Raw genomic sequence first — 72,089 nt, 5'->3', positions numbered from 1 at the left:
GGGGGAAGGACAGATGCCATTAATAAGCTGTAGGCCAAGGAGATACCACTTCACGCCCATTAGAATGGCCACAATCAAAAACATGGAAAATAACAAGTGTTGGCAAGGATGTGCAGAAATTGGAACCCTTGTGCCTTGCTGGTGGGAATGTAAAATGGTGCAGCTGCTTTGGAAAACAGTATGACAATTCCTCAAAAAATTAAACATAGGTTTACCATATGATCCAGCAATCCCACTTCTGAGTATATTCCCAAAAGCACTGAAAGCAGAGACTTGAAGAGATGTTTGTGCCCTCGTGTTCATAGCAGCATTATTCACAAAAGCCAAAAGGTGGAAGCAACCCAAATGTCCATTGACAGATGAATGGATAAACACAATGTGGTATATCCATACAATGCAATATTATTCAGCCTTGAAAAGGAAGGAAATTCTGACACATGCTTACAACATGGATGAACCCGGAGGACTTCATGCTAATGAAATAAGCAAATCACCAAAAGACGAGTACGTATGATTCCACTTATAGGAGGTCCCTTGAGTAGTCAAATCGATAGAGATAGAAAGTAGAATGGTGGGGGCCAGGAGAGGGGGGAAGGGGAAATGAGGAGTTAGTGTTTAATGGGGACAGAGTTTCAGTTTGGGAAGATGAAAAAGTTCTGGAAATGGATGTGGTGATGGTTGCACAACATTATAAATATACTTGATGCCACTGAACTATATACTTAAAAATAGTTCAAATGGTAAATGTTATGATATGTATATTTTAATCACAGTTTAAAAACAAATTAAAAGAGAAATAAATAAAAAAAGCTGTAGGCCACAGGAAGAAGTTGGGCTTTCATTCTGATGTGTTGTGAAGCCCTTGGCAAGCTTGGCAGTGCCTTGTCCCACTTGGAGAGCTGTCTGGCTTTTTCATCTTTTGTGTCATCATCATCTGCTTGGTGGCTGCAATGTGGCAGGCAGCAGTGACATTCAATAGATGAAGGAGTGAGGAATTTGGGTCTGTTGGGGGAAAGAAGTGGGCTCTGTTGAGCGTGCTCAGGGCACAGGGTGGGGAGGGGCACTGTCGGACAGGGAAGTGCAGAAAAGAGAGGTGGGTTCTTGTATTCTGTCATTGATGGGCTTGCTGTGGTCCAGAGGTGGTGTCTGCCACATCCTGGGACCCCAGCCATCACTGTGGACCCAGTGGGCTCTGTTATGGGTTGGGTTGTATGCCCCCCAAAACAATATGTTGGAACCCTAATTCCCAGGACTTCAGAATGCATCCTTATTTGGAAATAGATTCTTTACAGAGGCAATCAAGTCAAAATGACATCATTAGGGTGGGCCCTAACCCACTATGTCTTGTGTCCTTATAAGAAGAGAACATTTGGACAGAGAGACAAACAGGTACAGAGGGAAGATGATGTGAGGAGAGATAGAGAGAAGACAGTCATCTATAAGTGAAGAAGGGGCCAGGACAGATCTTTTCCTCACAGCCCTTGAAAGGAATTAACCCTGCTGACACCTTGATTTTGTACTTCTGGGCTCCAGAACCATGAGATGATACATTTATGATGTTTTAGCCACTCAGTTTGTGGTACTTTGTTACAGCAGCCCTAGCAAACAAATACAGGGTCCATCTCTGAAAATAATCGGGTTGAAAGCCTCAAAAGTGTTCATGTGATTGGGGTCCGGACTTTATCCTCACATCTCCTAAATCTCCTGAATTTGGACCTCTGCTCCTGTCAGCCCTCCAATATTTGATTCCACCATTGCATCTATTCTGAAAAATTTTTCTCATACCACGTCTATGAAACATCCATGTATGTGTTAGTTTTTTTTTTTTAATAGTGCTATGCTTTTCACACACATCTGGGTTTTATACCTTTGCTGAGAGGTGAGAATGTGACATCGTCAAACTCGTACAGCATTGTAGGTTGAATGGCCCGCCTCATGGGCAGGCTAGTCATATTTATTTAATTTTTAATTTTCATTTTTTGGGGGTTTACTTGTATAGTAGAATCTGCTTTTGGAGCCCCTTATTCTAAACTATCAATTTTTGCATTTCTTTTTGCCATCATGTCACAACTAAAATGATTGTAAAATCACCCTAAAGTATCTTTTCCAGGTAATTCTTCCTTCCTGTTTTTTGAAAGTATCCTAGCTTTATTTATTTTTCTTAAAATGTAGAAAATGTAACCAAGTTCCAAGAAAGAAAAGGGAGGAAAAAAAAACAGACCTGGAGGCCCTTTGTGGGTTTTATTGTGGGATGTTAAGCCTATAAATTGATTTGGAGAGAAGTGACATCTTCACAATATTTACTTGTGCATTTTCATTTTCCCAAGGGTTCTTTCCTCTTCTTAGAAATGTTTTATGATTTTTCTTCAGACAGAATTTAATTCTTGTGTGCATTGTTCTTAGGTTGGCCTGCTTTCAATCTGTTCCTCTATCCACCCATCCATCCCTCCATCCACCCATCCATCCATCCATCATCCATCCAACCATTCACTCATCCATCCATCCATCCATCCATCCATTCATCCATCCACTCTTCTATCCATCCATCCGTCCATCCGTCCGTCCACCCACCCACCCACCCACCCATCCATCCATCCACTCATCCATCCATCCATCCATCCACTCATCCATCCATCCATCCAGTCTTCTATCCATCCATCCATCCACTCATCCATCCATCCATCCATCCACTCATCCATCCATCCATCCACTCATCCATCCATCCATCCATCCATCCATCCATCCATCCATCCATCCATCCACTCTTCTATCCATCCATCCATCCATCCATCCACTCTTCCATCCATCCATCCACTCTTCCATCCATCCATCCATCCATCCATCCACCCACTCATCCATACATCCCTCTACCCACTCACTCATCCATCTACCTACCCATTCCCCACCCATTCTTTCATCTATTCATACATTTACCTACCTCCTTCATCCACCCACCCATCCACTCATCCATCTATCCATCTATCTCTCTGTCTAATGTGAGAGGAGTTTTTAAAAAGCATTTAGATTGGTAATTTTCCAGAACATGGGACAGGGATTGTATTTTCTCTGTTCACTGCCACTTTATTAAGTGCTTACTAATTCTAAAAGCCATGCAGTTGATTTCCTTCGATTTTCCAACTCCATAATCATAGCACCTGCAGATAATGATGATTTGCTGCTCTTTACCAGTAATTATGTCAGTTATCGCTGTTAACCTTGTTACAGCGGGAACTTTCAGAACAGTGTTAAATGACAGAATTGAATGGTCAGCCCAGGCTCACTGCAGATTGGAGTGGAACGCTTCAATTGTTGTACTGCAGAGGATAATTATATAATCGTTAAGACTCTTGACCTTCCTGCTTTTAGCCTCGCTTAGTAAATGGGATGTGATCATGAACTCTTGACTGTCTCATCTATCCAAGAGATACAAATGGCGTTTATCCATTTATAAGGACAGCAGATTCAATGTGTTAAGCCGTTAAGCTGTGAAAATAGCCTTTAAACCCCACCCCAGTTTTTGAGCAGAGTGGAGTATTGGTTTGTCGCCTCCTGCCAAATGACCCCCTTCGTGCTGAGGCAGCTTTTCCGTGGAACGTCTGGTGGGCTCCAGGCTTGGGAACTCTTGGGACCTGTGTCCTTCTTTGGGTTAGGGTAAGTTTCAGAACTGCCCTGCACAATGGTGGCCAGAGAAAAGCTGCCTTTGTGAGCAGGACCGTGTGGGGCCCTCTAAGGCTGTTTTCCCAAGTTTGGGACAGTCTGATCCAAGTTTGCCAGGCGTTTTTCTAGGTGATACCATCCTAATTCCTGTGTTGAAATAGGACCTTCGTGTGAAGGTATGTTCCACATACATTACGAAACAGAAAAACGCCTTTCAGGATACAATGTTAATAATTGGCGATACACGTCATTTTTCAGGAAGAAAAACCAAACAAAACCAGAGTGATTATATAGCTGCTGTGGTTTCCATGGAGGTGGGCTGCTTTTCCAATCCCTAACCCTGCGTGGCTGGATGGAGAAATCATTGTGTAACTTGCAAGGGTGTGTGTAATAACGGCTGCCTCTTGGTGAAAGGGGAGACCCACGTCGGGAATTGTTCTGAGCCGGCTAGAATCGATACAAAACTCTAACATCCTTTTGAAAACACAACTGCTCTTAGGCAAGAACGCAAGTGTTCGCTCAATTATGAAGTGGTTGTTTAACACACAGCTCACTTTGTCCCAGAGGGGCTGTCTGGCGGCCAATAGTGAATTGGTGAATTTTCTAATCTTCTCCATTGCTTCTTGTTTCCCGATTGTCTCATCTTTCACACCAAGCCTATTGAAAAACTCAAGCCATTCTAGAAACATCTGTGAGTACCACCTCAAGAGCAAAATCTGATGCTTAGCATTGGGAGGAAAGGATTCCACGCAGCCCTGGGGCTAGGTTTCCTTGTTTCATGGGTTTCCAAGGTAAGATTTGAACTGTTTACTAAAGGAAATTAGCGTAATAAGTCTCCTCTGGCATATATTTCCAGTGTCCAAGTGGAAATGCAGAGACGTTGCTCAAGAGTAGCAGAAGGGGGGGGCGTGTCACGTCAGCTTAAGGGATTTTTATCAGTGTTTTTGTGATTTGGAAACCTGCTTGGAGTGGGGATAAAATTGGGTTGGTTTCTAGGATTTACCTCCTCTTTTGGGCGTTTTTTTTTTTTTTTTTTAGTGTTGGAGCCAGCCATTTGAAAGATGAGACTTATTCCCTAAGCTTGTTTGAAGTTGGGGATGTGGCGACCCTGGATCTGATGCAGTTGAGACAGGACTCTTCTCACTCTGGGTCAGAGTTTCTCTGCCTTGGCACTTGTGACATTCAAGGCGGAATAATTCTCGGGGTGGGGACTGTCCTGGGCACTGCAGGGTGTTCAGCAGTATCTGTGGCCTCCACCCACTGGATGCCAGGAGCACCCCCTTCCCCCAGTTGTGACAACCACAGATGTCTCCAGACATCGCCAGTGTCCCTTGAGGGGGGCAGATCGCCCCCCATTTGAGGACCACTGGACTAGGATGATGGAATTGGGGGAGGGAGGGCACCCCGCAGTTGTTTTCTGCTCCTTTCCACTGCAAAATGGAAACTAGAAGCCAGTTGTCAGCCACGTGTGTGTAGAATCAGTGGTTTGGCATTGCAGCGCTGCCTGCTGACGAAAACCACATCTCCACCCTTGGGGACCAAAGAATTTGAGGAACTGTGATTGCAGACCAAGGCGGGTGGGTTTATGGATTTCCCAGGTGCCTTGCTAGGAGGTGAGGACGCATAGCAGCGGGGAGCAGGATAGGTGCCCGCCCTCTTGGAAGCCGTCCGTTAAACACTTGATCAGTGACATGTAGACTAGAAAAACACAGGGCGCAGCTCAAGTTTATTTGGTTCGGGGTGGGGGCTGGGAACTCAAGCACCGCTAAGCCAATCTGGAGGAAGAGTCAGGGAAGGGGACTTTCAGCATTTCCTCCTGAGTGCCTCATACATAGTAGGGCAGAATCCAAAAGAATCGTCTCATTCCCTTGATGGCAACTGGCCCACGGCAGCATTGATTGTCTCACCGTGGCTCAGCCACTCACGAGCTGTGTGACCACCTGCAGGTTACTTAACCTCTCTGTGCCTCATTTTTCTCATCTGTATAATGGGGATAGCAGTAGCATCTAAGATTGTTGGGAGGAATACATGGTTAATAATCGGAGCAGTGCTTGGCATGTAGGAATCCCTAAGTGTTAGGCAGCATGTGGGGACAGACTCCTGTCCCCTGCTGCCTTGATGGGGCACTCGCCTCTCTCTTGCCATTGTCCTCTCTTCTTTCCTCTGTCAGCTGTGACCTCCCCACCCAACACTGCCACTTCTCCTCTTCCTCAGCCGGCCAACTTAGAGACAAGAAACTTGGATATTTAATGGAGTTTAGTGTCTGCACAGTCCCCACGTGTCTACGAAAAAGGTCCTGGATTATTTGTGCAAAAGCCCACCTGCCAGGGGTTAGCCCAGACCATCTCCACTCTCAGACATGAGCTTGCTCAGAACACTGCTCGCTATATTTAGCCACAGTGGTGCGCCTCCTTGGGACTGCGTGGCTTTGGGCTTCTCTGCCCCTTGCAGTGAACCGCCCAAGACCTTCGGCCTGCGGCCGCGACAGTGTCTCTCTTTGTGCATTCTTGTTCCTCTGGTTGAGATGTGGCTTGGTTGCCTGGAGTGGGGCCGTCGGCGAGTCTCCTCGGCTTCACGGAGCCTCCTTGTCCCCACGGCTGAAGACTCGGCTGCACAGCCGGGCCGCCCGACACCTTTGAGCTGCCCATGAATGGGTTTTCAGAGGTCCTCTTGTTTATTTCGCTGCACGCCTCTCTGTGGGCTCTTGTGAAATCACTGGGAGAGGAGAAGCCAAGTGGAAAACAGCCCTGCTTGGTGTCAGGGCTCGAGGGAGATGGGGAAAGACTGAAATGGAGATTTGCATTCACTGGTTTGCACAAGTTCTAAGATTGTATCTTTTTTTTTTTTTAATTGTGCGCCAGTCTGTTCTGGTGGTTCAGAGAAGTGAAGATGGAGAACTCTGGGTCTAATGGAGGACAAGGACAGGTAACAGATACAGCAGATGAAGGGCTCTGAAGCACCTGGGAACATCCACAGACCATTATTTATTAAGCACCATCTACCAGGTACACGGCCTTCATGTCAACGACCTTTTTGTGGAGCTAGGACCTATAGTCTGGGTCCACAACTCCAGCTTTTCTTGCTATACTCTGCCTACAGAGGAAGGAACTTTTTGCACTGTGTTTTGAAGGGTGAATAGGAGTTTGATGAAGAAGAAACACATCCTGTACTTAATTTGGCCTCCCGCTCCTCGTAGAATTGGCCAGAGGCCAATCCCTGGAGGCCAGAATTAGGTCACTACGGTGACCAACTTGCACCGGTTTGCTCAGGACTTTCTTAGTTTTACTATTAGGAGCACTGCTTCCTGGTCAACCTGTTGAATTCTCTTTTACTCATCCCTGACAATGATCATCTCCCAAAAGGCTCCCTTGGGTCTTCATTCTTCTTTCTCTGGACTCTTCTATTTCTTGGTCTGGGTGAGAGACAATTAAGTGGGCTAATTAATGCTCATGACATGCTAGGCAAAGTACCTGGCCGCCCGTGGTAACCCCTTGAGTTTTAGCCGTTGCTGTGTAGTCACCTCCCTCTTTGTCCTCGCTGTGTGGGAGCTGGCACCCCTTTCCCGGGAATGAGCAGGTCTCCTTGCAGCCTCTTCCAAGGGAGCATAATTACTCCATCCTGGCCCTCCCCCAGGACATAGCTGTCTCCCCTGAGAGTGAGGGGGGGGCCCCACCAGTGTCGACTAGGGAAGCCACAGGGGCTGGAGTTCTGAGGGTGGCACGTGTCAAGTGTCAGGCCTTAGGGAATAAATAGGAAACAGGTGCAGAGGGCCAAGACGGCTCCAGGTCATCAGAGGCCAGGGATTTGAGTGCAGGCTGCAGCCCAGAGGGTCAAGTTGGGCCAGATGTCGGTCAAGCGTCCCCTCTCCTCTCGAGCGCTGGTGCCATCTTTCTCATTGCTGCTGTTGGCTCTGGTCACCCCTGCTCGTTTATTGAGGACACAGGCTCAGCGTGTCCTCCAGCCTTCAACCCACCCGGGACTCAGAAGCAGCCTTTCCCACATGGTGTTCTGCAGAAAAATGATAGCCGTGAATATTGCCGGGGTGCTTACTCCACGCCGGGCACAGGGCTAAGTCTTCTTCACCACTTTCCCCTCCAGTGAGGCCGTGGGTCCCAGGAGGCTGTTTCAGTTTTCATCCGAATCCCCAGCGGAGCAGGGCCATGTGGTTTGAACGTGTCGTGGCAGGAGGAAGACGGGAGAAGCAGAAACCGGGAGCATTCTCAGCAAAGGAGGCTCGGTGTTTTCCGGGGCTCGCTGATCCCCCAAGCAAAGCATTGCTCTTCGAGTCTTTCTCTGTCTGTCGAATCACAATAAAGTGGAATAGGAAAGAGGTATCGTTGTGAGCAGATAGGGGGAGCGGGGGCGACAGCTGGCTGCTCCGCCCGGATTGCGAGTCTGGGAGATCACTGTGGCTTTTTGACTGTGATTCTCTCCCTCAGATTTAGACAGTGACACTGGGGACAAATAGGAGCCATGCCCTTCCCTTGTGTCCTTGCTGGGAGCATGTGACACTGTGGAAGAAACCCGGGAGGGCCTGAGCTACAGGTGTTCGCATTAACACGCATAGAGAGGAGCCCGTGGTCCTGGGTTGGAATACTGGTTGTACCTCCTCCTTGCTGTGTGACCTTCGGACTTAATTAGCATCTCTGTTTCCTCGTCTATAAAATTGGGATAAATAATCGTATCCACTGCATATGGTCATTGAGTGGATTACAAGACGGTGTTTACAAATCCCCTAACAAGGTGCCCGGCGGAGAGCCGGCCTCCGTTCTTTCTCCTTGGGCTCTAGCTATGGCAGGTTTAACACCCCCCAATTGTTGCCCACCTGCAGAGAAGGAAGAGAGTGGTGTTTTTCTCTCCTGAGTAAGCACGGTGGAGAGGAACAAAGACCTCAGGCCAGGTTAGAGACCTGGCTACCTGACCTTGGGAGGAATTTTAACTTTTAACTTGAGTGCTAACCACTAGTTCCCTCCGGTCAGGCGGCCAGCGACCCATCGTCTTGAGGTTTCTGTTGCCTCCAACCCATTGGTTTATTTGTTCAGTCAACGTTCATGGAGGGCGGGCGCAGGGGGAAATATGACCCAGGCCCTGCTTTCTCAGGCGTGGGAAGAAACGGGTTCAGGTCACTGCCTCCCTCCTGCGGGAACGTTTCCTCTCCCACCTGGATTGCTTCTTAAACTGAATTTCCCCCTTCCCATGAATATGTAGTTTAATTACAAAGAGAAAACACTTTCATCAGGTTGCCTTCCTTAAAAGGAGCTGATTCATATCACGTTCGGCCAGACTGTAAATAGCCGACCGGCCTGGGTTTTAGGAAGTACAAGTACCTACATTCTACGTATTAGCTATTGTTTCCTTGAAAAACCCGTATTCTCATGTACCTCTTCCAGGATGCTGTCTCAGATGTGTAGAATTCTGTCTCTTTGCTCTTGGTCCCACTTTAGCTCATAGTTTGTCCTGTTGATTGTAACTAAGGTTTTTAATTTTGTAATATGATACACGACAGTAACATCTTCTGTTTATCGAGGGCTTCTGATTTTCTAGGATCGGGCTAGTTGCTTTCTGTGTTCCCACCTGTTTCATTTTCTAACCAGTTGCTGTGTAGGGATGGCTGTTCATTACTTCTGTTTTGCAGATGGGGAAACTGAGGCCCCAGGATGTTGGCTCCCTTACCCGACTTCACATAAGGACAGAGTTGGTCATTGAACCTGGGTCTGCCTGACCTCTCAGTCTGAGCTCTGGTTGGTATCAGTTCTGTCCTGATCCCTGCTGGGCTGGGAGCCCCTTGTCCTCCACATGTCCCCATGGCCCAGCGGAGGGCCAGCTGAACTAGAGAAGGAGTGTGTGTGGTCTGGCGGGGGAGGGGGGTCTTGTGATTGTCACAATTGCCACGTGTTGTCTTTGTGGTCAGGGGCAGAAAAGCAGCTGTTGAAGATTCAGGCCAGGAAGTGGAAGGAATTCACTGGAACCTACCTTGATGTGTGACCTTGAGAAAATTACTAAACCTTCTGTTTCCTCATTTATAAAGTAAGGATAATCTTGTACCTGATGTGGTTAGTGGGAAAATGCAGATCCCCCTAATACAATGCCTGGCTACCATGACTGCTCTTTGAGTTTTTTTTTTTTTTTCTGTTGTGGTAAATGTACATCAGGCGAAATTTATCACTGCAACCATTTTTAAGTGTAGAACTCAGTGGCATTAAGTACATTCATATTGTTGTGCAACCATCCCACCATCCATCTCCAGAACTTTCTCATCGTCCCAAACTGAAACTCTGTCCCCATTAAACACTAACTCCCCATCCCCCTCCCCCAACCCCTGGCCCCCACCATCCTACTTCCTGTTTCTATGAATTTGACTCCTCTAGGGACCTCCTATGAGTGGAATCAGACAGTATTTGTCTTTTTGTGACTGGCTTATTTCACTGAAAATCATGTCCTCCAGGTTCATCCATGTTGGAGCATGTGTCAGGATTTCCTTCCTTTTTATCACTGACTAATATTCCATTGTATGGCTATACCACGTTGTGTTTATCCATCAGCTGTTGATGGTGCTTCTTGGGTTTAAAAACCCAACTTCGAGCTGACAGCTTGCACATGTGTGCCCAAGCCATGGGCGGCGAATAGCTTTTCTATCACATATAACTACAGTAGAAAGTCTTGCTTTCCCATCCCTTACCTGTGTGTGCCCTCAGTCAAGCCTGTCTGTGAGAAATGAGAAAAATCCAACCCGTGTCACAAGATGGCTGTGGGGGATGGAATGAAACAAGGCATGTGAACTTGCTCCGAAAATGTCAAACAAATGTGGACCTTGGAGGGTTTACTTCCTTCCTCTCACCCACAGCAGTTCTGACTATCCAACTTGCCATCCAACTCTTTCCAGCTGAAGCCTTTCCCTGCTGGAATTAGGTTGTTGATGGTATTGCTTTTCTTCATGAATAATTTTAGCAGCCCGTGCACTGGGCTATGGGTTATCTGACTTAAAGGTGTGCAAATGATTTGCAACCTTTGCTTCTGAAATTGTCCTCTTGGAGATGCTCTCTGTCTCGATAAATTAAGAACCCGTGAAGGAGAATGTACCCTGAGCGTTCCCCAGTCAGAGGAGCAAAAGGAAAATGGACACTTAATCATAATTCTTTGCACACTTCATCAAGGATGGGTTCTTGCAGTGCCCTATGGAGGTACAAGGAACCCTCAGTGGTTGTTCCAAGCCTCACGTTTTAAATGAAGCTGAGAAAGGACCCTCATTGCTGTTCTGGGGCCCCCTGTGCTGCAGGAATTCACGGAGTGACCGGGGCTGATGAGGGCTGGCAGAGGGTGGCACGGAAGAAATGGTGATTTCTCTTTGACTCTGCCTGCCTGCTGGGCTGTTAGCATCAGAAGGGCAGTGACAACAGGAGACCCACGGCCTGGCACATGGCAGACTCTCTGAAAAACTTAGACAGGTGGATGGTGCCTCGGATTTTACGTGTGTGTGCAAGTTGCGAGCTGAGCAGACTGAAAACTTCGGTGAAACTGCAAGGAAGCCTGGGGGTTGGGGTGCTGGAGCCTCTGAAGCTATAAGTCCAGGCTGGACAGACAGACAGCCCAGCCATATCAGCCACATCCCGTTTGGTGATTTCCCTCTGTCTTTGCCATGAGCTGCCCTCTAAGGCAGTGGTTCTCATAAGAGTGTGATTCTGGGAATCTCTAGGGACATTTGTGGTTGTCACCACTAGGGGAGATGGGGCACTCCCAGAATCTAATGGATGGAGGCCAGGGATGCTGCTTAACATTCTGCAAGGCACAGGATGGCCCCCCACCACAGACCATGATCCGGCCCCAAATGTCAACAGTGCTGAGGTTGAGAAACCCTCCATCGTCGATGGTGGAATGATCAGTCCCAGGTCTTTCCTGGTCCCAGTCCGTGACTTGGGAAAGTGCCCCAGAGTTACCAGGTGTGGAATTGGCGAGGATAAAGGAAGAAGGGAGAGCTAGCAGGTGGTCCAGTTCTGCCTCGGACAACCCAGCATTCCCTCCACAGCTCTGTCTGGCAGAAGACGTGTTCGTTGCTTCTTGCCCTTGGTATCTCCCCCGATAAGCTTTGTGGATTGTTCCAGATCGCGTTGACTGGGACAGCTTCCCTCCCCACGGCCGCCCACCCCGTAGCTCTCCATCTGTGGGAGACGCGGCAGCTGTGGGGCTCATTACCCTGCCCCCGTGCGAATGTGCTCGTGTGTGTTTTGGTTCAGAGGGTCAATTAGGTGTGTGTGCTGTCCTTTTGTTGTTAGTCAATTTAATTTGTTATTAATAATAAAATCCAGAACTTACCTGGCCCCAACGCCCCAGGTCATTGAGAAAGCTTGGTGGCACGCACGTCCTTTTGGAACAAGCGGAGGATGGAGTAAAATTTTCCCTGGATCACAAGGGCTGGCATTTTAACGACAGGATCATTTCCTGAAAACCGAATTTAGCTTATTGCTAAATAAACCAGCAACCTGATCCCAAGGGGTCAGTTTTTCTAGAATGACCTGGTCGTATCAAGGACACTTTGGGATCTCTGGATAAGAGCCCTGGGGCACAAAATTTAAGGGTGGGGCACCAGAAAAATTCAGTTCTTTAATGCGGGATTTTAAAAGATCAAATTTAAGGCCAAAACATCTACGATGAATAAAATTTGAAAATTTCAAATAAAGCCTGGATCTGACCCTGCTCACCTCACCCTAATCTCAGCTCTGTCAGGTCTTGATTTAAAATTTTGGTATTTTGTGCATCATGGACACTTTGGCCAGAATTTTGATATTTAAAAATAGTGCATTAAAATATTATTTATCTTGATGACTGTTTGACACCCCCTTAAATTTTGTCCTCCTAGTCCCGGCCCTGGGAGTCTGAATAGTTTTCTCAGCCCATTCTACAGAGGAGGAAACTGAGGCCCATGGAAGCCAGGTTTCCCTCCCATGGTCACAGTCAATGGTGGAGTGGAGACTTGAACCCAAGCCTTCGGACTCCAGATTCTGTAATTTTCCGCCTCTTAGGTTTTTGTCGATTTCCTAAATTCGTGTATGTTTCAGGCAGGCTGAGTTTCTCCTGTTAATTTGTTTGTTGAGAGAAGGCACCCCTTTTTGGCTTTTACCTTCTTGTGTGAAATGCTGGCAACATAGTTTATGCAGAATCTTGGCACTTAATTGCTCAAACCATCAGATTTCTACCTATCTATGCCTGTCTACTTTTTTTTAATTAAAATTTTTTATTGTGGTAAGATATACATAACATTTGCCATTTTAACCATTTTTAAGTGCAGAGCTCAGTGGCATTAAGCACATTCACATGGTTGTGCAACCATCCCCACCATCTGTCTCCAGAACTTTCTGATCTTCCCAAACCGAAACTCTGTCCCCATGAAACACTGACTCCCCATCCCCCACCCCAGCCCCTGGCCCCGCCATCTACTTTCTGTCTCTATGGATGTGACTCCTCTAGGGACCTCATATAAGTGGAATTATCCAGTATGTGTTTGGCTTATTTCACTGAGCATAATGTCTTCAAGGTTCATCCATGTTGTAGCAGGTGTCAGAATTTCCTTCCTTTTTAAGGCTGAATAATATTCCAGTGTATGTGTATGTGTGTGTATATATACAAATATATCTATCACATTTTGTTTATCTATTCATCATATTTTTAAAGGGTATTTATTATATGTGCAATGGTGAAAAACATTTATAAAGAGGTTTACAAGGAAAAGTAAGCCCTTTCCACGTCTACTCTCTCCCCAGAGGCAACCGCTCCTCTGAATCTCTTGTTCACCCTGGAGAGGAATTCTCTGTATACATGTGTGTGTGGATGCCACACACATTTGCCTGCCCCCCTTTTGCACAAACACACTTTCTTCACTCCTCTGCACCTTGGCTCTCTCCCTTAATAACAATGTTTGGAAGCTGTCTGAATCATTTTTTTCTGTGGCCACATTCATTTGTAATGTATTTATCCAGTCTGCAATCAGTGGACATTTTCAGCCCTCTGTTATTATAAACGGGGAAGCGGTTGACTGTCCTCGTACTTGAAATGCACAGGAGTTTTGTTTTGGGGGTGCAGTCCCTGAGTGCTGAGAGCATCGCAGACCTTGCTGTTGAATTGAAGGAGGATGGATGAAGTGGTACACAAAGATGGGTGTGGTGCAGAACATTCTGTATTTTAACCTGTAAGTTATTCACATCCTATTTTTATCCTCAAACCCACATGGGGCTTTTCTGGAGTGAAATACACGACTTTTACAGAGTTGATCTCAACATTTGCATACATTAAGAGCGGAAGCCGGAGTTTTCAAGTAAATGTCTGGCCTATGCAGGCTGCTGGGGGTGAGGTGTGAGTTTTACATCCATCGCTGTCTGCAAGCCATGCTTGGAGGAATTTTTAAGCCTTAATTTATTATTAGGTGATGCCAGGCGCATGCTGAGACCCACACGGGCCTCAGCTGGGTTATGCGTCCAAGCTCCAGGGATGGGCCATTCCCCTCAACGCTCCCACCTGGTCTCACCCATTTTTGAGGTTGTACAGTCAGCCCTGCTCTAATGCTCATTTGAAGACTCAACACAATGGCAGGACAAGGGAACAATTTGAGCACGATGCAAATTTTGCATGATCTTGTCTCCAAGAAACAGTAGGTGAACCCAACTCAGAAAACTGCCCCCAGCAGAACCAAGCTGTGTACACATCCACGAGACAGGTGCAGGCCTGTCAAAGCTCTGCCTCCCTCAGACCCCCTCGTGGGCTATGAGCTGCCACTATCCACCTCTAGGGTTCTGACTTTCCATCGATTTCGGACAACCCTGCCTCCACCTCCTCACAATCACTCACACGCTGCAACCCTCTGACACCCACTTCCACACAAGCAAACTTCGGGCCCTTTTCAAGGTCAGACCCCTTATTTTTTGTGTGTGTGTGAGGAAGACCAGCCCTGAGCTAATATCCATTGCCAAACCTCTTTTTGCTGAGGAAGATTGGCCCTGGGCTGACATCCGTGCCCATCTTCCTCCACTTTATACGTGGGACGCCGCCAGAGCATGGCTTGATAAGTGGTGCGTACGTCCGCCCCTGGGATCCAAACCTACAAACCCCGGGCTGCTGAAGTGGAGCGTGTGAACTTAACCACTATACCACCGGGCCAGCCCTGGCCTGGTGCTTTTTAAGGAAAAGATTTTTACTGCGTGGTTATTCTGTGCCAAGATTGAGGCACGGAATGAACCTTGTAGCAACTCTACAAAGTAGGTGCCCTGATGATCTTCCATTTTACAAAAGGGGAAACTGAGGCTGAGAGAAGCTAAGACACTTGCCCAAGAGCTCAGAGTCCAGGACTGGCAGATTCCACCTGGGATCTTATTCTCTGGCCTTAGTTTCTAACCACTGGCATGCCCCACCCTAAATGGAATACCAAGTGAGATGTAAAGACAGTGCTACCTCACATCCGTCCATTAGACCATCCTCGCTCAGCTTGGCAGCTGCCTCCTCCATCTCTCTTGGAGGAGCCTCTGGCTCCGGCACCAGTGGGCCAGCGCTTATCTCGGCCACCCCCGCTCCACCCCTGTTTCCATGGCTCTGGTTCTTGGTTTCTCACACGTGCGAGAATTGTCCTCTGAAGCCAGTCAAGGTCCCAACGCTTGTGTGCGTGCTTGTGTGCACGCGGGTGACCCCCTTTTTCTAATGCAAAGTTTCTATTTGGGTATCTGCTGTTTAATTTTCCAAGGTTGTTTTTTTTTTTTGGGTTGCTAGGGAAAAGTGCGTTAAATTTTATCTTTGCATCCTGTGGAACTCTTTGTGAATAATGAGTGGCCCAGGGTGAGGATTGACAAGGAAACATATAGGAAGGAAATTCACAGGGAATATCTGTGAGGACCAGGACACACCTTTGATCTTCAAAGTGGGAAACTCGAGGTGGGAGTAGGGATTAGAATGTGCCTGAGAGGGCCAAACTCGAAGTTCCTCCTGGAGGCCACACAAGGGTTACGTGGCACAGGATCAGTGACATCTCAGAGGGGGTTGTCATCTTTGCTGTAGACCAGTTCCAGGAAGCAGAAGTTTGTGAGCCAAACCAGCTGGTTTTCTGGGGGTACCAAGGCAGGAAGGGAGGGGGGGCTGGTCTTCATCAGAAATCCCTTTCACGTCCAAGGCCGAGATCCTTAACAAGTCTTCTTTCTCCTTGAGGTGGAGAGACATAACTGGGTGGACCCATGTTTTAAATGTTGAGATTGTAGCTTTATTTCTCTGCATGAGAATGTCTTTCTTTCCGACCTCTTTGTGCCCCATCCAGCTTTCTCTCGGCTTCTGTGTGTGCCTGAAGGGACTCAGCTGCATCTCTCGCTTTTGAGTCTTACTCATTTTTGTTTGAGCCCAAAGTCGCTCAAGGCCCAATTCTCAACCTTTCTCAGCATTCCATAATCACAGGCCTTGGGGAGGAATGCACCAATAGCCCTCCAATTATGGTTTCCTTAGGAGGCTATTGAATCTTGATTTCTGAGAGGAAAATTGGGCATCTTGTGTTTTCCCTTTCAGTCCTGCTACTGTGGAGGAGCTCTTCTAGAAACTTCCAAAGGCCATTTAGGTATGGTCGGAAAGTGTGGTTATTTTACGATATAGTTGGGCTTTAGAAAGAGCACGTCGCGTGTTTTATTTAGGTCCCTGGGCTATTCTTTTAGGCTGTTTCCTTTAGTGGAAGAGGTGAGAATGGGGTTGATGGGAGCATGGAGAGATCGTGGATTTGGATCCGAGTGGACACGCAGGAGTGTCCAGCTGGGACCTGTCTGTACTCGGTCGTGGGAATCCTGGAAGGCAGGGACAGCCCTTGTCTCTCGTGCATCTGTCTCCCGTGCCGGGCCTGGGGCTACCTGGCACAGAGTGAGTATCTATTTGCATTTGTTGAATTGAATGGAACACAGTGACAGCTGGATGTCCAGGATCAGCCATCAGTTCAGGGTCACCAGCAATACCAAGTCTCAATCTGCACGCCCTCCCTCATACCTGGCAGGTTTGAGAGCAACACGCAGAAGTGGGAATGAACACAGTCTCCCCAAGAATGCCTCAAGGGGAAGGAAAGGAAAGTTTCTTGGGGGCACGCTTTCAATTTGGTCATTTAAGCCATCCAACATTCCCCCCACCCCCTTGCCCTAGGATGTAGGAGGTTATTATTGCTATTTTGTGGAGGAGTCTAAGGCTGAGATGAGACACTTGAAATTGTTGCTGGTGCTGTGCTGAGCATATTTTGTGCGTTATCCCTTCTGATCCTCAAGACAGCCCAAGATACTATTACCGTCTCCATGTACACATGGGGAAACTGAGGCACAGAAAGCGGAGTCACGTGACCAGGAAGTGGGTGGGTTTACTCCAAGCTCAGGTCTGCCTGACTTCCTAATTCTTTGCGTTCTACACTCTGGTGATTTGAAGCCGTGGATCTCAGGTCTGAAGGCAGAGACCTGAGAGCAGATTTGGACAATGCAGAATCTCTTCGAGCCCATCATACTGTCTGTATCCCAGCCTTGGTGGCTGAGGGGGTGGGATGCTAGCCCGGTTGTCCCTATGTCCCAGTTTGATGGAGAGGGCAGCTGGGGGGACTCAGATAAGGCAGAGGGTTCAGCCAGCAGAGGGCATCTGCCCCTCTGGCTGTTCAATGCAGGAAAGAAGCACTTTAGCTTTTACAGAATAACCTTCTGAGGAAATTAACAGGCCAGGCATGTTACAGCCGCCTGTGAACTTGCTTGGAGTATCAGTACAATTCGTAACTAAATGTTCTTGATTTGTAACTAAATGTTCTTGTGCTGCTGAGCTGAGTTCTGTCTGTCTCCCCAGGAGGCAGTGGAACGTGTCTGTTCTAGTCACCAGCTTGTGTCCAGACCTCAGGATGGTGCCTGCCATTCAGTGGGAGCTCAGATCTGTTGACTGGGGGTACTAGAAGGAAGATTGGCAAGAGGATGTGTTTTGCAGCCTAGTAAACTTTTTAATTAAGAAACCAAGAGTTCGTAGTCTGAGAGCCTGTCCGTAAAGGTTGAAGGGGTTTCTAGGGCATCTCCAGGGAGCAGAAAACAATCCACCTGTGAATAAATACGGGCCGGAGAGTGAGGGTGTGGATGTTGTTGATCCTGGTGGGGAAACAATTCCTCCGTGGTCGTAGTGTGCATGTAAGAGAGGCTTTTTTACCAATTAGCTTTCTTTCTGTCAGGAGACTTAGTTTGGGTGTTGAAATGCTACACATCTTTCTTAGATCTCGGTTAGCTGACACCCACCGCATCCAGTGTGACGGGGGAAGCATTTGCATGGTCTTATTTTCTTCATGCATTTCTCCAAGTGCGTGCTGGGGCTCAGCAGCGTAAATAGAGGTAGAGCCAGGAAGTTCCAGGTGCATGGGCTTTTTGCTCAGGTAGACGGAGGGCTCTGCAAAGTGTATCCGAACAGCCAGTGAAGTCTGAGGATCCAGTGGCAACGGGGCAAACTCATTCTTTTCTCTAGTCGAAATAAACATGGGCAGGAACTGGGTTTCCCCGCTTATCAGAGAACTTTGTCTTTTTCTAGTAGAATAGCAGTGTCTGAGGGGTTCACATAAGAGTGTCCCAAGAAGAGCCACGGGGCTCCTGGCGCAGAGATGACACGTGGAGCTTCTCATCTCTTTTTGTTGGAAAATGAAGCAGCCAGACTGGCCTTAGTAACCAACTCAGTAAGGAAACCAGCCAAATGTTGTCTCCCTTTGGTCACGATGGAATTTGCAAGGGGTGTATTTTCATTCCGACGAATGATTCTATTTCATGGTGTCTCTGCAGAAATTCGGTGCATTGTTGAAGTCTTCAGGAATTGAGGACACTTTGTCCATTGCCTGTCACTGTGCCTAAACTCTGCTAGCTCGTGGGTGTAGCAGTTCCCAGGAAACTGGCTTCCATCGACCTGTACGCATTCCAGACCACTGCGTATTTGTTATTGAAAAGCCATTGGTCATGTGAGCGGACCTTTTTATGGTCGAGATTGTCCCCAGGGAAACCCTTCTTGCAATTCAGAGCTTTCCCAGCAACAGATTTCAAACTCTGACATTCTCCATTCTGACTCCCTTGTTCCCATGGACGCTGTGGTTTCCCCTCTTTCTTTCTCTCCCCACCACTAGAAGATGTTTACGCCTAATTCCAAAAGTGACACAGAAAAACGAAACACGTGTGTAAATATGAACAGAGAAAAATATGAAAGGAATTCAAAGCCCAAGGCATTACTAGGGCGAAAAGGAAAAGTTTTGCATTGCACGAAGGGACAATCCTTAATGAGGGTCAACTAGCGTAGAACCAGACTTGAGACAGCAAATTGTAGGAAATACAAAGAGAATTGAGAAACCTCGGAGGAGACTCAAACACAGCCTTGAGCATGTAGATAAACCTCAATTAGGCAACCGGGAGTTTGAATAATATGGTTAATAAGATCGTGGTAACAGATATGGACTGAACTTTGTACTCTGAAAACAATACGCATCTTAAAATGCTCTTGGATTATTTAGAAAAATTAATCATCTGTTAAATCTCAAAAAAAAAACAAACAAACAAACTCCAATACATTTCAAAAAGTAGATATTGCACTGGCCCTAATCTCTTGCTGCAAGTAAATGTAACTGGAAATTAATTTTTAAAAGCTTAACCAAACAAGCATGCAAGACAAACTCCTACCATGTGACAATTGAAAACAAAACATAACTCATAACTTTGGTCAATGACCATCTCAACACAGCAAGGATAGACTCTTAGAAGACAGTGGATATGTGGCTGCAGAGACAAATGCAGAGCCTTAAACGATTATCTAGAGAAATCACAAAGATGAGACAATGAATAAGGAAACAAATCTATACAGGAAGAAGGACATAATAAATTAGCAGGGACTAACTGATTCAAAAACAAATAGAACTAACAAATTCAAGAGCTGGATCTGTTAGATCTGCAATGCCCAGTAAGGTAGCCACTAGCCACAGGAAAATTAATTCAATTTCTCAGTCACACTAGTCAGATTTCCAGCATTCGTTAGCTACATGTGGCTAGTGATTACTGAACTGGACAGCACAGATAGAACTTTTCTGTCAACGCAGAAAGTTTATAGCACAATGCTGTTTCAGAAGGAAGTCTCTATAAAGTAGTGTAATTAAGAAAAAGGGGGAGTGAGAACAAATATTACATATAAAATTAATGAAAATGGAGATGTAATTTAAAATCCACTAAAAATCATAAAGACAGCTCTGGTAATACTTCTGGAAATATTATTAAAATAACTTCACTTACTGATCGAAGGGCCTATTTTATTCAGATTAGTCATTACCTTTTGGAAGAAATTAAGGCTGTGAATTTGCCCACGAGAACAACTGTGCCTGCATCTCATAAGTGTTGCTCTCTCACCATCATTCATTTCTAGTAGCCTGTAAAATTTATATGGGCTCAATAAGCAGAAAACCAGAGTAGGCTGAAACTCAACAACTTTTAAAAAGTTATTGCTATAGTTAATTGCCTAAAATGTGTATGTATTACAGACATAAATGAGGGGAAACTTAAAAAAAGTCCACAAAAAACAAACAAACAGGGGTCCATGCACCTTAGCAAGAGTGATTTGCAGGAGCAGGCTGGGGTGATTTGAGGAGTGACTTAGCAACCACAAACACAATGCAGAAGCCCTGACATCCTGGACTCCACACCTCAAACCCAAATGTTTTGAGCACCTGGCTTTCCTGTCTGTATTTCCTCTCGTGAGTCGGGTCCACCTGCCCAAGGTGGAAACTTGGGAGGCATCCAGGAGATAAGTCCACCTCCCTGATGGCTTCAGACGCCAGCCTCTTCCTCTGTGTTCCTTCTGCCCTCGCCTTCCTCAGCCATCCACCAGAGAGCCAGTAAATTGGCCCCCAAACGTGGATCTGTCTGGTGGTGACCATTCTGCTTGAAGCTCTTCTTTGGCTCCTCTGGTGGCATCAAGTCCAAGCCCCTCAGCTTCCTATCCTCCTGTCTGGCCTGATCTCCCATGCCTCTTCCCCTGTACTTTGCCCTTCATCAACTCTGAACTGTTTATAGTTCCCTGAAGGCAGCCCTGATGATTCATGCATTTGCATGTGCTGTCTCTCTCCTGCTGGGATAAAGCCAGTCACCAGATCCACCCCCCCTTTTTTTCCTATGAGCTTTATTGTGCGCCTACTGTGTACATGGTTGCAGTAATAAGACAGATAAGGTCCTCTCCTTTACGGGGCTTCCTTGTCTCTTGTGTATCCTGGGAGAGCAGAGACAGTGTGTCCATCCATTTCTGCATCTCGGTGCCTAGAAGGGGCCAGATCCGGTCGGCCAGGGTGGGGAACAGGTGAATAAAACCCACAGTGTAACCCTGATGCCACACCCAGTCCCAGTATCCCTGGGAGCCCCAGGTTCGAGTTTTGGCCCTGCTGCTTGCTCACTGTGCTGGCATTAGCAAAGCAGCCCTTCTGTGCTTCAGTCTCCCCATCTGTAATGGACATGGTTGTTTGAATGATTATTCAAATAAGAGCTTATTAACTGATATGGGTTGAACGTTGTGTTCTGCAGACGGAATATACATTTTAAAGTGTATTCCTGTGGGAGGAGGAGGCGATAGAATGAAGTCCATTCTCTGCCTCAGTTTACTGGAATTGCAAATACACGTGGAGCACAGAGGTTTGATGTCTTCAAATGCAGGGGGAATATTGGCTGGAGGGCACCCCAAAAAGTAGCTCGTACGTTTTCTTAAGAATGTACTTTCCGAGTACGGTGCTTGGTGTTCTGGGCGAGTGGTAGGTGGAAACTTTGGGGGCAAGGTCCGAGAGCGCACCCCCTAATTTGGGGGATTTTGCTGTGTGACCCAGGCGAACCGCTGCCCCTCTCTGGGCCCCTCCCGAGTGAGGCCTGGGGTCAGGGCGCCCCTCCGCCGTCCCGGGCGCTGCCGCGCGGTGGCCCGATCTCCTCCCGGGCACACGCCCAGCTCCGCGCGCGGCCCACGCCGCCCGGTGGCCGCTCGGGGCGGCCCGCGCCCTCGGCCTCTCCTTGTCTCTCACTGTTCCCAGGCCCGTCCTTGCAGGCGCGCCCCGCAAGGTCTGCAGCCTCGAGAGGCCCTCCCCCGGGCCCCCGGCGCGCACCGCCCGCGGCGCTCACCGCCCGCGCGCCAGTCCGGCGAGCGCAGCCCCGCGCGCCCGGGGGCGGGGCCCCGCCCCGGCAGCACGCCCGCCCATTGGCTGAGCGCGAGGGCGGTGCTGCGGCCGCCGCCACCGCCCGGCCCGGATTCCGCGGAGCGGAGCGCGCCCCGGGCTTTGTGCGGCGCGGATGCCCCTGGCTCCGGGGGTGAGGGGGGGTCCCTGAGGCGGGGGGTCCCCGCTCGCCCCGGGCCCGCCACCCCCCCAACTCACAATACTGACACAGAGACCTGGAACCGACCAATCCCGAGGCTGCCTTAGCGGGGAGGCCCCCTTGGGACTCCGCCCCCTTCCTGGCCTGCGCGCGCCGTATATCTCCGAAGAGATGCGCAATCGATGCCAAACGCATCTGCAAAGCGAATCCATCGCGCGCTTGGGGGCCGCATCGTCAGAGAAGGGGAGAGGGAGCTCGCTTCCCTGCTTCAAGGACATGAGGTCCTGCGGTCGCCGCTTCTCGGGGAGCGCAGAGTCGAAAGGGCGTCTGTTGACCACCCAGCTCAAAAGTTCACCCCCTGCCTCCCAGCCCATCATTAAATCATTTACTAGATTCCAAAGGGAGGAATTTCCAGGCAACGTGCTGCCCGCGCCCCAGCGCTGGGGACTCGAACCTCCCCCATCAGGGTCTGGAGCGGGCATGGGAGAGAGTCTTTGAATGGAAACAAAGTAAATTATTTTAAGGAGTTTATAAAATTCACACTTGCAGGGAGAGCCACGGGGCTCTGTGGTGAATGTGTCTGCCCGCCCATGACGCAACTGTTCCGTTTGGAAATTTGTGGAAAGCAGTAATTTTTGGAATAATAAATCTTGAGAGTTTTTTTTTTTCTAAACTACAGGCTTTGGAAAGGAATGTAACAAAATGTTATTAACATATGTCGTGCTATGGAAACATTTAATAGTGCGGTTTTGGGGGGAGGTTGTTTTGTTCTTACCATGTAGATTCTTAATTAAGAAAAACTAAACTGGTTTGAACTTAGAAAGGCAAAGAAAAAAAAAAAACGTGGCTGTGTTTTTGTAAGCATGTCATTTACAACGCTGCGCTGCGTGCCTTTGTCTCCCACCATTCCAGCTTTTAACCTTGTTTTGGAGAAATTGGTAACCTTTATTTTGATGTACGAGTTTACAAGAGAAGTTGCAAGTATCGCACCTAGAGGCATTAGTTGTTTACATTTTAACCTATTTCTTTTATTATCTTTCTAATGTATTTATGTACACACATGATATACATATTAAGTTTTTTTCTGAACCATGTGAGTCAGTTGCAGGCATATTGCCCCTTTGTCCTTAATTCTTCACTGGGTATTTTCTAAGAACAAGAAAATTCTCTTATACAACCACAGTTCAATGACCAAAATCAGGAAATTAGCACTGACGCAATATTTTAATCCATAGTTTCGTATGTAAATCTCATCGGTTGTCCCAATGTTGTTCATCAGTATTAGTATTTTTTTCCTGGCCCAGCTGCTAATCTAAGATCACACTTGGTATTTGGTTGATTTGACTGTTGATTTTGTAATAAGGCAAAAATGATGTTAAGAGAACTTTTATAAAAGCCCTTAAATGATAAGAGCTGTATTTGGGTGTGAAACTATTTAATTGATCAATAGCGTTTATGCGTTGCGTAGCAGAGGCTTTTTAAAAATGTGTTTTCAAATATATGTCAGTTTTAAACAGGTGGACACATACATAGTAAAAAATTAAAAATCAAATTGTGCTGATATGTAAGGATACTGCTATGCACCCTCCACACCATCCTCATCTCTCTCCTGAAAGGCAGTCATGGGGCACATTTCTTGTGGCCCTTCCAGAGGGACATATGTCCCATTTTTTTCTCTTCTCCTCATTTTAAGATATAATTTACATACAGCAGAATTCACCCTTTTGGGAGTAAAGTTCTGTGAGTTTTGACTGATATATACAGTCGTGTAACCACCATCACAGTTGAAATATAGAATAGTTCTGTCATCCCCCCAAATTCCCCTGTGCCCCTTTGCAGTCAGTCTTTTCCCAGTTGCAGCCCCTGGTGACTACTGATATGTCCTCTGTCCCTATAGTTTTGCCTTTTCCAGAATGTCACATAAATGGAATCATACAGTGTGTAGCTTTTAAGACCGGCTTTTTACATTCAATACAAAGCATTTGAAATTCATCCATATTGTTGTGGATGTCAGCACTTCCTTCTTTTTTGATTGCTCAGTGGTGTTCATTGTATGGAGGTACAATGTTTATCTAGTCCCTAGTCGAGGGACATTTGGGTTGTTTCCAGGTTGGGGTGATTATGAATATAACCACTATAAACATTCCCGTACAGACCTTTGTGTGAATATATGTTTTCTCCCATTTCACCTGGGTGAACCCCTAGGTTGTGTGGTAAGGATAAGAAATATATATTTAACCTTATAAGAAACTACGAAACTGTCTTCCAAAGGGGTGTCCCATTTTGCATTCCCACTATATATGTCACTTTCCTCTTTCTAGAAATGAGTTATATTCTTTAGATACTGCTGCGTGCCTTGCTTGTGTCACGTAATGCTATCTTGGAAGTCACTCCAACATCAGAATGCATGGAGCCACCTCCTTTTTTACAGCTGCATACTATTTCTTAATCCACACTAATTTATTTACACAGTCTCCTGCTCTGGATCTTTAGGCTATTTCCGATCTTTTGCCATTATAAACTCAACTTGTTGATGTCCTGCAGGGTGAAGAATATCCATGTCCAGGTGTCTATGTGTGCATATGCTGTCGTGTCTTTGGGGTAAATCCTAGAAGCAGAGATAGTGGGTGAAATTGTGTTTGCCTTTGAAGCATCTCCCTTAAACAAGTTGGCCTCTCCGTAGATGTCTTTCTAGAGAATGCATCATTAGGTGGGGGATCATTGCTCTTGCTTCAGAGGCTCCAACCAGAGGATCTTGATGTAGCTGCCTCCTTCCCGCTCCACTGATTTATTTAGAGCTCAGTTTCCAGTCTTCTCAGCAGGGTATAGAAAAAGCCACTCAAGGGGAAAGTTTCAGGAAGGTAGTGGCTGCTTCTGCTGGTGTACCCAGAGGCCAGGGGCTTTTGGCAACTTTAGGGAAGATCGGGAGGAAATTCGGGCCAGCAGCCCAAGCAACTTGGGGTGCGAACAGGGGCAGATGGACAGACAAGGAACTTGTGTGTTTGGAGGGAGAAGGACTGGCGTTTGCTGCCTCTGCGAGGTCTAGGAAGATGTTCCTTACACACACAGCATGCACCTGTCCTGGGATGGTCAGCAGCTCCCGAACTCTTGGCATTTTCTCGAAAAGGCTACCATCCTCTCTGGCAGAAGCATCCTGGGGGCTGGTGGCCCTCTGGGACTGGGCTGCGGGGACTCATTTAGTGTCTATTAGTTAGTAGGACCGAGGGCACAGGGAGAGGAAAGTCAGCCCCCTCCTCCATCGGGGCCAGTTTTTCATCTTGCACAACATGTGTTCTTCATAATTCAGCGGGGGGAGGGGGAGGAGGCGTTGGTGGTGGTGGTGGGAAGGCCACCCTGATCGGCATTTCTACTAAATAAGATAAAGTACTTGGAAACAGTGGGGACACCCAGAGCTGGCTTGTCGTTATCAAAGTATAGTCTTCAAAAATTAAAAACACCATTCTTATGCCAAAACAAAAAAAAAAACAAAGAAACAACCCTGCAAAAGAACACCTGTCAACACATTTATTTTAACCCTTAAGTGAGGGAACCAGCAGCAGGGTGTTAAAGCCAAAGCATTTGTCATCAGTGAAATAAGATTGCGCAGTTAGATACGGAGAGGCTTAATGTCCTACGGGACGATAAACCTGTCATTTTGGGGAGGTTGTTTCTTCTATTGGATAAAAATGATTTACAGCGTATCTGGCTATCAGCTGACACCTGGCTCCCCCCAGCCTGCACTTTAACAGAAATAATAAAACAGTCACAGGTACATTTCACTGGGTGAGGGGTTGGCCAACCAGGCAGCCCATCACCTGCTTGCTTTTTTTTTTTTTTTGTGAGGAAGATTAGCCCTGAGCTAATATCTGATGCCAGTCTTCCTCTTTTTTTGCTGAGGGAGACTGGCCCTGGGCTAACATCCATGCCCATCTTCCTCTATTTTATACGGGACGCCGCCACAGCATGGCTTGACAAGCCGTGTGTTGATGCGCGCCTGGGATCCGAACCCGTGAACGCTGGGCCACTGAAGCGGAGCCCGTGCACTTAACCGCTGCGCCACCAGGCTGGCCCCCTGTCACCTGCTTTTTTAAATAAAGTTTTATTGGGCACAGCTGCACCTGTGCCCCTGTACCTTCTCTGGGTGGTTGGGGAGTGGGGGTGCTGCTTTCTCGAGACAGGGACAGAATGGACTAATTCCCTGTGACGGAGACCGTGTGGCCCTGCGCTCTGTGACCCTCTACGGAAAAAGTCTGCCAGCTCCTGTGCGGGAAAATGAAGTAATTCCCAAGTGGGTCCTTTTCGACAGGGCTCCAACATAAGATTGAAAAGTCCTGCAGTCAAGCTCTGGCCTTGTTTGCGAGTGTTGGGTGATTTTTCCTAGCATTGTTGAGGCTGGAAGGCTTATGTGTTTGGGAAGTGTTTGTTAGCACTTTGCTGGCATCTCTTTTGAACTTAAGGGCTGACCCTCAGGCGCAGCTCCAGCCCAGGAGATAGGCCCCTTCCTGCTCTCTCCTGTGAGCTTCCGGAGGGTGGGGTCTTTGTGGGTCCTAGACAGTTGTTGTCAGCCTTGGATATTGCTTCCTGCCATTGAGAGTCCAAGAGATCCCTGTAGACAGATCATTAAGAATGATGATAAAATAATAATACCCACAGTAGCTCACTGATATCAGACCTACAATGTGTCTGTCAATGAATCCAGTGCGTTAACCTCATCATCCCTTTTAGTTGTGAGGAGGAGTTAAGGGACTGTTATCACCCCCATTTTACAGAAAAGAAAACCGAGGCTGCCGTTGGTTCTTTAAGGAAGTCTTTACCGCGTGTCTATGGGGTGGTGGATGCTGCGTCACCACAGCTGAATGCAAGTCCTTCCTTGACTGCGTGGACCCTGCAGATGGCCATGTCATTTTAGACCCAGGAATGTTGGATTCAGGGCCAGAAGATCAAGGTTCCAGTTCTGGCCCTGCTGCTCCTCAGCTGAGCCAATCTTCTTGCCTCTGTAGAGTGAAGATAATGTGACTTACCCCCGTCCCTGCTGGGGTCATTGTTAGAATTGAGTAAGAAACTAATGGGTGGTATGTAAACCCTAAAAGATCTACACAGACATTGGTGGGTTAACCCCATCCTTCTCCTATGACAGCTGCTTCCTTCTTTCTGGATCCATGTAGAAAATCAGAATATGCACTTATGCATAGATGCTCCACATCTTGCGTGTAATTTTTCAGAGCATTATGGAGCTCCTGCAACTGGAGGTTCTTGGACGACTTCTTGAGCCACTGGTTAAAAATTAGGGCCTTGGAACTGCTCCAAAGTCCTACCTTTTGCCTCTCCTTTGTCTAATCGGACATGTGTCTCCTGAGCTCCTGCTGGATGCAAGGGTCTGTCTTAGGAGTCGGTGTCATCGGAGCCAGTGCAGTGAATGGAGCAGACATGGCCCTGCCCACTAAGCTCCCCTCTACTTAGACAGTTCACAACCACCTAGATAGTTTTCAAGAGTGATAAGCGCTATAAGGAAAATGTAATAAGCTAATGTGTTAGAAAATGGTTTGTGAAGGAGGGAGTGACTTCCAGTGGGGAGGTCATAGAGGGGCTTTCTAAGGAGTTGAGACCTGAAGGACAAGAAGGAGCCAGTCATGGGAGGATAAGGAGTAGGGCGCTTCAGCCAGTCAGCACAGCAGATGCAAAGGTCCTGAGGTAGGACTGAGCCTGGGTGTATGAGGGACAGAAAGGAGGCCAGAGTGGCTGCTGCCTGTGGCTGAGAGGACTCGGAGAAGCCAGTAGGCACTAGACCACATGGGACCTGTGGGCCCTGGCAAAGAGTTTACTTTTATTCTCTAAGCTTCTGCTGTCCAACTCAAGAACCAGTAGTCACTTGTGGCTATTAAAATTAAAATTGAAATACAATTAAAAGTTTGGTTCCTCACCCGTGTGCACTCTTGGTAGGAATGTAAAATGGTGTAGCCACTGTGGAAAACAGTATGGTGGGTCTTCAAAAATTAAAAATAGAATTATCGTATGATTCAACAAGTCCACTTCTGGGTATATACATAGAATAATTGAAAGCAGGGTCTTGCAAAGATACTTGCACACCCATGTTCATAACATTGCTCACAATAACCAAGAGGTTGAAATAACCCAAGTGTCCATTGACAGATGAATGGATAAACAGAATGTGGTCCATCCATACAATGGAATATTCTTCAGCCTTAAAAAGGAAGGAAATTCTGACACCTGCTACAACATGGATGACGCTTGAGGACATTATGCTCCGTGAAATAAGCCAGACACAAAAAGACAAATACTGTATGATTCCACTCATCTAAGGAACCTAGAGGAGTCAAATTCATAGAGACAGAAAGTAGATAGTGGAGCCAGGGGCTGTGGGAGGGGGTGGGGGGGTCAGTGTTGGAATGGCGACAGAGTTTCAGTTTGGGAAGATGAGAAAGTTCTGGAGATGGATGGTGGTGATCGTTGCACAACACTGTGAATGTGCTTAATGCCGCTGAGCATTAACCACTTAAAAATGGTTGTGATGGTAAATTTTATGCTATTTTGCCACAGTTAAAAACAAATTGGTTCCTCAATTGCGCTAACCACACTCAACAGCCACAGGGGAGAAGTGGCTACCGTGTTGGACAGCGCAGATCGAGAACATTTCTGTCATCGTAGAAAGTTCCCTCAGACAGTGCTGCTCATATGTGAATGCAGCTTCAGCGGCCACTTCTGTTCCCTAGGTCGGGTTGGTGGGGTCCATTAGGGGCCGGAATGTTTGCTGCAGCAATCAAAGAGCCTGAGGTTTTGGGGTGAATAATAATCCCCAGCTTTCAAACTGTGTTTCAAACCACGCAGAGAGTAAGCAAGGAAAGCACCTCCGAGAAAAGGCTCTGCCGTGGCTGAGGTCTGTTCAGTCTCTCGGAAGCAATCTGTCCGTGGATGTATTTGCAGAGAGCCTGGGAAGGGAGGGCTGGTCATCGAGGCTCAGAGCAGATGCCGAGGCTCCAAAATCAAGGGGTAATTAGGAAGTGATGAGTAGTGAGACACCGGGAGAAAGGGGATGTGTGAGAAGCTACTGGAGGAAGCCAGGATGGAGTCCAGCCTGCAATGGACAAGTTCAATTGCATCAAACAAGAAACTCTCTCCAGCCACAAAATCTATGCACAGCCTCTGCACCTCCATCTGCAGAACCTTCTCTTTCCTCCCCCTTCATTGTTTCCTTCAGGCTTAAGCAGAAATGTCGCTTCTTACTTCTAGCACAATGCTTGTTGCATATGCAATTACTTATTTGTGTGTTTAACTAATATGCGTCCTCCATTAGACCATGTGCTCCCGAAGGCAGAGTCTGAGGCTGTGGTGGCTGCAGTATCGAGATCAGTGCAAGCAGATGTCTGTTGAAGCAATAAATACCCTTTGAGCAATTTGTTTAACCTTCTTGAGTCTGGGTTTCCCCATTTGTAGAATGGAGACAGAAGAGATAATAACGTATCTGTTTATACCAGCACTGCAGCTGCAGGCTGGAGTCACCTTGCTAGAGCCGATGGTGAAACTTTTAGGAAATTTGCGAGCTGGTTGTTAAGCTGCTATTAAAAATTAAATGGTATAAACTTACAGTTAAATTATGTTAAAAACAAGGTAATAGAGGCCGGCCTGGTGGCGTAGTGGTTAAATTCAATGCGAATCCACTTCAGTGGCCCAGGGTTCACGGGTTCAGATCCCAGGCACGGACCTACACCACTCATCGGCCATGCTGTGGTGGCGACCCACACATAAAATAGAGGAAGATTGGCACAGATGTTAGCTCAGGGCCAATCTTCCTCACCAAAAAAATAAAAAATAAAAAAATCACCACCAACAACAAAAACAAGGTAATAAATATACAACACTCACGGCTTCCTAATTATCTCACTACATTTTTCTATTATTTATGCCTCCGAGGTTATTTGTTGCTATTGTATCTATATGGTGGAAGTACTATTAATGCTGTGTTACAATGTATCTCTTACAGGTTCCGTGTTAGCTTGAAATGGACCATGGTGGGAGTATTTACACCATGGCAAATGACAAATGCTACAAGTCAGAGGCTCGCCGCCCCTCTCCCTGTGACGGCTGTTCAATATTTACAGCCTCCCGCTGGTTTGCCGGATGAAATGAGTTAATAGTTGTGCCTGGGACGTAGCAAGTGCTGCAGAAATGAGGCGATTATTGTTGTTATTTTGTTTGGCTCTCACTCTCTGATCCAGAATTGCCGACTGTGCAGACAGGAATTGGGCAAACCTGTTGACCAGCTGTTTTCTTTCTCTCTGCAGTTTGCCCGACCATCTGTAAGTCGCATGGCTGCACTGCTGACGGCCTCTGCTGCCACAGCGAGTGCTTGGGCAACTGCTCTGAGCCCGACGACCCCACCAAGTGTGTGGCCTGCTGAAACTTCTACTTGGACGGCAGGTGCGTGGAGACCTGCCCGCCCCCGTACTATCACTTCCAAGACTGGCGCTGCGTGAACTTCAGCTTCTGCCAGGACCTGCACAACACTTGCAAGAATTCACGGAGGCAGGGCTGCCACCAGTACGTCATTCACAACAACAAGTGCATCCCCGAGTGTCCCTCTGGGTATACGATGAATTCCAGCAAGTGAGTCCTGGGTGTGGGTTTAGGAGGGTGGCGGGCAGCAAAGAGGGGAAGAAACATGGGGTTGGTGATGGTGGTGCCACCTGTTAAAACTGTGTGAAAAACCAGAGTTAATTGGCTATGAGTGAGGGAGCTGCTGATGAACAGTGATAAGCCTGGGTCTGTCGGATGCCATTTCTGCCTCCTGTTTTGGTCCGGGCTTTGGAGCAGGAGTTAACAAACTTTCTCTGTATGGGATCAGAGAGTAAATATTTTTGGCATCTTGCGCACCATGTTCAAGGCTCTCTGTAGTTCGTTTTGGGAATGGAAGACAGAAAGACAGAAGTCCTTGGTTTATCCTGGAACCCTTCACATGGACTGGACCGTCCCCACTGTTGTAGCTGCCTGACTGTTAGAACCAAACAGAGCTCAGGTTTTTAACTTTTTCTCCGATTTGGAGCCAGACCATGTGCTGCGATTAGCCCAGAATGCAAGGAGGAAGAGCCTCGATTCCAGATTATTCTCAGGGATTTGTTGCTTTCTGAAGGACAGTGCCATCAAATCATTTCCTACTATTTGGGTGAGAAATAGCAGGGTTTTCTCTCTTTGGCGGTAAGTCAGATTTCCTACGCACATCACAGAATTTTTGTTCCCGTTGTTAGCTCCTCACATGAGCTATTTCGGTGTCTCGGGGCTGTAACCAAGTTTAAAAAATCTGTTTCCTTTTTTTTTGTATTGAGGGCTTGGGGAAAAAAAACCCCCACAAACAACACAAAAACAAATCAGAAACAGACGCAGGTCGAGGGGCCTTGGGCTGATCCGCTTACGTAAAACATCTTCCTCTTCAGGCTTGAGAATTAGCCAAGCGAGAGTGTTCTGGTGGGAAATTTTATTTCCCCAGCTGGGGAGGTTGGGAAGGAAAACAGTCTTTATTTTGGTTCTTATGAGCCTCTCTTCAAGTGTTTGTGAAACCTGCAAGTACAATATGTTTTGTTTTCCTCGTTTTTGATAAAACCTATCAAGTGGCTTTGTTGACCAAAAACAGACGTCTATAAATCACCTTTGCATGCCAGACAGAGATTTTTTCTTTTTTTTTGGCCAGTTTATCAGTAAGGTTGGGAAAATGACCCTATATTCCTTTTGATTCATTTCTATTTTTTTTTCATGTTTGAAATGAAACACGGATGTTATCATCTTCCGGTGAGATGTTTGTTTATAAGACATTGGCTTTAAATAAAAGGTAGTTTTTCCTCACCATAATTGAGACCTGAGAAATACAGCAAAGCTCCTTTGATGTTCTCACTGATGGTGCAGTGGCCCCTAGAACTGAAACGCCAGGAAGTTGACAGCAGGTCCTTGGATGCCTGGGACCTTTACTGAGTGGAAGAGGGCAACGTGAGGGATGCTAATTCCAACTTGTCATGGCAGTCTTTTTCTGTGGAGGTTTAAAAGAAAAATTAATAGTTTTCCTTCTGAAGCTTTTATTTTATTTTATGGAAGACTCTAGTACGTCACATTTTCTAATAGGACCAGATATACTTTCTTCCATTCTTGTGGCTTATCTGGGAAATCATTCTTGATGTTTTCAGAGCAGAGGTCTGGAAATGCACATGGCTTCATTCAAAGACCTCACCCGGTATGGTCACTCTGAGGTACCTGGCGGGAGCAGTGGGGTGCTCTTTACTGAGATGAGGAGGACTAGATATTTGGGGTGAATGTTAAGTGTGTGGGGCATCCCTATGCCCTCCCCCTAGAATGCTCTGCCCCTTGATCTTCTTCTTGTCATCCAGGTCACAGCTTACAAGTCACTTCCTCTGAGAATCTTTCCCTGTCTGACCACCCGTCCAGCTTTGCCTTGGCACATTATTCAGTTTTAATTCTTTTCATGGCATTTACCACTAGCTCATATTTTAATCGTCAGTTTATTAATTTACCCCAACTAGACCATATACTTCACAAGTATCAGTTAGCTCTTGCTGCGTAAGAAACCACCCCAGCTCTTAGCGGCTTAACATAGCACTCATTTACGATTTCTAAATGATTTTGTGCATTGACTGGTGGCTTGTCTGGCCTGGGCTGGGTCAGCTATGGCTGGATGGTATAGGATAGCCTCTCACATCTTAGATGGGCAGCTGGGGCCTCTCTCCATGTGATTGCCCATCCCAGTAGCCAGGAAGGGTATGCCCCAATGTGCAAGTCCTTTGCAAGCCGCTGTGCATCACATCTGCTGATGTGCCACTGGCCAAAGCAAGTTACATCCTAGCCCAGATTCAATGGATGTGGAGCCCATTTCCACTTCTTGGTGAAAAGCATTGGTGGCCATTTGTAACCTCCCATGGGGAAAGTAGATTGTCTGTTTTGTTCACTCCTGTGTGTGCCTGCAGCTTAGAACAGGCATTGGCAAGGGGCCAGATAGTAAATATTTTCAGCTCCGAGGGCCATATGGTCTCTGTTTCAGCTACTCAACTCTGCCGTTATAGTGTGAGCGCAGCCATAGATGATACCCGAGCCAAAGGGCGTGGTTGTGTGCTGATAAAACATTATTTACAAAAACAGATGGTCGGCTGGATTTGTTTGGACCTTAGGCTGTAGATTGCCGACTCCTGGCTTACATTCTCACCTGCCGCGTCATAAGTGCTCGGTGGATACGTGTAGATCCAACAAAAGAACCCAGCCGTTTGGTCCCCATTCTGTCTCCGCCCCAGCTGTTCTGAACCAGCTGGGTGTCCAACAGCACGATTTGACACTGGTCCCCCCCGGGGTTAGCCTCAGACCCCATCATCTACAAGACTGCCCTCACTTCAGATGCCAGCCACACTTTGGGGGGCCCCAGGCCACCCACACTTCTGACCGACTCGCTGTACATTCAGGGGTTCCCACAAACCCTTTGGGTTCAATAATTTACTAGAATGACTCACAGAACTGAAAAAAAGCTGTACTGTTTTGTTGTCCAAGCCTACTGATGGTAGCGTCCTCTGTTAGGAATGTCCACACCACTGGCCCGGGCACACATCACTTATGTTGCGCTGCATGGACATTTCTCCTGCCGGGGCCCCTATTTGTGGCTGGGCCAGCTCTCGTGTTTCTTATTACAATCACAGGACACACTTCAGCAAGAAACCATCAGGGAACTTAAAGGAACAAGATTTATTACTCAGAGATCCTGGAAGGGACACCCAGGGCCACACAGTGAGGTGATAGGTAGAGAGAGAGGGATGGAGCGTGGACCTGGGGCTGTGTCTTTATTAGGGTCCGGGGGTGGAGTATCTAGGGTTTAAGTATAAGAGTGGAAATTAGGGTGCAGGAAGGGAACAGTGGGGTCACTCAAGTGGTCAGTTATCCAGGTCACCCAGGGCTTTCAGAAAGGGGGGCCTTCATGGGTGGGGGCTACCTCATTCCTCATCTGGTTGTTTTGCTGATAGCTGTGTCTCACAGGCAAGATATTTATTCAGGATGGATGTCTTGGGCTGGTCCAGTGCATAGTGCTTAAGTTCCCGAGCTCAGCTTCAGCAGCCTGGGGTTCACAGGTTTGGATCCCGGGCGTGGACCTACACACCACTCATCAGCCATGCTGTGGCAGCGACCCACATACAAAATAGAGGAAGATGGGCACAGATGTTAGCTCAGGGCTGATCTTCCTCACCAAAAAAAAAAAAAAAGATGAATATCTTTTGAAATGGATGCCTCAGCAGTCAAAATCTTAATGTCAGGCGCTTACACTACGTACGCGTACATTTACAGCTTTATTATGAAGGATACACGTAGGGCGAGGTCTGAGAGAGTCCCAGACACAGAGCTTCCATGTCCTCCCGGACTCAGGGATGTCACCCTCCCAGCACATCCACGTGTTTTCCAGCCAGGAAACTCCAGTGAGTTAGTGTCCAGAATTTTTATTGGGGATTCGTTACGCAGGCGAGATCTATTGAATCATTAGCCACGTGATCTAACTCCATCTCCAGCCTCCCTCCCCTCTCTGAAGGTCAGGCGGCTGAAAGACCCAACCCTCTCATCACACATGTGTTCTTTCTGGTGACTAGCCCCCCATCCTGAAGCTATGTCGGACCACCACCGATCACCTCATTAGCATAACAAAGATGCTCCTATCACTCAGGAAATTCCAAGGGCTTTTGAAGCTCACCAGGAATGGGGACACAGACCAGATATGTTCTTTATTATACCACCATCAACAAGATCATTCTGAAGAAGTGCATACACAGAGGTGTGGAAATGATAGTAGCCACAAGGATACCACTAATGAAACGTGATCATCATAGTGATGACTAACAATTTTTCTTTTCTGTATGCTAAGTGCTTTAGGTGGTCTATATCATTTGGTCTTCATGCTGACTGTGGGAGTAGGTACTGTTATTATTTCCATTTCACAGATGAGGATGCGGAGACTTGGAGAATGTAATAGTTGGGAATCTTGAGGTTTTGTGCAACAGAAACCCAATTCAAACTGGCGTAGCAAGGTTGGAGTTTATTGGTGCCTGTCACCAAGAAGTTCAGGGAATTGGTTTAGGTACAGCTGTATCCAGGAGCTCAAGTGATGTACACCATCAGTTTCTTTCCATCCTTGTCTTTCTTTCTCTTTCCATTGGTTTTGTTCTTTTACCTGCTCCCTTGCCCCATGCTAGCAATATAGCAATACCCTCTTAGATACTCTGGAAGGAAGACAATTTCTCCTCCCAGAAAGTTCTGGCAAAACCCTCACTGGATGAACTTGGATATGTGGCCACCTCTGAACCCCCAGGGGGATGGAAGATGGTGCCCAGACTGGCCTGGCTCCTGTGTCCTGCCTGGACCTGGAGGGCTGTGCCAGCCAAGAACTGACCTCAGAGACCCTGTGTTGGGGAAAGCTGATTCCCAAAGGACTCCTGGGGCCTGTAAATTTGAGGACATCAGGCTGCAGCCAGGCAAAGCCAAAGTCTGGGCTTAGTCACCCTTTATCCAACGTGAGGTCGTGTCATAGCTGTGGTGACATCAAACCACACAGAACAGCAAACATCCTAAATCTCCTTGGAGTAGCCACGTGGGGGTGACAGCATCAGTTCTGCCACTTTGGCATCAGGGCAAAGTGAGTCCCACATCAGGCCCATCCTCTTGGTGTGATTCCCATCACCATGGCAACGCCATGAGTCCCATCACTTTGGTATAATGACGTGGGTCCTGTCTTCACGGGATAGATGTGATCCTGTCTCCATGGGGTTCAGTGTGAATCTTATCGCTCTGGGGTATGGCAGGAGCCCTGTCATTTTGGAGTGAGAGCATGAGCCCCCTGATTTCACGGTAATGCTGTAGGATCCCCCCATCACAGAATAACGGCACAAGCCTATCACTTTGGGCAGTGGTTCTTTAGTGGGGGCGATTTGCCCTCTTCCCCCCAGGGGTGGGTGGAGCCACCCACAACGGAGAATTCTCCAGCCCCAAATGTCAACAGGGCTGCAGTTGAAGCACCCTGCCTGACGGTCTCGGGGGAAGTCTCATCACGAGGGACCCTGTCCAGCGTGCTGTCTGCCATGTGTGTGGTGTCCTGTGTGTCCTGACCCCTCTCTCTCCGCTCTTGCCTCAGCTTGATGTGTACTCCATGCCTGAGCCCCTGTCCCAAGGTCTGCCACCTCCTGGAAGGTGAGAAGACCATTGACTCGGTGACATCCGCCCAGGAGCTCCGAGGCTGCACGGTCATCAACGGGAGCCTGATCATCAACATTCGAGGGGGCAGTGAGTGCTCGGGGGGGGGAGGGGGCGGTCTGCTGGGATCCACCTTCCCTGTGAGCACAGAAGGAAAACAGCCGCAACGCCCATCAGTGGAGTCACTCAAGTTTGCTGCCAAACCCCAAATTCACAGCTCGGTCCTGGCCCTGCTCCAGCGAGATTCTGACTTTCCAAGTTGGGAGTCAGGAATTTACATTTTTAACAAGCAGGCAACATGCCGCATTGCAGGTCTGGGACCGTGTTTCCAGAAACACCATTCCAGGCGAAAAGCAGCCTTTGTTTATTTATTCAGCAAACATTTATTTGAATACTCACAGGGAACAAGGCAAAGTCCATGCATGATGGATCTTACAAATAAACAAATCAACGTATCATGTAAACTTAGGTGGTGATCCACGCTGTGAAGGGAAGCAAAGCAGAGTAACGCAGGGAGCAAGGGTCGGCAAACTTTTCCTATAAAGGGCCGTGTAATAAATCTCCTCAGCTGGGCAGACAGAGGGTCTTTGCCAGAACTACTCAGCTCTGCCAGTATAGAGTGAAAGCAGCCCTAGAGAAAGTGTGAACTAATGGGTGTGGCTCTGTGCCGATAAAACTTTATTTACAAAGCCGGCTGGATTTGGCCAATGGGCTGTAGTGTGCCAACCTATGAAATAGAGAATAAAGGGAGTTGCTATTTTAGAAGAGTTTCCGATTTGAGAAAAGATGCTCTGAATTGGTCATGGAGCAAACCAAGCAGATAGATGGAAGAATAATATTCTGGGCAAAGGAGGCAGCCAGTGCAAATGTCCTGAGGCAGTTAGTATGTCTGGTCTGTTTAAGGGACTATGAGGAGGCCCATGTGTCTGAAGTAGGGCGACCAAGGAAAAGATGAGAAAAAAGCAGTGGTCACTTATTTAGGGACTTGCAGACCCTGTGGTAGGGACACTGGATTGTGTCCTCTCTATGATGCATTTTGAGCAGGGTATGTCAAAGTCGTTTTCAACCTGTAGGTTAACTCCTCCTCATGGGACATTATGGGAAGATTAAAATATTTCTGTAGGAACTCACTGGATATTCTCTCCTTTCCTTAGACAACCTGGCAGCTGAGCTAGAGGCCAACCTTGGACTCATTGAAGAAATTTCAGGATATCTGAAAATCCGCCGGTCCTATGCTCTTGTGTCACTTTCCTTCTTCCAGAAGTTACGTCTGATTCGGGGAGAGACCTTGGAAATTGGGTAGGTGGGCCTGATTCTGTGCCTGTGGCCTGAATGCTCACTAGGAAGTCTGTGCGTTAGAAGAACTCAGGGGTTTTTGCCAAGACATGGAAACAACCTGAGTGTCCATTGATGATTAATGGATAAAGAAAGTATGGTATATATACACAATGGAATATTATACAGCCATAAAAAAGGAGAAGGTCCTACTATTTGGGACAACATGGATGGACCTTGAGGGCATTATGCTAAGTAAAACAAGTCAGACAGTGAAAGACTAATACTGTATGATCTCACTTATATGTGGAATCTAAAAAACCCCAAACTTATAGACACAGAGAACAGATTGGTGGTTTCCAGAGGTGGGGAATACGGGGTGGGGGAAATGGGTGAAGGGGGTCAAAAGGTACAAACTTCCAGTTATAAGATAAATAAGTTCTGAGGATGTAAATACAGCATGGTGGCTATAGTTAAGAATATTATGTATTTGAAAGTTGCTAAGAGAGTAGATCTTAAAAGTTCTCATCACAAGAAAAAAAAAATTTAACCATGTGAGGTGATGGACGTTAACTAAACTCAGTGTGGTAATTGTTTTGCAATATATACATATATCAAATCATGATGTTATACCCCTTAAACTCATACAATGTTATATGCCAATTATATGTTAGTTAAACTTGGGGGAGGGAAGGAAAACGTAGGGATTTTTCAAGCCAAAAAAATCCGTTTGGAGAAAATGCCTGGAGAATCCTTGACAGGAGGAAGGAACTCATGTTAGAATGTGTCCAAAGTCCAGCCAAGGTAAATGGTACCCGTTTTATAGTTACTCTTGGAAATCTCAGGGGATACAGACCAAACTTTGTGCCCTCCAAAGGCGCTGGCTGGAATGGAATAGGGCATCTGGCTATCTGTTCATCATTGTGAGTTGGAGTGCAGGCCTGACCAGGACTCCATAATTGCTGCATCTGGCACCTTCTCACATCTTGGTCCTCTAGAAATTGACTGTATCTGAGATTCTCATGTCCTCTGGTCCATAGGATTCTAGCTCTTCAACATATCTCCCAGCTGCCCTGGATTTCTTTCCTGCTTCCTCCATGTGCCTTTGAGAGTTGGCATCCTGGGCTACCAGCCTCTGCCTTCCCTCTAGTGATCTCCTCCTACCTGTGCTAAGACCTCCAGCCCTGGCTTCTCTCCTTACCCTTGAGCCTGTCTCCAGCCGGATGACCCCTGGGAAACTCAAATGCAACATGTACAAAATGGAACTCACCTCCCTGCCTCAGTTTTCCATCCTCATTTCTTGGATCTCCTCCCCTTGAGATCCTGCCAACCCTATTTCAGTTAGTAAAACAACAGATATCCAGGTACCACTTTCCTTGGCTGGACTGTGTATTTCACACAGATAGAGATGGAGTCATAGGAAGGAAGTCTGAAGAAGGCCATCCAGTAGTGCCATCAAAGATCAAAGTTCTTTCCATCTTTGTGCTCCTCGTGGCCACAAGACGGCTGCTTCATACCGAAACTCACGTCTGTACAACTGACAGGAAAAAGGGACAAAGGTACATGCCAGTTGAGACTGTCTCTTTAAAAAAACTTGCCTGGAACCTCCCACACTCTCACCATCAATGTTGATTTCTGCGTATATCTCCTTGGTCAGAACTGGGTCACGTGGCTGCCTCTAGCTGCACGGGAGGCTGGGAGTGTGATTATTTACCTTTTCCAGTCTATACAGTAGAGGAAGGCAAGGGAAAAGGGAGGCTGTGAATGGCTTTTGAGAAGCAAATACACAGAATTGTTTAGACTACCTTCTTGAATCCCTCACCAGCTCATGTTGATTTTTCTGCCGTGAAACTGCCTTTTGCTGAAGCTCAGACCTTTCGTTCAAATTGTTGCAGTGATCTCCTAGCTAACTGTCCTGGAACTAGACCAGTATCGTCCAACAGAAATATACTACAAATCACATATGTGACTTTAAATGTTCTAGTAGCCACATTTTAAAAAACTTTAAGAGAAATAGGTGAAATGAATTTTAATAATGCATTTTACTTAACCCATTACATCTAAAATGTTATTTCAGCATGATATCAATATAAAAAACTATAAAGAAGATCTTTTGCATCCTTTTTTTGTGTGCTAAGTCTTCGAAATCTGTACTGTTTGCTTCCAATACAGTCCAGAACGGCCCCATTTCAGGTGCTCAATAGCCAGAGGTGGCTAGTGGTTTCTCTATTGGACAACACAGATCTAGATGCTTCTTCTCCCATCTGTCATGTGCCAGTGGTCCACTAATAGTTCTAAGGCACAGATCTAATCAAGTTACTGAGCTGTTATAAAACCTTCAGTGGCTCCCCTCTGCCTTTCAAGGAAAGTCCCATGTTCTTGGTGTTGGTCTGGCATGCAGTATACTAGAGGATTTGGCCCATTGCAGCTCTCCAGTCTTGTTCCCTGTCACCTGGTGGCCAGAGCAGGCTGCTTTGCTCTTCCCTGGGCTCAGCTCAGTGCCTCTGTGTCTTCAGTCTTTTCCCTCTCTGAAACCCGTATCTCAATCCATCACAGTCTTCCCTTCCTCACAAGACTGAGCTCAGACACCTTCCTGGCCAGGAAGACTTCCTCAACTTCCCCTGTCCCTCCCACCTTCCATTCAACACTTATTGAGTATGTGCCAAGCACGTGGTTAGGATGGGGGATGTAGTGCTGAACAGGAGGAACTCCAGCCCCGCCATCTTGGAGTTGGAGACACAAACCGTTGAATGACTAGGTGTGTGTGTGTGTTTCCCTAGAAACTACTCTTTCTATGCCTTGGACAACCAGAACCTAAGGCAGCTATGGGACTGGAGCAAACACAACCTCACCATCACTCAGGGGGAGCTCTTCTTCCACTATAATCCCAAACTCTGCTTGTCTGAAATTCACAAGATGGAGGAGGTTTCGGGAACCAAGGGGCGCCAGGAGAGGAACGACATCGCCCTGAAGACCAACGGGGACCAGGCGTCCTGTAAGTGGCAATGCCCTGGTCCTTCCAGCCTGTGGACCAGATAACATGGCTGCCCTCACCCTAGCCCCACCACACTGGCCCCCAGGGGGTCGTCACTGCCCCCCAGTGAGCTAAACAACTAAGTGTGTGATAAGTTTTCTGAAATACTGAGGATAGGTGTTGTACTTATCATCTCTGTGCTTACTGCACCAAATACAGTGCTTGATACTGGAAGATGCCACATAAGCATTGAATGAATGAATGAATGAATAACACCTCCTTGTATATGGCTTTGCCTCAAATGCTAAGGCACATCCTGCACTTGCTATAGCTGTGGACTGTCAGCTGACTGCATTCCTCTGACAGATTCTCTCTTGAAGGGATATCCGAGCATTGAGGTGCCAGAGCTTCCATAATACCCTCATGGGGAGTTGGTTTCTTATGGTGGAATGTGGTTCAAGCTGTGGCAATTCAAGGTCGGGGGGTAGCTTAGGGGCCAACTTGCATTCCAGGCAGAGGGAATTGCTCTCTCCAAGGTGTTGTCTCTCCAAGGTATAATAATCTGCATGCCCTCCAAACTCACTTGGCATGTGTTCGTTTCCACTGGAGTTACGTCTTCTGACGTGTCAGGCTTGAAAGTCCATATGCAAGGCAAAATTGTGTCAGGACAAAGATTACTCTTGAAAGTCTCTTTTCCCAATAACTGCTGGCCAGTCATGCTTCTCACGTGGGCACCAACTGCTATTATTCACTTGAGCGTCTGGCCAAGTAATTGACCTGCAGTAGGGGCCCGTTTGCATGACCAGTTCTTGCCTTCCAACAGCGGGAGAGGCACATGGGTACAAGACCTGTCAAGGGAACAGCAGATTGATATCTCCCTTCTCATGGACGCTCTTGGAAATGTCAGATCACCTGCTTTGGGCTGAAACAAATTATTTAATACTGATACTGATTTTTTTTTAACTTTCCTAGGTGAAAATGAATTACTTACATTTTCTCACATTCGGACATCTTCTGATAAGATCTTGCTGAAATGGGAGCCGTATTGGCCCCCTGACTTCCGAGACCTCTTGGGGTTCATGCTCTTCTATAAAGAGGCGTAAGTAGAAAGGTAGAGAAATGGTGCTGCAAGCTTCATGCTTGCGGTGTGAGTGCTCAGATCTTCCCCGCTGGGGTAATTCTCCCTGTCCCTCCTACTCGTGGAATAAATGTAGGCTCCTTTTACGATCTCACCAGTTGATGGGGTATGAAGTCAATTTCCTATAGCAGTATCCCATTTTGTTGCTTCTGTGTGTATCTCACCAGACATCCTCAAGAAAAAGCCATTCACTCTACCTAGTAGATTTTGTAAAATTTATTTTTTTCTATTTTGTATTTTTTCCGACATTGGAAAAATGGTGGTAAAACATACATAACATAAAACTGACTGTTTTAATTAGGCATAGGTGTCCAGTTCAGTGGCATTAAGTACCTTCACGATGTTGTGCAACCATAACCATCATCCATCTCCAGAACTTTTTCTTCGTCCCAAACTGAAACTCTATCCCCATTAAACAACACTTAGTCATTTTGAGTATACGGCTCTCCTGAAATTTGCAAGGAAGATAATGGAAGGGGTGATAGTATTAATGTCAGTAATAGTTCCATCTCTCGAGATTTATTATGTTCAGACTGTGTGCCAAGAAGTCGCATTCATTCCACCACGTAATCTTATCAATAACTCTTGGGTAGTTGCTGTCATCATCATTCTCATCATCATCACTATTATTATTACTGGGCAATTGAGATGTAAGGGAAGCAGTCTCTTTCTCTTTGGCTGTTCCTGTGTCATTTTTCCTTGTGGCGTAAGATGGTTGGCGAAAAGGATACAACCCCATAGGATGTGACTTCCCCCGGCCGCATCTCTGCCATCTTCAGAGCGATAGTCACAAAATGGTAACCACCTTCTCCTATTTCCTCTTGAAAGCCCTTATCAGAACGTGACGGAGTTTGATGGGCAGGACTCGTGTGGCTCCAACAGCTGGACGGTGGTGGACATTGACCCGCCTCTGAGGCCCAACGACCCCAAGTCACAGAACCACCCCGGGTGGCTGATGCAGGATCTCAAGCCCTGGACCCAGTACGCCATCTTTGTCAAGACCTTGGTCACCTTTTCTGATGAACGCCGGACATACGGGGCAAAGAGCGACATCATCTATGTCCAGACAAATGCCACGAGTAAGCGTTTCTTGTGGATATGAGTTTGTGCATGAATGGGATGTCCTGCCTTTAACAGGCTGACGTGGTGATGTTGTGTGAAATTCTCTTTTGCATAATCATTGGCTTCTCAAAGAGCCAAGTGTTGAGGTTTATAATCTCAGAAGATGAGGCAGTAACGATAAGACACCTGAGGGGACTAGATATTTCCTCTCCCCATTATGGAAAATTTTCAAATATTCACAGAAGTCAAAAGAAAAAATGAGTCCCGTGAACCATTTCCCAGCTTCAACGCTGATCAATATTTTGCCATTTTTGTTTCACCTCTGTGCCCCTTCTCTCCTTCCCCGTTTTTTTTTTTTTTTTCTGGCACGGGGAGCTGGAGTATTTCATAGCAATTGAATTATATTTTTCTGAAGTCTAAGTCCTTCTCCTATAACAATAGTTCTCAACTGGGGGTGATGCTGCTCCCAGGCGACATTTGAAGATGTCTGGAGACGTTTTGGTTGACTGAGGAGGTGGGGCTCCTGGCATCTGGAGGGCGGAGGCCAGGGTCCTACAAGCCCCAGGATGGCCCCCACGACAGAGAATTATCCGGCCCCAAGTGTCAGTAGTGCCGGGGGTGAGATACTCTGTCCTAGAGGATAGGGTCCAAACTTTATGAGCCAGCCTAGCTTTTTTGGCTAGTGCCCTCTCGTTTTGTATCTTCCAACAATACCAAAGGACTTATAGTTTCCAGAAACTTCCAGCACCTGGGCTTTTGTACACACTGTGTCCTCTGCCTTGAGGCCCCCAACCTCACGCCTCACCAACTCCCTCAGCCACCTCCATTCTTGAGGGGAAGGTTTTGTGGAGCCCAAAGTTGATGTGTTCTGGGGGTTTTTAGATGAGCTGCCATCTCAGTGATATGATTGAGTGGCATCCAATTGCTGAAATGTGCCCAGTGACTGGGCTCAATTTGGGGCAAATGTTAACTGGAAAACATGAGTTTATTTGTCTCTTTCACCATCCTCCCTTTCCCCAGTGTCTTTCCAGGGCCCAGGACAGAGAGAGCTTGACACATAGTTGGAGCTCCATAAATGATTGTTGCATAAATGGATGAATGAATGGCTGCATAATCTGTGGTAGGAATGGACTGTAATTTTGTAACTCATGCCTTTCCTGGGTGAGCGTTTCATGTGTCTCCAGTTTTCTCCGAGGTAAAATAACACTGCAGCGAACATCCTCATGATTTCTCTAACTGGTGTGTCCCCTCTTATGCCCACCTAACAGCTTGCACCATCCTCCTCAAAGTGGACCTGTTTCCTTTCTCCTTTGCAGACCCTTCTGTCCCCCTGGATCCCATCTCTGTTTCTAACTCCTCATCCCAGATTATTCTGAAGTGGAAGCCTCCCTCTGATCCCAATGGCAACATCACCCACTACCTGGTTTTCTGGGAGAGGCAGGAGGAAGACAGTGAGCTATATGAGTTGGATTATTGCCTCAAAGGTGAGTGCAGACAGATGTGTGGGAGCCGCCGGTTTTACGAGCACATCTGATCCACTTTGTTCCACTCCCAGGAAACATCTCTCCCCTCCCATTTCCCAGTGTGTGTACGCACGCACGCACACACACTCCGTTCCATCTCATATGAAAACACACACGTTTCTAAGCATCACATGAGTTCAAGTCTGAAGACACGTGTCAAAACCAGATACTTCTCATATCTTGGCACCATTTTCCTCTGGAATTTTCTCCTCCTCCTCCTCTTCCCTCCCCCTGGTGGGGATGAGCTGTATTAACCCATTCAAGGCTTCTGTGCTCGACTAGAAACACAAACGAGCCTGTTCAGAGGTTTGACAAAGTCAGAGAAGAATTTTAGCCCCTAAATTTAGACCCTTAAATTTTAAGGATCGGAGACAGCAAGGAGCGATCATCTATTCCCTCCTGTGCTTCTCATTAAAAATTTATACTAATGACCATGCTTTTCTTCAGTCTTTAGTCTTGTTTGTTTTATGGGCTTCCATCCGTCTGCAGGAAAATGGAAAAATATTTGCAGCCTCGAACTAGCTTGTATAAATTAGTTTAAAATTATTTAAAAACTGGGTTTTAAAAAGCCCTATCAAACCAGAGAAACAGAAGTCATTTTTTTCTTTAGTTGTTTTCTTTGTTTGTCTGTATTTGTTTTTCTTTAGATTTTTTGAGTTAGTGATAACCTCAGCCTCTGGTCTTGGGGCCGCTGCCAAGGCGTCCATGAGGCCAGAAGCCTGAGATCCCCTCTTGGCTGGACCTCTGACCTGCTGTAGGGCTTTGGGCAAGTCACCGGGGTTGTCCTCAGCCGCCTCCTTTTTGGAAGAAGGGGCAGGAGGCCAGATGATCTCTGGGAGCTGTCCCAGCTCTAGGATCATGTGCTATATGTATGCTGTGACCTCATCCCCTGCCTGAGCCGAGGGTTGCAAACGTGATTTATCTCCTCGGATGCTTTATATAACTCCAGAGCAAGCGCAGTCATCGGCTCAGCCTGGAGCTGTTGGCCCTGCCTTCGAGTCACCGAAACCACCAGCTAGAACCGCCACCAGCAGCAGGACAGTCAATGCCTGACTCTTTTTTTTTTTTTAACTTAAAGAGCAATAACTTTTATTCTGGAAGTCTAAATCAATCATTACAACGTGACTATTTAAACATGGTTTTATTTGTAATGATCACAAAGGTTATGGAATTAAAAATAAACTTACTAAGGACAGATGTCGTGTGATCTACTCACAGGAGGTCCCTAGAGGAGTCACATCCACAGAGACAGAAAGTAGATGGTGGGGGCCAGGGGCTGGGGGAGAGGGATAGGGAGTGTTTATGGGGACACAGTTTCAGTTTGGGAAGATGAGAAAGTTCCAGGGATGGTTGCACGATAATATGAATGCACTTAATGCCTCTGAACTGGGCACATAAAAATGGTTAAGATGGCAAATTTTATGTTGTGTGTATTTTACCACAATTAAAATACACACACACACACACACACACACACACAATAAATTGACTAACCGTGACCAGTAGTAGCTTCCTTTCGTATGACTAGTGCCTTTTTTTTCAGCTTTATTGAGGTATAATTGACAAGGAAAATTGTAAGATATTTAGAGTGTATATTGTGATGATTTGATACATGTATTTGATACATGTATTCCTCCTATATAGTTAATTAACATATCCATCACCTCACTTATCTTTTTTTTTTTTTTTGGTGAGAACATTTAAGTTCTCCTTAATGTTTCAATTATATTTCAATTATATATAATTTCAATTATATATATTTCAATTATACAACATTTCAATTATACAAAATTTCAATTATACAACATTTCAATTGTATATATTTCAATTATACAACACAGTCTATCACCTATATGGCTTTTTTTATTGTGGTAAAATATACATAACATAATATTGACCATTTTAACCATTTTTGAGCGTCCAGTTCAGGGCATTAAGTACATTCACATGTTGTGCAACCATCCCCATGATCCATCTCCAGAACACTTCATCTTCTTAAACTGAAACTCTGTCCCCATTAAACACTGACTCCCCATCCCCCTCCCCCAGCCCCTGGCCCCCACCATCCTACTTTCTGTCTCTATGGATGTGACTGTCTTAGGTACCTCATTATGCTTTACTATATAGTCACAGAAATACATGGGACACCAAGTGTCACACAGTGGATGCTAGAAAGGTAACAGGGGTCAGGAACTATGTCTGTACCTGAGCAAAAGTCCCTTCGTCTCTAGAAAATTGTCAGGAGCCCCCCTTACTAAGGAAATCATAGTTTTTCTTCCATCCATAATGCCATCAGTATCCCCTCTAACAGTTAGCCAGCATTGCTTCTGCAGGCCTCTGAAGAAGTGTTCTTCATTGCTGGTGTGCAATAGAGAAGTCATCTGATTTCCAGCATTATGATCAGTGTTTGAGTTGGAGGAAATAGGAAGAACAGTTATTGTGCACTTATTCTGATGAGTACTGAAATAGGAAGTTCACTGGAGTTATCTTACTTAATCATTGAAGCAGGCCTCTTCGTACAGTAACTCTTTTTTTTTTTTTTTGAGGAAGATCAGCCCTGAGCTAATATCCATGCTAATCGTCCTCTTTTTGCTGAGGAAGACCAGCTCTTAGCTAACATCTATTTCCAATCCTTCCTCCTTTTTTTCCCCCAAAGACCCAGTAGATAGTTGTATGTCATAGTAGCACATCCTTCTAGTTGCTGTATGTGGGGCACGGCCTCAGCATGGCCGGACAAGCGGTGCGTTGGAGCGTGCCGGGATCCGAACCCGGGCCGCCAGTAGTGGAGCGCACACACTCAACGGCTAAGCCACAGGGCCAGCCCTCATACAGTAACTCTTAAGGCCATTTTACTGACCAGGAAAGTGAGATTCAAAGAAGAGAAGTCACTTGCCCATGGTCTGTCAGCTAGTAGATTGCAGGACGGATAGAGTCTGGAATACTAGGGAAAAATATTCACAGGGGCTATTACAGCACACTGTTTCAATGTGCACGCACATCATTGTGGACACACAACAGCAGTTGTAATGGGGTCTCGTTTTAGGTTTTCCCAGGAGAAACTACTGATGGATAATTCTGGTCTTTAGAGTCCATGTAATTTTCAAATTATGTACAAATATTTTGCACCCTCTTATCTTCCTTAACAGCAATAAATCCATATCCTTTCTAAATCTAAACCAGCTTCCATTTTAGCGAGTAATGTAATACTCAAATGCAAATATCGTAGATTTACATTCCAATGAAAACCTATACATGCTCATTTGATTAAGGTGTTATTTTTAGGGAAAAAAAGAAGTATATTCAAGTAGACAAAAGAGCCATATATATTCTGCAAAATATTGGAAAAATTTTCCCTAGTGTAGATGCCCCTCTATGGCCACAGGAAGTGAAGAAACAATGAGATTACTCTCTTATGGTTATAAAGAATGAGTATCAGAAACATTTGAAGGGTCATTATTTTTACATAATGGAAACAATTGACAAAATGTCATTTTGTATTATTTTCTAATAAAGTTATTTATTAACAAGGGAGTGAATCATTTTGCCTTATCTCATTTTGCAATTAAGAATCTAGTTAAATGTAGCTTTGATTAAAATAACGTCTATCATTACTAAGCATTTATCACACATAAGGCATCCCATGAAATGTTGTGCAGATGTTCTATTTATTTTATTGCATTTCCTCAAAATAGTCGTATCCTGTACAGATTATCATTCCCATTTCAAGTTGAGGAAGAAGCAACCTAGAGAGGTTCCATACTCCGCCAAGGTCATCTGTTGGGATCTATGGGAGCAGAGGTTCAAATACATTTGTCTAACTGTAGATCAAATAGCATTGGCCTCCATTCTCTGTGTGATATTCTCTTCATTACTTAAGAAGTTCACTTACCATCTCTATGCCACACTTTCTTCATCGGAAACAGGTTGAGGACAATGTTTGTCTTTCTTACCTCCAAATGGTTGTAGGATAACACAAAATCACACACAGGGACTGTGTTGAAACCCCAGTGCTGTAGAAATGCAAGAGGTAGTAACCACTTCCTTCACCATCAACAAACCTTGGGTTGAACACTTTTGAATCTCAATGAAAGCAAGAAAGCAGTAGAGTCCTGAGAGGGAACAAAGATAATTTAGGTTAATAGCTGGCATCCACAAATGCCTTCTGGGTCTTGGAGTTGGCCTGGGGCTGGCCTTTTTTTGTCATCCTGCACATTGCAGAGTTCAGTACTGTCTCTTAGTTTCCGCCAAACCAGGTGCAGAAGTTCAATTAGGGAAATACAGTGTGCCACTGGCATACGTCCAAGATTTACACTCTAGCCAACGGCCTTTCACATTTTTGATGGTGGAGAGACCATTATAAGACTGGATAATTGGCCCTTGGGAATCAGATTCGATGTTTATTAAGGGACTGTTTCCTAGGAGTTTCATTCTTTAGAAACTAAAGTATTGCCAAAATAAAAAAAAAGGAAAACACGAAAGTTGGACAGAAACTCAAGAGAGAAACAGAGTCAACAATTAGAAGTGTATTCTTATTTAGTTGGGATTGTCACCAATGTCACATTTTAATGACATAGGATTTTAAGGTGCATGTAATATTAAGACTGGTGGCTAGTACTTGTGAAGTCTCAATTTTATGATGCAATCTTTGCCATTATTATTTCCTTGACCTTTTCCCTCCCCTCACCTTTACCTCGACACAAACACATACACACACACACAACCACCACCATTAACATCAACAACAAGGGTGCATGGATGACATAGGATGGATAAAGCGATGCTGCAGCTTAGGAGACTAAAAGAAGATGGAGATTATAGCAGTGATCTGAAGACAACTGTCTTTTAGGTTCAGCAGTTTATCTGCAGGCTTGAACTACACGTTAGATAATTTACTCCTTGGAGAGGGAATAAGCTGTTTAAGCCCTTACCCCAGAAAAGCAGCACTCCTCTTGTAGCCAGAGATTTGGGAGCTGTTTCCTGACAAAAGTCAGAGACACACCTGATCCCTTATTTCTCCGACCTGTTTCATTAGAAACTTCAGCGATTATGGTCTAGTCATGTAAAACAATACACAATTTTCCTTATTACCAAAATTGCATGATCATTTTAGTAGAAAATCAGGTCAGCAAAGAGAGACAAAAATGAAAACTGAGTCAACTGTAAGTTCATGTTTCAAAGATATTCCCTATTAATATTTTGGTGCTTTGTCTTCCAGCCAATTTTCCTCTTATGTATATAAACATAAAAATTTCATTTCACAACGTTGGTATCCTATAATAGCTAAACTTAGTTTTTGCTCAAAAATAGACTCCGATTTGATTTTTAATGACTAGATTACTTAATTGAAATTTATTATAATAGCTTTAACCAGCATCCTATCAATAGACACTTAAGAGTTTGGAAAATTTTCAATGTTATAAATAAGGTTACATGGAAGGTCTTCTTTGGTTCATCATGAATTGGACAAGGTCCCATTGTTCTCAGACATCAGTGGGGAAGGACAAGTCGGACCTGATTCCAATCACCTTGTGATGGCCTTTTCCCCAGTTAAGGACTCTTGAATCACAAATATCTCCGTAATTTCCAGCATAATAGTTAGGGCTCTGCATACTATTATCTCTGTCTCCTCAAACAGCCCAACAGCTTCACCAGCTCCTGTGGCCCCAGAAAAACCACAGTGACACCAGGGACCTCTGCTACAGCAACCAATTTGTCTAGAAATCACTCCAACCTGGAAGGAAGAGAATAAAGCCCCTTTTGTCTGCCTCTGTTTTATGTTTCGTGTGTTACATGAGCTCTGCCATTTATAGTTGTATGACTTTCCAGGGCTGCTGTAACAAAATACCACAAAGTGGGTGACTTAAAACAAAGGAAATTCATTCTCTTCCAGTTCTGAAGCCTAGAAATCTGTTATCAAAGTATCAGCAGGCCCTTCCTTGACTCCCCCAGCTTGCGGTGGTGGCCGCTAATCATCAGTGTTCATTGGCTGCAGCTGAATCAGTCCAATCTCTGCCTCTGTCATCAAATGCTGTTTCCTCTCCAACCAGTCATATTGGCTTAGAGTCCACACTAAGGACCTCATCTTAACTTGATCACATCTGCAAAGACCCTATTTCCAAATAAGGTCACATTCATAGGTTCCAGGGTTTCGAACATCAACATATCTTTTGGGAGACACAATTCAACCCCTAGCAATAGCCTTGCCCCAAGTCAGGAGAGGAGGGTTTGAGTGTGGGAGGCCATAAATTTATGAGGTGGTTGCAAAATCTAGAACCCCCTGCCTCAACCAGAGTCTCGTGTGTGTGTGTGGTGGTGCATCTTGCAATTCCCAAGTCAGTAGCCATGTAAGCCTTTCATTTTTTTATCTTAATATATTTTATTTAACCCAACATCTCCAAAGAATTATCTCAACATGTAGTCAATATATAATTATTATTGAGGTATTATACATTCATATTTTTATATAAAATCCTTGAAACGCATAGTGTATTTTACATTTACAGCACATCTCAATTTAGACTAGCCACATTTCAAATTCTCAATGGTGACATGTAGCTAGAAGCTACCAGACAGGAAAACATGGTTTAAAAAAATAGATTTTATTTCTTATAACGGTTTACATTTATAGGTTTACAGAAAAATTAAGTGGAAATTATAGAGAGTTCCTATATATCCCCTCATCCCTCCCAGCATAGTTTTCCTATTATTAACATCTCATTAGTAATCTATATAACTTATATAACATTATTACTGTAACATTATTAACTACAAATTATTAACTTGACTGTGGTACATTTGTTATAATTCCTGAACCAGTCCAGATACGTTATAATTAATGAAAGTCCATAGTTCGAATTAGGGTCACTCTTTGTGTTGTACATTCTATGGGTTTTGACAAATGCATAGTAATATGTATCCGCCATTACAGAATCATATAGAACTATGGTTTCACTGCCTTGAAATCCCCTTTGCTCCAGGGCCATAGAGGTGTGTGTGACCTTTGTCATAGTCATAGATGTTTGGGGTGATGGCGAATACAGGGGTTCCTTCCAGCTAGTATCCTCTGCTTTAGGGTGAGGAAAGGGAGGAATTTCTCACAACAGCATTAATAATGGAGGAAACCAATGTTGAGGGTGCAGAAGTGGATCATCAGAACATATTGATCCCGGAATGAGCATGGTTAAAAGAACTGAGGAAAAGGAAAGGAGGTCAATTTTTAGAAAATCAAAAATGCAACTTTATTTCTGCATTGATCTTGAGTTACTGATTTGGAATCTTATAAATTCAGCATGACTTTTGCTTCCCCAGGCAGGGCCTCATGGGCTTGAGGTGTTTCTGCACTCATGATTGGTGTACAGCCCTGCATGGGTCACACACAGAATGTCCTGTGGCTGCCCTGGGCCCTGGGTGTGTGAGGCTGTCCCTCCCTATCTTGCACTTTGAAGGCTGTGATGCTGGAACGTTCTTGTCTGAGCCCTGAGTGACATGGGCCCTTTCTGACCCTTGCACCTTACACCTGACATTGCCTCCTCTGATGCAGTTCATTTGCATCACTGCAAATGATGTTCATGCAAGTGACTTGTTGACTCAGGCTTGGGACCCAATCTGGCCAAGAGCAGATGGTCCCTGGAACCTTGTTATCAATGGACATGGATGAAATCATAGTGCTTAGGGCTGCCAAATAAAGGAAATGTGCATACCTCACTAAGACTCTATACCCTCATCCTTGGAGATTACATCCTGTAAGAGATGCATAAACACAGTCTCCTCCTTTCTTCCTTTTCAGGCACCTGAGAATGGCACCAAAGTAGACATGGTTTCATGGCTCCCCATCCCACACAGCCTTACCTGTGGAAATTTGTACAGTTCCAGCAGTGTTCCAATCTGGGCAGAAATTGCACATGTTGTTTCAGTAAGGGCTGCTAGAGACTTGTTCTCTCTCCTACAGGTGTAATTTGGGTTGTCTTTGCCCAGCCCTGAGACCCAAATGAGGGAACTCTCCAGTGCCTTCTGTTCATAGTGCAGGACATTATAGAGATCAACTCCCAGAGATATGTTGGGTAAAAGATGGGAGTTTCTGTTGATTTCCTCAACGGCAAAAACCAAGGCCAGAACATACTGATAGTTCTTGTACTGAAACCTGCTGAGAGGGATGGGGCTCCTTAGGGAAAAGACTCAAACCACAATTATCTTCAAATCCAATGCAACCACTTAATGAAGGAAGAATGCCCAGCCAACTCATTCCATCTGTGGCAACAGCTCTCCTGAAGCCTTAGAATTTATAGCTAAATCAAGTAACATCACCTGGGCTCTGGAACGTCCTTACTGAATTCCACACACATGGAGAAAAGTGATTAAGTTTATGAGAAAAGTTTAATGAATGGAAAAGCAGATCACATTCAGAGTGCGTTTGGTAAATGCTTCTTTGGTTCAGGATCCAAAATGCTTGTTCATTTGAACACATCATCAAATGCTTCAGAGAACAGCAATAATATCAACATGAGATTGGAGATAGCCCTGGGGAGGAAGAGTAATTACAACTGAAGCCTCTGGGACAAGCAGAGAAGCACGGTGTCTGTGGGTTGAGAATGGTGCAGCAGAAGGCTGGCAATCAAACTGCCTAAACTCCTGCCCCATGAAACTCATGTATCTGCCACCATCAACAACCAGGCAGCTAGGATGAGCTTCAGAGCTCCGATGAAGAAGGAATCACCATAAGGCAGAAACATCCGGGAGAAGTTTGAAGGAGTTAAAACTGAAAACACTTAGGAGTCTAAGAGACACAGCCTTGTAAAGTTTAAAAATTGAAAATGTGATTACCAAAACTGATTCAAATAGAAAATAAAGAGAGAATATTATACAAATGTGGCCATGTGGTTTCAAGAGAACATGTGAGAAAAAAAATTCCAAATATCCACCAGGCCTGGAAGAATTTACATGGGGCGTTGCCTGCACGCCAACTTGGCCAGGAACAAGGTCTCCTGAGCTGGTGTGAATGGAGAGCAGAGGAAAAAAAGAAAAGCATTCAGCCTCTCCTCCTGCCATGAGCACAAGCTCTCCCTCCAGCATCCAGGTGCCTGAAGTTGCGGGGACACATGAGCTGAGCTTGACTTCCGCCCCCAAGATATTCACCCCAGACCTTCCCTGACAACACACGTGTCATTATAAATAACATGTCAATACATTTGAACATTTAGATGAAATTCACAAATTGCCAGGAAAATGAAAGTTACCAAAACTGTCTCAAGAAGAAATGAGAAATCTGAATAGTCCCATGTCTGAAGAAGAAACTGAATCCATAGTTTAAAACATTCCCACATTTCATTGTGGCTAACACCTCTGCTGGCAAATTCCAGCAAACATTCAGGAGAGAAATAATACACATTGACTCTAGCTCTCCCAGAGAACAGGAAAAATGGGAAAAACTTTTTGATTCATTTTATAAGAATAGCTTAACTTTGCTACAAAAATCTTACAAGGTCATTAGAGGAAAGGAAATTTACAAGCCTCTTTTTTTCTGGAACTAAACTCATGTATTCCTAAAAAAAATTAACCTTACAAATCCAGCTATATTTTTGAAGGAGGCCACATCATGACCAAATTTGCTTTATGCATTGCCATTCAGTGTGCTACTTCCTGAAAAAGGAGAAATAATAATCTGGGTAACTGCGGTTATTATCTATTCTATATATCATGTATAATCTACTATAAATAGAACTGGTCATGTTCTGTTTGTTGGCCTGGGTGGTGTTAACATATGTGTACCCTTTTTGATAACTTATCAATCTTTACACTTGGATTTGTGCTCTATTCTGATTGTATGTCATATTTCAACAAATATGTTTATTAAAAAGAGAAAATGAAAGCACAACAATGAATGAAAACCATAACAGTTATCCAATTGAGAAGTGCCCAGAGGACTAACCAGAAAGTTTGGGGAAAACAAACCAAAACGGACCTAACAAGTTAAAATGCAGAGTTATTTAGAGTCAATACAAACCGGAAATTTAGCTTATTGAAGGTGAAATTGTAGAGATATACACATGTGTATGTGAGTATTCTGTCATGTATACATACATGTATATGATATACATAGATACATGCATTATATATATGTATGAGTGTTTGCCAGGCAAATAAAAGCCAACAAATTGGTTCTGGTTACTCTGCTGGGAACAGAGGGCAGTGGACGTCTCATACATTCTGGCTTGGAAGCAAGACTACTTGTTCTCTGTGGATGAATAAACAACAAGAAAAGAGAGCCTGTGGTAGGTAAATACATGATTGATTTATCTGAAAAGCTCATCTCCTCCCCTTCAACTTGAAGGTTAGTGTAGGGCGAGAGCACGGGTAGTTTCCACTGTTCACCTTCTCCCTTAATATTCAGAACAGAGAATCAGTTTTATTTTGGGTGGCAATTCAACAAACTAAAAGATAAAATTCCTAACCCTTCTTGCAGATAAGAGTGACCAGACCAAATTCAGGCCAATGATGTGTGACAAGAAGTATGGAGTGGGGGTTTGTGGAGGCTGCACAGATGGAACTGACATAGATGGGAGGTTCAGCATTAGACACATGTGACACCAATCCACAGGTGTCGTAGGTATTATCTCATATACACCTGACGATGTTCCTAGAAAGCTGTTTTTAGCACCATCCCCATTGTGCAGGTTGGGAGACTGGGGAGATCTTGAGAGGCACAGTGGCTTTTCCAGGACACAGAACTGGTAGGATAAAAGAGGTGTGACTTCAGCTCTGTCTCCTCAAAGCTGGCCACTGGTTCCGCTCCCAAGGAGCTGTGGGGAGGGTGGTGATGGATATTTGTGTACAGTGATGGAGATGACATGGGCAAGGAGGGAGAGCAGCCAACAGCCTAGCGGGGGCTTTAGGTGGGTCTGATTGAAGGAAGGGGCCAAGTAATAGAACCTTGAAGAAGTGACCTCACTTCCTTGGTGACAGCCCCCAACAGAACTTAGAACTCTGGTTACCAGGCACCCACATTGTAACCACAGCCTCCTGTCCAGTTCATTTGAGTGGAGACACTCGACACAGCAGGATGTTCTCGTGTTGTCCTGTGACTTTCCGAGGCTCTGGCTCCCGGAAAGCCAAGAATGAGAGCATGTTAAGTCGCTTTAGACATTGGCTCAGCCCTCACCTCGAATGTCTGTGGCCTTTTGGCAGGAGGAACCATCAGGTAACAGCGTAGCCCAGGGCAGGCCACTCTAGGTCAGGCCACAACTGTGATCCCAAATGGACAGCCCCACACCCCTTGACCCTCAGTGTGTGTGTGTGTGTGTACGTGGGAGGTGGAGTTAGAGAAGGTAGTATGAGGAGGAACCACCCTGAGCAGGAGCAGGTAGCTAAATGGTGGAGATCTGGTGGTGTGTCATGTTCATACTGAAGAACTTGGCTGCAGGAGAGGATGGTGAGTGCTGGGGACCAAGCTCTTCTACCCACATGTGAATCCCAGGCCGTCCAGGTGTCATCACATTCCTTCCCTGATGGAGACTATGCAGATGCCCCTCTGTGCCTGAACTCTGGTGGGGTTTCCCTCTGTGGCAAAGTCCAGGCAGGTCCCTGATGCCTCCTGGCCTGACTTCTGGGCACTGTCACTGCAGAGCTGCACCCAAGTGATGGTTGAGGAGCTGGTAGATGGTTTCCAGTTTGCCATCTCCCTGGAGAGGACACAGGTGCACCAGTCCATCAATGAAGAGGGCTGGTTTGAGGTGAGTGTGGGTGCAGAGGGGTCTTCATACCCAGGACTCTGAGATGACCAAGGCACTACTAGAATGCAGACTCAAATCTGAGTCTCCCCTGGAACCCCCCAGGATTTTCTCATTAGAGTGCTCCACAGCCCCACTCCCAAAGGAATCTGGACCTCCACTCCTTCCCACCAGCTACACAGGAGGGTAGAAAGTCACCTCAATCCTCCCGCTGGTTCACCATGATGTCATTGAGTGTATGTACCTCCTCCTCTCCCTCAGTGTGAGGATGAGTCCACCGTGAATTTCAATGAGGCCTGCAGGATGCGGGCCCTCCAGACAGGAGTGATGGAGAAGCTGAGAGAGTCCATCGCACCAGCTTTCCTGAGGAGGAACATCTCTAGCTTCACCAACTTCATGGTCAACTACTCGGCCTTAGACACATCCCACCAGGTCCTGGACCAGCTGTTTACTAGGTGAGTGCCCACTCCCTCCTCAACACAGTGGTGACTGTGCCCCCAGCCAGCTGTATGTCCTGGGAGTGTCACCAAATCTCTCTGAGCCTCAGTTTGCTCCTCTGAAAAGTGGGGTGGGAGAGGATAAATTTCATGGGGATCTTGCAGGAACTAATGGGATCAGCCATGGCGGGTGCTTACCTGGTGCCTGGCTCTGCAGAGAGGGCTGTGGACGTGCTGTGGTTGTTCATGGTGTTTATTTCTCTCTTCCCCGTGAAAAGTAGTCTGCCTCACCCATGTCTGAGATGCGGCCTTTCTGAGTTTGGAAAAGCACATGGAAACCACCCTGTCAAGGAGTTGGAGAGTCCATCCAGCTGGTCCTGGTCCTTTTCCTTGGGGTAGCCAGTCAAGGATCTCTGGGGCAGCAGAGAGGCCCTAGGCCCACTCAGGTGTCTGGGATGGTTCTGGGTGGATTACATTCATTGAACCATGTAGATTAAGCACCTATTGCATGCAGGACATTTGGAGACAGTAAACCCAGTGAATGAAGGAGACACAATGTGTGGCCTCAATTTCCGTCTGAGAGTCAGACATTGACATTCGACATCATTCGCAGGTCTTGTCATCCACCGTCCATCCCAAGGGATGCCCTCATAGCCTCCTTTACCTCTGAAGGCATCTCCCCTTATTCCAGCCAGGAGGGCAGAGCGCAGGACCACCTAAAAAAGTGAGTGGTCTTTGGGTGCAGAAGGACGGCCTCCTGTCTCTAAAGAACAAGCTGTCGGGGGAGAGATGGAGGCTGTGGCTGAGGGGAGCCTGTCAGAAGCCGCATCTCACGCATCTTTTGATTCTCATGGGAAGGCAGAGGCCCGGTGGCTTCCACTCCAGGAGGACAGGAGTCAAAGAGCTATGGATGGGTGCCAGGACCCCTGGGAACCAGAGGGGTGGCTGGGCTGAGTTCTCCCCTAGAAACCCATTCCCACCACAGACCCATTTTCATCTGCCTCCCCTTCTCCACATCTACCTCTTCTGACCACTGCCTCCAGGCCCAGAACAGGAGGTGTGTGAGCAACCTGGTCACACATCTGTCTCAGTGCTCAATCCAGTTGCACAAGTGCATGGAGGGCTGGGGTGGGCTGTGTCCCAGACCTTCAGGAGAAGAGTGTCAGTGGGAAGAGAGTCACAACAGACTCTGTGTCAACCTGCTGGATAAGCAGGCCTGCCACTGCCAGGACAGCCTCACAGGGGTCAGGGCTGCCATGTGGCTCTCACCTGGATGGAGAGGGGCAGGCATAGGGTCCAGTCCCAAGCCAGGGTGCCTTGGGTGAGAAGCGTGGAGGGAAAGGCCAGGCCTCTGACTCTGTTGCCCAATTACCTCCCCCAGTGCCATCTCTTCTCTGGTGGGAACCTGCCCGAACCCAGGGCAGGATTTCTGCGAGCTCCTGCACTATCTCTGCTTCAGCATGAAGCTGGCCTCTCTGCATCTCAGCTTGCCTTACTCGGGGCTGCAGGGCCACGCCTACCTTCTCCAGGTCCAGCTGGAGCATCCACGGCCCATTGAGGCAGAGCTGGAAGGTGAGGCGACTGCAGTCTCGGATGACAATTTGTAGAATGTTCAGAGGCTTGGTTCACTTCAAGGCAGTGGGGTCTTTCCTGGCTTTGACAGGCACAGGGGAAGTCAGCTACTTGAGTGACACTGTTTCTTTCTCCTCCTGCAGTACCATCTCCAGAGCTCCCTCCAGCTCCAGCGCCAGAGCAAGGGCCAGCTCCACGGCTAGATCCAGCTCCAGCTCTAGTTCCACCACCTGTGCTAGAGCTGGAGCCAGTGTCACCTCCATTAGTCCCTCCAGGGCCAGAGCCACCAACACCATCAGCTCCAGCCCCAGTGCCAGCTCCTGAGCTGGAGCCAGCTCCACCATTGGCTCCAGGGAGAATCCTTCCTCCACCTGGAGAGATAACAGCAGAGCCAGATCCAGTCCCAGAGCCCGCCTGCCCCTGGGACGTGACCACCAAGAACCTGCTGAGGGAGGAGAAGCCTGACTTCTTGGAGTTCCCTCCCTGGCTGGTGGCAGAGCAGTTGACACTGATGGATGTGGTGAGCAGCGGGGCTCTCAGGGCAGGTGGGGCAGGCCTTCCCTGTGCCATCAGCTGCCCCAGACCTGCCATTTCCTGATCCAGAATCCCATGATCTCGGTCCAACCTCTTGCTTCCCCACATACCCTCATGTGACCTGAGCAGCCCTCTTAACTCTCGAGCCTTTGCTGTCCTCATGTGGACAGGAGAGATTGACACTGAGAGCAGCTGCCATGCAGAGTGGCTGTGCAGATGGATGAGGTGGAGCAGAGAGGAAGTTGGGCAGAGTCTGCGCTTTGGTGGGGGAGGGGAGCACACTGAAGTGCTGTCTTGTCCTTGGGTACTTCACTCATTTGCCCAGGAGGCCTCAACAGCCTCAACACTAATTAGGCACTTAATGTGTACATGACTACAAGGCAGACAAACAAAGCCCCTGGTTGTTGCTGCCTTGGGGGAATGTGCATCTGAAAGAGGAGTCAGACCCTAGGATGGTCAGAATGGGTGGAAGATGCCCCTAGAGATGGTCATGCAGGAGCCGAGTTCTGGTGTTTGGAGGAAGTGAGACTGGGCTGGGAGCAAATGTCACTATCCCGCGCCACAGTATCGGTTCCTGGGTCATCCTGTGCTGGGTGCCCTCAGGGAACACAGGCAACACCCAGGGACTCCCACAAGCCTCAGGCCACATTCTCAGCTTCCTGAGCTCCAGCTCTCACCACTGACCCAGCCTGGGACTGGGGGCTGTGGACACTGAGCTGTGCTGTGGCAGGGCTGGGTGACACTCCCTGTCCTCCCCAGGAGCTGTTCAAGACAGTGAGGCCCCACGAATTCCTGGACTCCATCTGGTCCCAGGGTGACAACAGGGGCATTCAGCACCTGGCACCGACCATCCATGCCACCATGACCCACTTTAACAGAGTGGTCGAATGTATCATCACCACCTGCATTGGGGACCCGAGCATGACGGCCCAGGACAGGGCCAGGGTGGTGGAGCTCTGGATCCAGGTGGCCAAGGTAAGATGTGGGAGCCCTGGGAGCCCCTCTCTGGAGTCGGGGGAACTGCCCCTTCTCCTTTCTCAGCTCTCATGTTTGAAGTCTGTGGTCTGAGCCTTTGCACAAACCTTAGGCCCCTCCTGCCAGGCCTCGATGACCTGACTCCTGGTCCCAGTGGTGGGAAGCTCACCCCTTCCTGGGCTCCTTTCTTGGCTTGAGCTAAAATCATCCTCCCTGGAAGTATTCCTCATCTGGTTCCAGCTGTGCCTTTTCCGGGTTCCCTGAGCCGCTGTCTCATCCAGGACAGGAGACGTCAATGAGGGGACAGAAGCCAGAAGAAGCAGGGCTCCAGCTCCCCCTCACAGCTCATTCAATTCCCTTCCCCAGGAATGCCACGGACTGAGGAACCTTTCCTCTCTCCATGCAATCTTCTGGGATCTGGAGGGCCCCTCCATTCAACGTTTAAAAGAGTCGTGGAGACAGGTGTCCAGGTGGGTAGGCCTCTCTCCATGCGAGCACCACCTGGGTGGACCAGACACCCCCCACAGGGCTGGCATTGCCCTTCAGTCAGTTGGGACCTCCTGGGAGACAGCAAACCCTGGGGTTAGGGTCTGACCTGGTTGGCAGGCTTCAAGTCTTTCTGAAAACTTAGGCCAGTGGTTCTGCTTCAGGAATCAGTTTCCCTAAGTGACAGATCATGGCTTGAACCAAATTGAAGATTTTCAAGTGTTTGCAGCAACAGAACTCTCTGTCCACGTGAAATTAAGACTGTTTAAAACACATCTGCTGAGAAAATAAGAGAATGGAGGCCCCAGGTGACAATAGGAGAGCCCCTCCCCAGTCCCAGACACCTCAGGGCTCAGAGGACACAGTGAAAATGCTCATCCAGGCTTTCTGGATCTTCTGGGTTTTCAAATAAAAGGGATTTACCCTAAAACCACTCCACAGTGTTTCTTTCGTTTTTTCCCTCCTCAGGAAGAACTGTAAAATAGTTGAAAAGATCTTCCAAACATGCCACCGGGAGAGCAGGAAGCTTCTCAAGGAGGTGAGTGGAGGCTGGAAATCTGGAAGGACGGGAGGTGAGGTGGGGAGGGACCAGGCAGGATGTGCTTTGGTAAGTTTTTCACTTAAGGTTCCCCGAGAAATAATGGTCTGTCTTGTCCAGCTGGACAGGAAGCGGGGGGTGTGAGCTGCAGGGGCAGGTGGGGACTGTTTGGGGCAGGAGGCCTTGGTCACGGGATACAGTGGTGTCGCCTGGACTGTTCCAAGAGGTGAGGAGCTGGCAGAATGAGCAGGTGTCTGGCTTCCATGGGAACCCATCAGCTGGCCCTCATCATCCTCCAGGCTGGCGGGTGGATGGAATGAGTGGGGGTTCCTTTCTTCCTAAAGCAGCCCAGTCTGTCCTCAGGAAGCCAGGCCCCTGCTGCTCCTTCTGTCTTCACTGCACCTCACAGGGGAGGGCACTCTGCCTGTCCCAGGGATGGGCACTGTGAGGTCACACAGGCCTTGTGAACATAGGGGCTGCACAGCCTTGGGCCAAATGGTGGATCTGGGACAGAACTGTGTGCTCTCTGGGACTGTGCACTCTAGCCCGATAGTGGTCACTGCTGACAAACCAGTGAGTCTCCCCCAGGGCGTTGTCGTCAAGGATACGCCCCAGATGGCAATGAGAATTATCAGGGAACCTACAGATTCTTAATGGACCTTCCTGACAGATTCTTAATGGCCTCCATCGAGGCCCTGGCAGGAGGGGCCTAAGGATTGTGCAAAGGCTCAGACCACAGACTTCAAACATGAGAGCTGAGAAAGGAGAAGGGACATTAGAAGTTTCCAAGTGAAAAAGGATGCAAATGTCACCATTACACAGTGCCGTGGTCACCCCCTACACTGTCACTCAGATGTGGCACAATGGGGTCCCCTTCCTGAGTGAATGAAGGAGGAGTTCTGTGCAGGGACCATCCTGAGGGGATTCTAGGGAGCTGAGGCCTTTGGCATGGCCTCAGGTCCAGCCTGGTGTCAGAAAATCCCTGGGGGCTGGAAAACACAGAAGCCACTTGCATGGGACACCGAGAAACCTTGTGCCTCTCCATCCATGGCTCAGGTTGACTGAGGGCCTCAACACACCCCGAGAGTCCAGAGGACAGGACATTGGTCAGAGGTGTGTCTGGAGGAGGAGTGAAGGCCGGGGGCCAGGGCCTCTGGCTGCGAGGGGCAGCAGTCTCCTCTGTGGGCCCCTTAGCAATTCACTGCCCCTCTGTGGGCCTCGGTCTCCTCATCTGGGAAATGGAGGGAGATGATCTGTGGCGCAGGCCTCACAGGGGTGATGAGGTACAAGGGGGAGAGGAATGTGCAGCAGCTTTGTGCTCCTCCTCCTCCATGGGGGAGGGGACAGCACTGGTGACAGTCAGATGACACTGAGTCCTCAGGGGACCCTGGGAGGCATGGGGAGTCCTTGTCACACTTTCCTGATGAGGAGAGAGGCTTAGGGGCCTGGGCAGGCCTAAGGGCACAGAGGAGGGAGTGTTGGAGCTGGGAGTGATCTAGCATCAGGGCACCCTGGGATGGGAGCAGCCATAGACACCAGATGGCCAGGGTCCAAGATCAGGGCCCTGGGAGACACGGGGAAGGGAACATGGCCTCCCTGAGCCTGTCCTTGACCCTGCAGGAGGTGTCATCTGTGAGGGCCACCCATGAGATGGATCCGCAGGGAGCCCAGGAGAGGCAGCAGCAGCAGGTGAGGTGGCCTGAGGGGGAGGGTCCAGGTGTCAGAGGAGGGGTCACTCTCCTCACGGCTGGAGGCCTCCCTAAGAGAGGGGTCCCTCCTCCTCCAGCCCAGCTCCAGGAGCCCAAGAGCCTGAAATGCCTGCCCTGGAAGTGACCAGGAGGAGGCCTGGAAGGGCTGGGCCCAGGATGGGTTAGGGAGGGGAGGGGCAGGTACCACATACCCTGGGATTTGCCAAAAGCCGCCCCTGGGAGGTGACTGGGGAAGTTGGGTGGTCCTGGAGGGGGCAACTGGGGGGAGGCCGCTGAGGGTCCTAGGCTGTTCTCTGTGGGAGTCTGTGGTGGGCAGGAGGCTGGGGTGAAGGGATTTGGGGGAGGGTCCATGGGGGCACCTGAGAGGTGGGACTCATCTCACCACTCCCACCCTGATTTCACAGGGTGTCGTCCCCTTCCTGGGCACGTTCCTCAATCACCTGAAGCTGCTGGACATTGGGATGGAGGATGATCTGGAAGTGAGTGAGCCTGGAGGTGGGGCCAGGGAGCAGGATCCTGAGGTTTGGGAGGCGAGAGCCCTGCACTGGGACCTGAGCTCTCAGTATCTGGCAAACCTCCTCTCATGAGAGCCCCATAGCCACCCCTGGGAGCTGGGGAGTCAGGCCCATCTTAGCAATGCGTGAATAGATGCTCCGCATAAGCCCCCCACCAGTCTACCTGGGCTGGTGAAGCTCATAGCTGCCTGCCTGCAGAGCTGCAGGAGGCTGTGTCTGAGATGGATTCAGCCTCCCCCTCGGGTCCTGCCCCTGGGGGAGTGCCATCAGCCCCTGCAAGTGAGGAAGCACTTCTGTGTTCCAGCTGTCCCTTCCTCCCTGAGGCCTCAGTCTCCCCGTCTGTCATCAGAGAGGGTGTGCTACATAAGGTCTCTGGCCTCAGCTCCCCTGTCCCTCCTGCCCTGGAGCCCAGAGCCTGGCCCAGTGTCAAGTTCTCTTTGTGGAAGGTCTGCCCTCTGCTGGGCCCTGACATTCCTGCAGCCTGAGAAGGGGTGGGATGGGGGTTGGTTATGGGCTTAGGGGGCTGTTTCTGATGGACATTGGCTGTCTCCCTTCCAGGGAAATTGGGTCAACTTCCAGAAATGGTGTGACGTGAGCAGTTATGGGGAGGGTGGGGATGTGGAAATCAGAGACCTCCCCTGGCAAGACTTTCTCTGGCCTCATCCCTTGGGTCTTACATTTATTGGGAGAGTCAGATCCACAAAGCTGGGCATCCCATCACGTTGGCGGGTGCGGGAGGGGCTGACATCAAGGACACCTTCCTGGATGAGGAACTAATTCAAGCCAACTGTGAGGACAGGCAAGTCCTGAATGGAGTGGGAAGGAAGGAGGGTTCCCGAGTGAGCACAGACCCCAGACCAGATCCTCACTCCGCACAAGTTCCTGGCAGCCTTCCCCACCCAAGCCCTGTCTGCATCCTGTCCTTCCTCCCAGAAATTCAAAGTCATCCATAGGATCCAGCTGCTCCAGCAGGCTGCAAATTCATATGACCTGGAGCCCGATGAGCGATTTGGGGCCTGGTTCCAGGCCATGGAGCCCATCAGTGTCCATGAGAGGTGAGGGGGACAGGAGTTGGGTGAGGGCAGGGCAGACTCTCTCTGATGACCAGCTCCAGAGCCTGTGGCCTGGATCGCTGATCAGCCTCAGAACTCGTAGCGTGGTGACTCATGGGGCACCAGGACTCAGCTGCTGGCAGACTCTGGGAGGGGCACCTGAGGTGTGGCTCCTGGTAGCTCACAGGTCCACTCTGTCCTGTAGCTACTGGGTCTCCTGCCGGCTGGAGCCCGCACACCAGAAGGCGAGCAAAATGCGGCTCTTCAGGAGAAAGAGGAACCGGACATCCTCCAGTTTAGGGCCGAGTGAGTGTCAGGAGCAGCAGCGACTGAATCCAGGGGCTCAGTACAGCTTCGGGCTAAGCATGGGCCTAGATCCCAGCTCCAGTGCTGACCAGGCCTGGGACAGGCCGCTCCCCTCTTCTCTCTGGGACTCGGTTGCCTCCTCTGAAATGGGTGATGCTAAATGATGCCTCCTGCATCAGGGACAAACAGGGTGCTGTTGATGGACTGAGCACTCGGCACAGGGTTTGGATAAGAGTGAAGGGGGGCAGGGAGGTGTGCCGTGAATCTCAGAGAGGCACCCCAAAATAGTCTGTTTCTTCTTTTCAGCCACCGTGCCCTTGGCGATGAGCCATAACCCTCTGGAGACCACAAGTTCAGCTCCTCCTGAGCAGCAGGGCCACTGGGACCCTCGGGGTGCACCAGGTCAGCTCTTCCCCCCCCATCCCAAGTAAAGGAGGACATCTGAAGACTTTCCCTGGTTTCCACTAAAGCCCCAGATGGAGGGCACGACCCCCCTCCAAATCCCTGACATCTCCACCCCAGGGACTGTTTATCCATTGAGGAAGAGCATTAGTATATGTTTAAGAGTAAATATCAGATTTGAATGTTGCAGTAAGTTTTGTTTCTGTCACAGCCTGGGTGTTGTGGTGTGGTTCTTTCACTTCTCATGCTCATGTAAATGAGACACAGAATCTCACATTCTGCCTTGAGTTAAGAACTCATGTATGGTCAGAGCTTATGGTATGTGGGAGAAGGGAGGACGGCCAGTCCCCTCCCTGGCTACTGAATGACACTCTCAAGTCCCCCTTCCTCACAGGACAGGTGCATTTCAGTGTGGTTCACCTGGGCCAGGAGCAGAGACAGCCCCTCAGATCTCCCTGGATGTAGAGGTTGGAGGGACTTTCCCAGGCAGAGCAACAACCACTGAAATGTGGGTGTCTTTCAAATACCACTTGCCAGGACCATGTCCGTCCCCAGGACAGCGGCTGTCTTTCTACAGCTTTCCAGGAAGAAGGAATGTTTTCTGCTTCTCCCATTGAGGTTTCTTTTGATCAAATATTGGAAGTTACCGTTTTCTAATCAGTCTCTGGATTTGCATCAACACTAAATGAGGAAAAAATGTAAAAAGATAAAAGTTTGCATGTGGAAAGGACAAGGTCAGAGGAAGACCATGTGCTGATGGAATAAGGGCCGACAGGATATCCCCATCAGGACGCCTCTAGGGCTCCCTGTTCACCCTTCGCCTAGACTGGAATCCTCCTGGGATCCTGGCCCATGCCATGGAAGTCCTTTTCCCACTTGTTTCATATCCAGAGGAAAAGATTCATGATGCAGCTTTTAAACCTACAACAGGACTTTCTTCCATAAACCTCACCACTCCCCGTGAACTAGGATTTCCAGCATCCCCGCACTTCCTTATATGATTCTTTTTGGGCAGAAATTCCCTAGAAGGCCCCCAGCCTCTCTGTCAGGTACATCGTGGCCATTCCTCCCTGGCTGTGCCTGATGGATCAGGGGTGAGCTCTGGTTTGCCAAGATAACAGACCTTAATCCTGGCCACTGAATGACCCACACTGTCCATTGCTGCCTAGGGTGACATCTGGGACCCTGGTGTTCTGAGGTCCATGGTCTCAGACAATCACTAGTTTACACACTCAGTCGTGTTGTTACTGACTTGTCCCAAAGGGGCAGCTGGGCCTGAGCGCATAGAGCACGTAGCCCCTGGGATGACTGTGTTCTTTTCCCCAGTCTGTGCTGTGGTTATGTGGATGTGTGTTACAGGGCTGTGAATCTTGCCTGTTGGGTGTTTTGAAAGATGAGGCACGAGAGCGGCAGGTATAGGAGTGGGTCCAGCAGGGGAATGCAACCCATCTTAGACAACACAGACACAACAGACACAATCTTACCAATTAAAATACTGAAAGGCTTCCCACATGGGTAGTAAACAGACACTACTCTGAGCTCACCCCAAGAACCCACCCTACGACTAGGAGCTAAAGGGTTACCACCCGCCATTTTGAACATCATGCCCTGGAAACACCCTGTAAGACAAGGGCCATTGTCTTGAATTCCTTGGTACTTCTTCCCTCTCCTTTCTGAAGGCTGCAAGTGTCACCCAGGGACGCCTTTTCAGTTCAGCCAGATGCAGAGTAGAAATCCTGGTTCCCACAGCCCAGGCCCTTCCTGCCAGGGCACTGCCATCCAGGAAAGAAAGAATTCACACCTCGGTGTAGACATGTAAACACACACAGGCATATCCCACCCAAGCATCAAGATGCATGAACTAGTAAGAGAGTAAAAGGCGCTTCAGAAACACATCAACCAATTGCAAAAAAAGGGTTTTTTAAAGATCCTGACTCCAATAAAATGCAAAACCAGGAAATCACCTTGAGAAAACTGGGGGACTTTGGATACTGACCAGATAGTTGATTATAGGAATGACACTTTTATTTTTGTGTGTGATAACATTAGTGTGTTTGTGTTCAAAAAATCCCTCATCTGTAAGAGAAACTGAAAATATTTACAGCTGAAATGATGTGCTCTCAGTCATCTCAGCTGGTTAACTCTAGCGGGGTGGGTGTGAGGATAAACGAAGCCAGATGGTATACGAGTTGATAATTTTTGAAGCAAGTGACAGGTTCACAGAGGTTGATTTTCCTCTACTCTGAGATTTAGAGATTTTTGAAAACTTTCAGAACACAATTTTGATACAAATAGTATACTCGGTGTTCACGTTACAATGTTACAAATTAAAACATTGATTGAAAATATAAAGGAGTGCTTCTCCTTCCTGACCTAAGGAAGCTCTCTCTCAGTCTCGTTCTGTGAATGACCTGATGATGCCACCAACTGTTCACTTACCACATGTTTGTGGAGTAATTCCTATGTGCTCTGTGCTGTGTGCAAGGTGAACACATTTCCACGACTCTGGATCTCGTGTGGGAAGGAAGGCAATGAGTCTGCTGCCAAGGTTCTCTACGGGGAAAATAATGCCTCCAGGGGGTATGCTCATTTTTAAGATTCCAAAATCAAAGCTACACAGGTTTGCCAGGTAACAAACAAGAGATACTTAATTCATGATACAGAAATGACCTATGTCTGAATTAACATGTGACAAAGAAGAGAAAGATTGATGGATTTTATGTTAAAATTAGATGCAAAATCATAGTTCTGGCCCCTGGCCTAGTGGTTAAGTTTGGCAAGCTCTGCTTTGGCAGCCCACGTTCTGTTCACAGGTGTGGACCTACAACACTCAGCAGCTATGCTGTGGCGGTGACCCACATACTAAGTAGAGGAGGATTGGCAACAAATGTTAGCTCAGGGTGAATCTCCCTCAGCTAAAAAAAAAAAAAATTACATGCAAAATGAGAATAATTTATGGAATCAGATTTAATATATATTAAAAGATAAATCTCATTCAAGTAGGTATCATCTCTTCATTGAGTTAACACTCAATGAAAAAACAGATATAAGTTCAAAACACTAATTCCTCAGCATCGATTATCCTATCAATTTTAATATAAAAAGGAAGAAAAATCATGGTAAATAAAAATTGATGTTATCATGAAAGGTAAAGATCACGATGGACGTGACAAAGAGATGCTGTGAGAGTCAAGCCTGTCTCATGGGGAATTTCTCAACCACATCACTCTCTTTTTCTTCAGCACCGATGTTGCTTTCCTCACTGTGTTTTCAGGATGCCTTTCTTGGCTCCTTGCTCTCTCTGCCTCCCGGGCAATCTCGTCTGTCCTCGAGGCCACAGTCACTCCCTCCCATGCTTTTCTTCACTTTCTGTGTCTGTCTCCTGATATCTCCAAAAGATGCTCGTTGCCTGCAGAGGGGCTATGAGAGACCCAGACCCAAAACAGGACTCATCTCTGCCCAATATGGACACTGGCTAGGGGTGGGCTCAGGGCTGGTGTGCAGACCCCTCAGCTCCAGCCACGGCCCAGGGATTCACCTGGACCCCCCAGTGCAACTGTTTTTAAGGTATTTGTGAATCCAAAGGACTTAAGAGTTCTCCTTCACTGCTGCAGGCCTGGAGTCCCTACAGTCTCCTGTATCCACAGACTTGCTGGGGATTCTCCAAGGTCTCCTCCCATTGACTGCACATGACCTCACTGCCAGGATGGGAAGTGATTCTAGTAACTGACCTCTGGAATATACAGCTGCTCAGCCTTCAGACTGTATAGAACTTCAGTTTTCTACTTGGTTTTAGTTTCATGGTCTCATTGTTTCTACTATGAAGTTAGGACATATTTTTTGAGCTTTCTCTTTAAAAACAGAATAAAATGCAAAATTGGAACAAAGAGGAGCATGAAGACTACCATCCATGGAGAATGTTCGCAGCTCATTTGGATATTGCACCCTCTTTCTCTCCCTGGAGAAATGTGTCTCAAATCATACTGTCCATTACAATCATTGCAGAGTTTTTATAACTCAGATTGCTGGAACTCAACCCAAGTAGGTCTGGGGAGGCAACGGAGAATTTTCATTTCTAAGACGTTCCCAGCTGATGTTGATGCTGCTGATATAGGCATCACACGTTGAGAACGGGATTCTGGGACACTATCAAGCTGATGTGTCACTATCAGTGCAAATCCAGACCAATTTGCCTCCTCCATCTTGCTTAAGGGTGTTATTCTCTTCCCTTCTCTATCATTGTCAACTATACACATGCTGGTACCCTGTAACTTACGTTATTGGGACACAGAGATCCAAGGACTCCATAACTCCTTTGAGTGTCCCATCTCTAATGAAATCACGCACTCTTCCACCCTTAGATACTCACTTCCACACCCAGAGCCTGTTTTCAACCAAAATTCTCCTGCTTGCAAATCAGTAACTCAGAAACACCACATTCCCACCACAAATTTCCACATTTCTAGTTTTTACACAAAGAACTCTACTGTATATAACCATTCTTTAAGAAAATAGATTACTCCAGTTAGAGTATCTTAACAAGGCTCTCTTCCTTCTCTCTTCCTACTCCTCCCTATTAATCTTGGATTCTGTGGTCCATCATTTCAATAACCCACTGACAATGCTCCCTAATTCTTTACTCTCATCATATCTGCCCTGCAAGCCTCTGACTTTGGATGATTCCAAATACCTGCCAGGCCATGTTGACACCTGCACTGAGGATCGCCGCTGAAGAGAGAGCACACGAGGAGCCTGGGGGTCCCAACAGAGAATCAACAGCAACCAATGGGCCTCCATGCATTCTCTAACGCTTCCTGAATGCTCTGTTAATTTCTTTCCATTTCTTGAGTTCCATAAAACTATTTTCTCTTGACCTACTTCATATCTCACAGACAAATTGTTAACCACCACACAAGAACTATTTCACACTCTAGTCATCAGATCTAGAAATTTTCCTCATAAGCAATTCATTTATCACAGCATTTCTGTTGTTTTATACAGATATATTTCTTTCTTAGGTAAAACCATTCTGATTTTCATCTCATCTTTCCATTTCAATGACCTTATGCTTTCAATATTCGCAGTACTTTCAATCACCTCCCTACTGGGATCATGCCTCATGTTTCAAATATGCACAAATCTCTACCATCTACAAACCAATCCCTCATCCATTGTTCCTAATGCCCCTCACCCTCGATGTCCTCCCTCTCCTCCTCCTGCCAGGGACTCATTGTGAAAAGTTCACTTACATCCCAATGCCTCTGTTTCCACACTGGCAACTGATCCCATGTCCCCATTCTGTGGATGCTTCTCTTGCTAAGCTCACAGGTCAGGGGTCTTACTATTCCAATGTGGCCTTTTCATTATTTGTCTGACATGTCCTGCAGTAGCATGTGACTTTGTGGCCTTCAAGTTCCTTTAGAAAGCTCATTTGTCCTTGGGATCCACCAGTGCTACACTGTCCTTCTCCTGCTGCAAACTTCCTGAGTCACTTCTTGGCTTCTCTTTATAACCAACCCACAATGCCTGATGCTTCCCAGAAGTCAGCCCTGCTCTGACATCTGCTGTCCACCTGCACCCTCCTACTAGGCAATCATATCCATTTCCCTGGCTTCAAATACCACTAATGAGCTAAAAATGTTCAAAGAATCAGCACAGATCTGACTCTGCCCCCCAGACCCAAATATCTACCTGCCCACTCAGCCCATCAGTGATGACTTGACTCACAGTGTCCAGGTTCCAAATTGAAAAAAACACATTCCCAAATAATTCACTTCTCTCTCAGTGTTCCCAAATTCACTTGTTTGTGCTAATATCCTGTCTGTCCCTGAGTGTCATTCTGGACGCTCTGCCACCCCACATTCATATCAATGACCCATCCATCCACCCTCCTGAATCCTCCTACAGATTCTTCACTTTTGGATTATTTCTAATCACCTTTCAGAAATGACACAAAATACCATTCCCACACAGTGAACTCTCCTGCTCTAGCAACCTAAATTACAAAACTCCATTTTTCCTCTTTGTTGATATTTTTTTCCACTTTACTTATATGTGCATCATCTCTTTCTTTCAATATTCAGTTCTCACTAAATGGGATACTCCATATAGACATGACTAATGTAGATTTTCTAGATGTTTCCCTCAACAGTGTTCTCATATGGCTTTTCACACAAAAAGAGTTCATATATTATATCCATCTATCTATCTACCTACCTACCTACCTATCTAATTCAAATACTAAAAGTTCACTTCCTGAAATATTTTAAACCCATCCACTTAACTACATTTATGCAAAGATATCAAGTTTTTTTGGTATACTGCAATAAATTGGCAATTACAGCTTAAGATTTCCAAATCCTCTCTCCCTGTAATCAGCCAACGAGATTCTAGTTACAGTGATCTGTTTAAAATGTAAAACTGATCAGTTCACCTTACCTTTTAAATCCTCAATTTCTGTCTTCAGCAGATATTTTTCCTGTTGTCCTATCATAATTATTAATACTACCCTTTTCATTCCTCAATATGTTCCAGTTTGGAGAGAAAACTATTTGGTCATTCTATTTATAGAGCACCTACCACATGCAAAACTCTGGTGTAAAACCTGTGATCTACAAAAAAGCTAAACAGACTCACCGCCCCTGTTTGACCTAGTCTTAACGTGAGGAAAGACATAATAAACTGCAAAGAATTTATAACATGCCATGTGGAAATAACCATTGTGATGAACAATAGGGCAGAGAGAGAGAGATTGAGCTTGAGTACATTTTCAAGGCTAGCTGTGTTTGTGTGTGTGTGTGTGTGTGCGCGCGTGCATGTGCTGATGCATGCTGCCAGGATAGGATGAGTTGCTTTCTCCTGTGGGGTGGGGGAGCCTCCTTTGCTTTGGGAAAGTTCCTCTCCGTGCACCTACTATGGACTTTGTCATCCACATGTATTAGTCACGGTTGTCTAGAGAAATAGAAATAGAATATATATAAACATAGAGATGTGGAGATGTATTACAGGAATTGGTTCACGAGGTTATGGAGGCAGAGAAGTCCCACAATCTGGCATCTGCAAGCTGGAGAACCAGAAAAGCTGGTGGTATAACTCAGCTGAAGTCTGAAGGCCTGAGAACCAGCACCTCTAATGTCCAAGGGCAGGAAACAATGGGCGTCCCAGGTCAGGAGGAGAGAGTGGACTCACCCTTTCTTTTCCTTTGTGTTTAAACTAATTCTTGCTCATGTAACAATATTTTTGATGTTTCATATAGGAATCTAGCTTCCTTTCACATTCCTCAACTTATTTACCAGTTGTAAACTTTATAAGTTATGTCCCACTCAAATAATAGATTTTCTCTTCTTCTCTAATATTACTTACCTCTTACTTTTTGATTCTCATTTTTTCATGACTGTGCTCTCCAGTGCCACACTGAATCACAATAATGTTTGCCAGGAGCATTTTCCTCTTCTTAAGTGTAGCGTAAACACCAGATAAATTCCTTGTCAGGGCAGAGCAGGCATCTAAGAGAGAGAAAGTAAAAACGTGCAGGGGAATCACTTCTACCTGGAAATCAACAGACTTGCTTCTCTTGGCTGTTTGGAGCTGGAGATGCTATGACAATGTAGCCAGCTGAGAATCAGAGCATCTCTCTCTAGTCCCAGGAATTAGTCCTGGTCA

At 46.9% G+C, this 72,089-nt stretch overlaps 1 protein-coding gene and 1 long non-coding RNA gene across 2 annotated transcripts; both read left to right on the top strand.

Annotated features, from left to right (window-relative positions):
• The first annotated feature begins 29,292 nt into the window (after positions 1-29,292).
• On the top strand, positions 29,293-44,189 carry LOC131402273 (insulin receptor-like). The gene is given in 8 exon segments (XM_058537124.1): positions 29,293-29,347; positions 30,278-30,599; positions 36,148-36,296; positions 37,361-37,505; positions 40,262-40,476; positions 41,428-41,554; positions 42,422-42,672; positions 43,972-44,189. Coding segments are annotated over 8 exon segments (1,482 nt in total).
• Positions 44,190-63,624: 19,435 nt separating this feature from the next.
• LOC131402286 (uncharacterized) lies at positions 63,625-64,418 on the top strand. The gene is made up of 3 exons (XR_009218492.1): positions 63,625-63,722; positions 63,925-64,025; positions 64,332-64,418. It is a non-coding gene; the product is annotated as an uncharacterized LOC131402286 (long non-coding RNA).
• The last annotated feature ends 7,671 nt before the right edge of the window (positions 64,419-72,089 follow it).

The sequence above is a fragment of the Diceros bicornis genome (assembly GCF_020826845.1).
Source record: "Diceros bicornis minor isolate mBicDic1 chromosome 39 unlocalized genomic scaffold, mDicBic1.mat.cur SUPER_39_unloc_1, whole genome shotgun sequence".
Taxonomy (NCBI): Eukaryota; Metazoa; Chordata; class Mammalia; order Perissodactyla; family Rhinocerotidae; genus Diceros; species Diceros bicornis.
Note: the sequence above shows the minus strand (reverse complement) of the source record. Positions and strands in the feature narration are given on the sequence as shown.